Raw genomic sequence first — 72,089 nt, forward strand, 5'->3', positions numbered from 1 at the left:
CATATTCAATCCACACCAGGTGGGTGCTCCAGGAAGAGGGATTCTTGGCAGCGACACACCGGAGTGCCACCTCCAGATCCTGGTTGGCCCGTTCTGTTTGCCCGTTTGTCTGAGGATGGTAACCAGACGACAAGCTTACAGAGGCCCCAAGGGCACGACAGAAGGCCTTCCACACCTGGGAGATGAACTGGGGTCCTCTGTCGGAGACGATGTCCACGGGTATACCATGGAGCCGGAACACATGGTGCACCATTAGGTCAGCTGTCTCAAGGGCTGTGGGTAGCTTGGGGAGAGCCACGAAATGAACTGCTTTAGAAAATCTGTCCACAATGGTGAGTATTACTGTATTACCTTGGGACAGAGGGAGCCCAGTAACAAAGTCCAGGGCCAAGTGGGACCAGGGGCGACTAGGGACTGGCAAGGGACGGAGCAGACCAGCAGGCGGCTGGTTAGATGACTTTCCTCGAGCACAAGCAGTGCAGGCAGAAACAAAGGTCTGTGTATCGGCGGTCATGGTAGGCCACCAGAAGTGCCGCTTGAGGAGGGACAGGGTGCGGCTGATTCCCGGGTGGCATGCAAAGCGAGACGTGTGAGCCCAGAGGAGGACCTCAGAGCGGACAGAATCAGGCACAAAAAGTCGGTTAGCAGGTCCAATACCTGGGTCTGGTTGATCCTGCTGAGCCCTACGAACCAGCGACTCGATCTCCCACGTCACTGCTGCCACCACACAGGACGAGGGAAGGATGGGCTCGGGACTGGAGGAAACCTCAGGGGAGTATTGCCGTGACAGGGCATCAGGTTTGACATTGCGGGAGCCTGGACGGTAGGTTAAGGTGAACCGGAACCGGCCAAAGAACAGCGCCCAACGGGCTTGGCGGGAGTTGAGTCGCTTGGCAGACTGAATGTAGGCGAGGTTCTTGTGATCTGTCCATACAATGAATGGGTGTTCTGCCCCCTCTAGCCAATGTCTCCACTCCTCCAAAGCCATCTTGACTGCGAGCAGTTCCCGATTCCCCACGTCGTAGTTGCGCTCAGCAGGGTCCAGGCGGTAGGAGAAGAATGCACAGGGATGGAGTTTTTGGTCATCGGCTGAACGCTGGGACAGGACGGCCCCCACCCCGGAGTCTGAGGCGTCAACCTCCACAGTGAACTGACGCGAAGCATCGGGTTGAATGAGGATGGGGGCCTCGGTGAAACGCCTCTTCAACTCCTTGAAGGCAGCTTCAGCCTCTGCAGTCCATGCAAAGCGAATGGACGTAGACGTCAGCTTGGTAAGGGGTGCGGCTACACTGCTGTAGTTTCTGATAAAACGGCGGTAGAAGTTGGCGAAACCCAAAAAACGCTGAAGATCCTTCAATGTAGTGGGTTGAGGCCATTCCTCCACTGCTCGCACCTTCGCAGGGTCTGCTTTCATCCGGCCACTCTCAATGATGAACCCAAGGAATGTAGTGGAGGTGACATGGAACTCACACTTCTCAGCCTTGCAGTAGAGTCTGTTCTCCAGGAGACGCTGAAGCACCTGCCTGACGTGCTCAACGTGCTCCTCTTTGTTGCGAGAAAAGATCAGGATGTCGTCTAGGTAAACAAACACACAGCGATTTAGCAGATCACGGAGGACATCATTAACAAGGGCTTGGAAAACGGCTGGTGCATTAGTTAACCCAAAGGGCATGACAAGATATTCAAAATGACCAAGGGGGGTCTTAAAAGCAGTCTTCCATTCATCTCCAGCCTTGATGCGAATTAAATGATAAGCATTACGTAGATCTAGCTTGGAGAAAATAGTAGCTCCCTGAAGGGGCTCAAAAGCAGAGGAAATTAGCGGTAATGGATACTTGTTGTGAATAGTGACATCATTTAATCCACGATAATCAATGCAGGGACGGAGAGATCCATCCTTCTTACCCACAAAGAAGAACCCGGCCCCCACCGGGGAGGATGAAGGGCGGATGAGGCCAGCTGCCAGGGATTCATGAATGTACCTCTCCATGCTCTCTCTCTCAGGACGAGACACGTTGTACAGTCGACTAGAAGGGAGTGGGGCTCCAGACATCAGGTGGATGGCACAGTCATAGGGCCGGTGAGGTGGGAGTGACAGAGCACGCTGTTTGCTGAATACCTCTCCGAGGTCATGGTAAACAGTAGGAACTCTTGACAGATCGGGAGGCTCATAGATGGCTGGGGAGCTGGTGCCCTCAGATGGAGAGCGGGCAGAGCGCAGACAGGTAGAGAGGCAGTAGGAGCTCCAGCCCACTACCTTACCTGCAGCCCAGTCAATATGGGGGTTGTGGAGCCTTAACCAGGGTTGGCCAAGGACAATGGGCGCAAGAGGTGAGGATATGACATGGAACTGGATGTGTTCATGGTGGTTACCAGAAACAATGAGATGAACAAGCACGGTGCGATGGGATACTTGAGCAAGAAGGCGACCAGTGAGGGCATTGGCTCGCAGGGGCGAGGGTAGAGGCTCGAGAGATATGCCTGCCTGGGAGGCAACAGTTGAGTCAATAAAGTTTTCATCCGCCCCCGAATCAACCAGGGCAAGCAACGACAAGGACTGAGAGTGCCACCGAAGAGTGGCAGAAAACTGCATACGACACCGGGAATCAGGGGAAGAGACTGCTGGACTCACCAGAACCCCCACTGCTACTGGTGAGCCTCCTCTTTTGGTCGCAAGGGGCAGGAGACACGGAAATGGCCCTGTTGCCCGCAGTAGATGCAGAACCTCGACTGAATCCGCCGAAGGCGCTCGTCAGAAGAGAGGCGACCAAGTTGCATGGGCTCATCACCTGGGGGACCGGGGGACAAGGCTTGAAGTACGGGCCGTCTGGGTTCCTCTGGCAGAAATCCTCTGTCACCCCCAACTGAGGAAGCTGTGGACCTGGGGGGAAAGGGTTCCGCTTGCCACTGGGCCATCTGGTCAGAGATCTTGATGGCGGTGATAATAGCCTCGTCTAGGGAAAGGTGCTCCTTCCTCAGTGCGATCTCTCTGCCAATGACCCGGTTGAGCCCACTCTGGAAAGCGGCGAGCAGCGCCTGGTCATTCCAACCGGACTCGACGGCGAGGGAACGGAACTCGCTGGCGAACTCTCTCACAGAACGTCGGCCTTGTCGGAGTCTCAAAAGCTGCTGACCGGCCTGTGGTCCACGAATGGGATGGTCGTAGATCCGCTTGAGCTCGGCGGCAAAAAGGGCGAAAGACTGAACCGCGGGGGAACCCTGCTCATGCAGTGCGTTGAAGTAACCGAGGGGGGGGCCCTCCAGAAGATTGGCAATAAAGGCTATTTTGGCCGCCTCTTCGCCAAACTGGGAGGGCTGAGCATTGAAGGTGAGCTGAACTTGGGTTAGGAACTCACGGCAGGTGTTCGCGTTGCCGGAATACTTCGCAGGAGGGGGAATACGAGGCTCAGCTGCTCGGACAACCGGTGCTGTGGGAGGGGCAACTCCAAGTGGTTGAGGTGGCTCTGGTAGTGGAGGCTGCGGAGGTGCAGCGCTGATGATAGCCAGTTGAGTGGTAATCTTAGTCACCTCGTCCAGCAGAGTCTGAAGAAGTTGTTGGTGATTTCCCAGACGCTGTCCCTGGATGCCTACAGCATCCTTAATTTTGTCGAAGTCTGCTGGGTCCATTCTGGCCAGATCGTTCTGTCACGATTTACAAAACTGGCAGACCCAAATGCAGACACGACACTTAAAGATAGTCCAAGGGTTTTTATTGAACGAAGAGGAAGGTGTTGTCGTCTGGAGTGAAGGTGGTAGGCAGGCTGAGGTGAAGGCAACAGGTGAGCAGGTAGGCAGGCAAGCAGGCTGGCAACTGAAGAAGAGGAAAACAGGAGTGAGTCAAAAACCAAAAACACTGGGAGCAAAAACAAGGACTCAGTAGAGCTAGAGTGCTAGAATGCTAGAATGCTAGGAAGCTAGAATGCACTCATAATACACAGAAATAACTGGCTAGAAGCGTTACCGCACGGAGACTGAGAAAACGATCTGGCAGCGCGTCGGCAGAAGACCAGGGCTTTTATAGAGTGGAGGTTGATGAGCAGATGGCAGGCAGGTGCGTGAGATGAGATGACCAGAGCCAGGTGCGTCAATCTGGGAAGCCAGGAAGCCTACGCCCACACATGCCCAAACACAGACAGACAGACAAACACATAGACACACACAGGACACAGGCAGGGACCATGACAGAAGGAGGCATGAGCTCGGCCCTGGCCTCCCTAGGTTGGCAGAGGGAAGGTAGTGCCCAGGATTACATAGAAAATTGGCACTGGGTGTAAAAAATAGGGTTACAAAATCGTGGGATAAATTAAAAAAAAAAAAAAAAAAAAAGAGGAGGAGAGAAATATCAGGCTACAACTTCTTACCGCACGTATATAATGTCTGTGCGTTCCTGCCTACTAGTGCCTATTTTTCGGTGTACAATGGTGTCGCGCAGGGAACACAGCAGACATACAAGCCCACACCGTGTCGCATCAGCAGCGCTTTGTGGGGTTGCAGATTGGCTGAGGCGGAGCTTCAGCTCATTGAGCTCAACTGCATGCTGAAAGGACGGGTTTGCGACAGACGGCGAGAAGCAGAGCTGACTCATAGGAGCTGACTAGCTGAGCTCCTCATTACAGACGGACAATGTTACATAAAAACTTTCGCTGTTGTCATAATTATTAAAGTTTCTAAAACGTAACTTTCAAGTGAAGTTTATAGGGGGAAACTTTAAGGAAGGGAGGAGTCTTGCCTGAACCTCTGCACTGAACCATCATGTGTTGTGTGTGTGGTGTGACAAGCGTGACCAGACACAAACACACGCACGCACACACGCACGCACTCACACACACACAGGGTGGTATGGTAGTGACTATACTGTACGTTCTTAACTTTGTGTGCAGTGCCAGTGCATGCACTCAAACTTTATTGTTGATCATGCGTGACATTATGAAAGCATTTGTTTTTGCATTGGTAGGTCAGGAAATATAAATAAAAACATAAAACAAAACAAAAGATTAAACAATTAAATATATTCTTTTAAAACTGCATTCGAATGGCAGTTTTAGAATTCGATTTTTCTTTTCACTTAAGAATTATTTTTGAATACCGAAATTCGTTCTGACAGCACTACCGTGTATTCACAAGGTTTCCCGCCGATCCAAGCGAGAACGCAGGTGGTGTTGCTGCCCGTCTGAAAAACCCATTAGGGGTCAAAAAGGTTTGCACCAAAAACATTTACAAACACTCAAACCAAAATAGTGCAGATATGAACACACCAGAAATGTACGCAAATTAATGTATTTATTTTCTGACAACATTTCTGTTGCTTTCAGAAATAGGAGTGGTATACTCTAGTGGTTTTGTTTCAAAAATAATTTTGGGAGTCACACTTGTAACAGACAAAAAGATGCTGTAACCAGAGGCGTCAATTGGGTATGGCAGGCTATGGCAGCTGCCATACCCTGGCTCCAGGATTTTTTTATAAAAAATAAATCCATGAATGTCTCTGTCTATCTGCGTTGATTATTCTGTTATTAAATTTCAGTAAAATAACTACCAATGCAAAATGATTGCTTTCACAGGGTATTTCATTCTTCACAACTGCTTGTATCTCCCCTATTCTCCCCTATCTTGTCAAATGGTATATTCCCAGGCCCAGCCTGGGAATCCCAGGTTCAACACAGGTGCAATGCATTATTGTTAATTAGCAAGCAGCAGAGGCGCGTTTTTTCAATAGCAGACAGGCTGTTTTATTTACTTGTGAACAGTGAGTTAAAATGAAAAGGAAGCAGACCTCTCTGCATGCATTTTTTGGTAAAAAGACTGACACAGCAACCCCCGCAGCAGACAAGCCGTGCGGCCGAAAAAGGGGCCCCCAAAAAGGGGCCGCGCGGCTTCGCCGCGCGCCCAAGATAGTTAACCCTGCCATACCCTAGCTTTTACTGAACTGACGCCACTGGCTGTAACGACAACAGAGATACCAGAGATGTCACCAAAAACACTAATAAATGACTGTTAAATACTTTAATATAAAGTGTTACCAAGAGGGAACTGTTAACTATTTGCAGTACTCTGGCTCTAACTCAAAATTGACTTGTGTTTTTGATCAACAATATTAATGCATGATTGGAATGGACAAATGAATAGAATAGCTCCAAGGCAATTGTTTTATTCTACTTATTTTTGTAATGTCTTCTTCTTCTTCTTTTTAGATCCTGGGCTATTAAAAAAACATTTGACGTCCAGGTCTAACAACATCCATCCTAAAGTTTTCCATCAGTGTGTGAAGAACAGAGTTGTAGCAGCGATGCAGACCACCATGTTGAAACCAGTGATCAAGTTACACAGAATAGGTATGTACTGTTTTTGTAAAAAAGAAAATATGATCACTGTAAACATTTACTCCAATAGGGCATAGCAGTGGTGGCCATTTTCTGGTTCCATCTATCCAGACCCCATTATTTTTTCCCATAGAGATTTCCAAAAATATGTATATCAATTATTTTAAGCCTAGAATCAAGCCATCCAGGATCCTGGTGATTCATGACCATAAAACATTTGATTACATGAAGAAGAAAAAATTGAAAACCGCAAAACAAAGGGTATTTATTTAATATAGTATATCATAATTAAAATGTTTTATGGTTTATGGTTTTTTAAGGCCGAAAGGCATGGCGAGAGAGTATGTTTTGCCCCCTGTCCATCCGTCCGTGTGTCCGTGTGTCCGTCCGTCCGTCCTTCTGTCTGTTAACAGCTAATCTCCACCACCGTTGGCCCAGTCGCTGTGAAACTGCACACACACACTCCCTGAATGCCACAGCAGAACTTCTGCCCCACATTTTTTAGATCATAGTGTGTCATAGGGTGTCATAGGGTGTCATAGCGCCACCATGAGGCCGACTTTTACAAAACACATTTTTGGATATTACTCCTACAGATTTTGTCCAAACAACACACAAATCAGTACACAGTATCTCTGTAGTCATGTGATTAACACGGATCTGTCCGATTTTCCTTGGCTTCCAAAGTTTGCAGGATTGTTTTGTTTTGAACAAAATGCCTCAAATCATAAACGCAGCATGCGATTTCCGTGAAATTTTGGACGCAGATTCCCACTAGGCCGCGGAAGAAATGCCCCCCTTTTCACATTGGCCTGTTATAGCGCCACCAGCAGGTCTAATTTAGCAAACCACATTTTTGGAACATAATCATGAATGCAGTGTCCGATTGCTGTGAAAGGCCTAAGAAGAAATGGCACCCTTTTCACATTGGCCTATTATAGCGCCACCAGGAGGCCATAATAACCTACCTGACCTGGCGGAGACTTGTGCTCCGAGGAGCACTTTTTCTAGTTTTGTTTTTTTCTTCGAACGACGCTATTGGGAAGAAATTATTAATTGAAAATAAAAAGTAATAATTAACATTTGTTATTGAAAATACGTTTGGGGAATGTTTTTGTCCTTGAGAATGCTTTTAGCTCTGTTCAAGTCCTGTAGGGAGGGGAGGGAAATTCCATTGCATGGATCGCTGGTCCTGGGAGTGGTAGCTGAGTAGATCGCCTGTCACAATAAAAGGATTTTCTTTACATTTTCTCAGCTGTCTGAGCTGGTACAGGAACTGAAAGAATGACCGCCGCTGTAGAAACTGAAAACTGGTATTCCTGTTGTACTGTAGGATAGGGATGGGATAATAATCGTTATTCGCGATAAAAACGCTCACAATTTAAATTTATTGTGAAATTGTCCGTCATACACTCGGATCAATTCGCTTTTGCTGAGCTGCATATCAGCTTGTCTAATTGTGACGCATTGTGAACTTGTAGATCTGCTATTTTTGACAATAGTTCCCCCCAGAAGTGGGCTGCCAGGGTTCAAGTGGTTAACAAATGTGTAATTTTAAGAGTTTTAAGCATATTTGTTGCGGCAATATCGTTAATCACATTTATTTTTGCCACAATAATCGTGACATGGAATTCTGATATTGTCCCATCCCTACCGTAGAAACTGGACATTAGCAGACTACAGTTATGCACAGAGCCTGTTGCGAGAAAACATACAAAATCTCTTAATTCAGACTTTTCTTTTTTTTTTACTGGTGGAAATATTGGTAACATTGCTTAAAAAGGTATGTTCAACTTTTGCTTGTTTGGCCATGAGTTTGGGCCAGAACTGAAAAAACGGCGGAAGAAAGCCTACAATCTCAATAAGGCTTCGAGCCTGATAGGCCTCGAAACCTTAAATAATCATTGCAGTTGCAATAGGGCTTCGCACTACTGTGCAGTGCTCGGGCCCTAATAAAAATTGTTGTGTAAAACTATTACACAACAGGACATATCCTATACGTATCAATATCATCTTAAGGCTGATGGGAAAATAAAATGCTCTCAATTCAAAGATCAATCCTGTTATACCATGATTATAACATTGGGTTTTTTCTACAGGGTGAATCTGTTCTGTTCATTGTCACCAATTTCATAGAGACCCCAAATCAAAAGCAGGGTCACTGTGCTGAGGTAAGGGCATTTTATTACTATTGTACCGTACTTGAGTTGCAAAACACTTGGACTGTCTTCTCACAACTGCACATTTATATAAATGCACAGCCATCTATCGCATTCTATATCCATATGTTTATGTTGTTGTTTTTTATACTTCATTGTTTGACAGTGTTGCACAAAAGTAGCAAAAGTAGCTGATCTACAAGCTCACAACGTGTCACGATGCAAGAAAAAAAAATCCTATGATGATGACATGCCCAAAATAGGGATGCTAAGTTGAAAGTGGTTAAGTCTGTCTTTGCGATTTGTGTATGTATTATGTGGTTAGTTTCTGTCTATCATAAAGGTACTACTCCCAGCTGACAAAGATGTGTCCAGGGCTCACTGGACATAGCCTGGTAAACCCTCCCTCCGGAAATCTCATTTGTAATTTATTTCAGGAGTACGTCTGGCATGATCGCCCATTCTGCAATTTTGGCTGTGGGCTGGAGTTGGGCGGGAGTAATACCGTTGACTGACAACCCCTTCAGCCAATCAGCAGTGTTCCCCTTCAGCCAGTGCATTTTTACCACCTCCAGACTAATGTGACGCAACGGGACTTTTGAGACGGCCATGCCCAAAATAGTTTGCCTTATTCGGATACATGAGTGTCACTGCCCGCCCCTGCCGGTTCTCTAAATTTGTATTTTTAAATAGGCTCTGTCATGATTAATTGACCGCATATATGAAGTTAAACAGCTAAATTCTATCCAAACGATATCTTAAAAGTAAATTCCGTGCCTCAAAAAAGAAGTTTGAGAGCGTTTTAAAACCGAAAGTAAGAAGTAAATACAACGCACAAAAAACAATGGCTGCCGTTTGTTTTTGGTCGGCTGCACTCGGTTCCATTCGGGCTCACTCGAACTCGCCACCTGATTGGCCAACTTTCGCTGTCAATCACAGAAAGATGAGCGACGACGCTGATAGGCTCGTCCATTTGGTGAACGGGCTAGAAACGGCCAGACAAGCCTTCAAGCCAGACTCCTTCCTGAAATCAAATGGAAATGAGATTTTCCGGAGGGAGGGGCTTTACCAGGCTACACTGGACCAGTGCCATCTATTAGAGAGTTACGCCAACTCCGTTCACTTTTTCGGGCCAGGTCTTCTACATACACATACATTGGCGAATAGTGACAAATCCCTAAACCGGAAGTTCATGGAATGCATTGAAGTCGACGGCTCCTTGTCACTATTTCCAGCTACATGAACCACGTGACCGACACTGTTTCTGACCCCTCATTGGCGCAACTCTCTAATTGAAGGCTCTGCACTGGACACACCAGTGTGTGTATGTTTCTGTGTACATGTGCATACATGTGTGTGTGAGTGTATGAGTGTGAGCGTGAGCGTGTGCGTGTGCAAGTGCGAACGTGTGTGTGTGTGTGTGTGTGTGTGTGTGTGTGTGTGTGTGAGTGTGAGCGTGTGTGAGCGCGTCCGTCTTCTGTCTGTTTACCTGCATACTGTCACTCTGTTGGCCATTCCTGGATGGTAGTTTGAGCTGTTATCATCATTTCCCATTAAACACATTAGCTGGGTCTATTAGTCCATGAGCCAGACACGATTTCATTATCGAAAGAGTGGGCAAAACCATACCTATATTAAATTGTTTATAGGGTCTGATGGAGCTGTTTTCTCGCCATCACCCACACAAAGTACCATTTATGTTTCATAAAGGTGATAAAGAAAAACCAGACTCAGAACACAGGTAGCCATTGGGTATAATGAAATATCTTGTATGTATAATATCAGACGATGAAGATGATGATGATGGTGTGACAGTTTATCTTTGGACAAACAGCGTCCCCATGTCTGGGTCAACACATTGACATCGGCTCTGACCTGTCACTGGTCAGTGGGGATTTCGTGACACTGAAGGAAGGGATACAGTAGAAAAGAACACTGATAGGAAGTGTTCTCAAAACAACGGATAGCCACAGAAAGCCTGTAGCTAGTTTGACCTTGGCTTGCATAGACACAGAGAGAATAGGAGTACAGAGTACATTTAACATGACTGATTTAGGCCAATATAACATCATTATATTAATTTGACATTTTAAGCAGGTTTATGGACCCTAGACACATTATGATAATTAAGATAACGAGATTAACTCTATCAGGGTCAATATAAGTAAATAAATGAATGATAAACTTTCCACAGGAGCAGCTTTTTTTATCACACACTTTGTTATTTTCCCCATACAGTACGTACATGACAAGTGAAAATAATGACAAAATTTAAAAAATAGTTATCATAATGAAACTTCCCCAGTTGATTACTTACATGAAGACAATGATTTATCGTATTACAAGTTTTCTGAAATTGTATATTTAAATATGCAAATTAGGCATTTAGTCCATGAGCCAGAGCCCTACATTGAGCCAGATATTGAATATACTGTATTGTACGTATGGGGAAAATAACAAAATGTGTGATAAATATGAAAAAGCTGCTCCTGTGGAAAGGTTATCATATATTTATTTACTTATATTGACCCTATAAACAATTTAATATAGGTATGGTTTTGCCCACTCTTTCGATAATCATTGCTACATTTTGGGGCTCTGGCTCATTGACTATATACAGCAATGCTTTTCAAGCTCAACCAGTATTCTGGTAAAAATGTGTCATCGCCCCGTAAACAGTCTTTCTTGTCTCTCTCCACTGCTCCATCAAAAGGTTCTATCGCTCCAGTATGCATGCCATTGGTGTCATTAGAACACTAACAATTTGTTCATTGTTTTATTTCATAGCAGCAAGCAATGGAACTGAAAAAGTGTTCAGTACCCCTACAGGAAGTCCCAATAAACTCTATGAAAGATGTGATTTTTCAGAGCAACTGCTTAAAATATTCATTCAACAAATCAACATTTACTTTAGTACACCTACATGGCTTTACTTTAGTGTCTAGTTACTAGTAGACACTAAAGTTGTCGTATCCAAACAACCCACAATTGATGAGGCATGGGTCTGTTTGCATGTCTTAAAAGCTGGGCTGCTAAACGAGGTCATTGTGGTTATAGGGTGGAGCTTGCATTCGGTTGCATAATGGTTGCAAGCTAATTAACAACAATACATAAAACCTAGCTAGGCTGTTATCCAACAGGAAACATATGTAAAGCAGCACAACAACAATGTAGTGTTTGGTCCCAATTTGGCAAACGTATTTATAACCACAAATACAACTTGTCTTTTTTGAATATGTCTTGAATATATCTTTGTAAATTCATTAGTAGGCCGAACTTTGTCCAGATCAATATTGAAAAGTTACCTGTGACAATGACTTTCTCATTGTCAAACACAGGTAGGCCCGCTTTGTAGTTACGTTTTCATCTGCTGAAGGGGTTCTGCACACATATTTATTCAACATAGCAGTACTTTTACAAACAAACTACAAGGGGTTGTCTAGATTGTTGGTCATGGGTGCCTGCCACCTACAGAACCCACAGCACCCAATGAAGCTCTGCTTATACGTGTAAGGAACAGCTATAGTACACGGAAACACATACGTTTTTATTGCAAAGGTTTACCTTATAATACCTTTATCTGAAACTTGTCTCTTTTTCATGTCATATCACACGTTAGTGGGTTGGTTTCTTGCTAATCACATTATGACACACAGGAAGTGTACTGAGGTTTGCTTGGTTTGCTACGGATATGAGTACTCTGGTGGCTACAGGCTGAGACAGTATTCAGTCTACCCCTCATAAACATTATTTTTATATTTGAGTTTCAGACACCTTTTTGAGAGCAAACCGTCAAATTGTTTGTGTCCTTCATTGCTATTAAGAATACAAATAAGACTAATGTAATCAACACACATTCACAGCCTGTGTAATGGAATAACAAACCCTACTCTTTTACAGAGGACCTCTGTTGACAAAGGCAGAAAACTTCACCATCTACATCAAAAACTCGTTTCCCCAAATTTGCCTTTTCAAAGTAAGCAATTTGAAACTAGAAAAACCTGTGCTCCTCGGAGGTCTCCGCCAGGTCAGGTAGGTTATTGTGGGGCAGCAATGTTCGGAATTCGCCAATCAGGATGGAATATGAAAAATCGGATGGAACCATCTTGATCACTTGACTATAGAGACAATGGGTACCAATTTGCATGATGTTTGAATTTGAAGGAGTAATGTAAAAAAGAAAAGTGTTGCAAAATCGGCCTCCTGGTGGCGCTATAATAGGGCAATGTTAAAAGGGTGGCATTTGTTCTTCAACGTAGTGCGAATGTGCGTGCAAAGTGTCAACGCAATCGGACGCTGCATTCATGATTTGTGGCATTTTGTTCAAAACGGGCCACTCCTGCAAACTTTAGATGTCAATGTTAGCCAATCAGGATGGAATATGAAAAATTAAACAGATCCATCTTGATCATATGACTATAGAGATCATGTGTACCAATTTGCGTGAAATTTGGATACATTCTGAAGGCTTAATATCCAAAAATGTGTTTTACATAAGTCGGCCTCCTGGTGGCGCTATGAAAGGCAAATGTGAAAAATGCAGGGCAGTTGTTTTTCCTTGGCCTCTAGGGAGTGTGCGTGCAAAGTTTCACGCAGATCGGTGCAGTTATAGTTAAAAACACAAATCGGCCTTTTATAGCGCCACCATGAGGCTGATTTGAAAATGTTCAAGTGGCATTTCTTCCTCTGCCTAGTGGGAATGTACTAGGGGTGTAACGATACATTTTAACAACGATTCGATACGTATCACGATACTTGGTTGTCGATACGATACATGAACGATACAGGTTAATTTAGAACGATACGATATGTTTCGATTCAGTGATTTAGTCGATACGATACATGAACGATACAGGACAGGTTAATTTAGAACGATACGATTCGATTCAATGACTTAAAATCGATATAGTAACTATTTATTTACCCAAAAATTCTGTGTGAAAAATAAATACCTGGATACTGGATATAAATCCCTCTTTCTCTTTTTTTCTTCTTAAAAGTACTTAGTTTGATATAATTGATTATTTGCATTGCAGAACGATTCGATACGATTATTTGCATTGCAAAACGATTCGATACGATACAAAGTCAAACGATACGATATTTAGCTGTTTGCATATCGATATAGTAGATCGTTGAAAATTCAAAACGATGCATCGATGCAGTTACTGTATCGTTACGGGCCTAGAATGTACGTGTGAAATCTCACGGAAATCGCAAACTGCGTTCATGATTTGAGGCATTTTGTTGAAAACGGAGCAAACCTGCAAACTTTGGAAGCCAACCTTAGCCAATCAAGATGGAATATGGGAAATTGGACAGATCCGTGTTGATCACATGACTATAGAGATACTGTGTACTGATTTGCGTGATGTTTGGATAAAATCTGTAGGGAGTACTGTCAAAAAATGTGTTTTGCAAAAAGCGGCCTCCTGGTGGCACTATAAAAGGCCCATTTGAAAAATTTGGGGCAGAGGTTCTGCTCTGGCATCCAGGGAGTGTGTGTGCACAGTTTCGCTGCGATCAAGCCAACGGTGCCAGAGATTAGCTGTCCACAAAATGACAGAATGACGGACGGACGGACACACAGACGGACGGACGGACGGACGGACAGGGGGTAAAACATACTCTCTCGCCATGCCTTACGGCCTGGCGGAGACAACAAAGGCTGCATTCCATTAAAAGTTGTATTTATTAAGTATTATGCAATGTATGTGTTAGCAACCACAACACATGTACAGTGTGTGTGTGTGTGTGTGTGTGTGTGTGTGTGTGTGTGTGTGTGTGTGTGTGTGTGTGTGTGTGTGTGTGTGTGTGTGTGTGTGCATGCGTGCGTGTGTGTGTGTGCCTGCGTGTGAGCATGCGTGCGTGTGTGTATATACAAATGCTAATTTTGTTCTTCAAATCTCAGGTCCAATGTCGCAGAGACAACTGATGAATCTTATCTGAAGAGATGTAAATATGATGAGGACTTAAATCCCTACTGCCCCATCTTTCGCCTGGGAGACATTACTAGCCGAGCCGGACACAACTTCCAGGACATGGCCACTCTAGTTAGTTTTACAGATTTGTATCGTTTTTAGTGTTATTTGTATCAGTATTTAACATTTATTATATTTATCTTGTGAAGTTCAACCTTTAATGGTTCTTCCTGCGCCTTCTGATGCAGCATGTCATCTAACTTGCTACAGAGAATATACTCAGAATAATACTGGAAAGCAGCGATTGGGGACATGATGTCCAGTTCAGCATCAGGGGTAGTGTCCGGTGGTGTAAAGTAACTAAGTACATTTACTCAAGTACTGTACTTAAGTACAATTTTGAGGTAGTTTTACTTTACTGGAGTATTTCCAATTTTCTGTACTTTTACTTCTACTCCACTACATCTCAGAGGCATATATTGTACTTTTACTCCACTACAATTATTTGAAAACTTTAGTTACTAGTTACTTTGCAGATATAAAGTATTACATTATGAAACATACATAACCACTTTAGCCCTATTTGCATTACCTAGGCTAGTAAATGTTGAATTCCAGACTTTTACTTGTAACAGAGTACTTCTACATTGCAGTATTGATACTTTTACTTAAGTAAAACATTTGAGTACTTTTTCCACCACTGCGAGTAACCACAGTTGGTAGGACACACTGTAGACGTCACAGTGGTGTCTATTTTATCCAACTTTCTAATCTATCTTATCCTTGTCCAACAACGGTACAAGCTTGCTGCTTTTTCAACTGCCATAACAGTTCTTACGACCGGAATAACAAACGGCTCGCTAATGGAGTGAAAGTGAAACCTCCTTGATTCCTGAAACAGTGTTATTCTTATACTGCATACCATGCATTACCACAGCATATGATGGAAAACTTCTTCAATTATGCTGCTCTTTATTTATGTAAAATTGTAAATTGTAATTGTACATTTTTTGTACAGTTCAAGAGCAGTTAAAGTACAAAGAAAGTTGCGGTTTGACCTTCAAGTAAATTTAGATTCCAATGCAGTTCTGTTACAACTTTTAAAAATAAAGTGGTAGTGTCACATTCAAGTAAAGGCAAATATATGAACAATTTATATAAAAATAAAGACTATTGCACAAACATTTTCTGTGTGCAGTAAATATTAAAAACAGTGATTAATATAAGACCAGGGCAAAAAGCAGGCAAACTAGTTCACCAACATGTACATACCTGACACCAGAACAATGCAATTTCAGCTTGAATGGATGGAATGCATCAGACATTCAGATGATGAATAAATGCACAAGAGAATAGTCAGCCTTTTGAGTCAATTGAAAAGGCTGCTTCAAAAGTACAATTAACAATTTATGCCAGACATGGAGAGACAATTATACATTTCTAAATGCACAGCTATTCATACAAGACAAGTTCATTATCATTCTTTATGTAAGCACATTGACTCGGGTAGAGATCTTTTGGTTTTTGAACTGCTCATAATGTGTAAAAGCTCAATCCATAAACAAGGCAATGAAACAGGTCTATATGCGACCAAAATCACTCGACCACTATTTGTATTGCTATAAATCAGTTTATTTATTTTGTTTATTTTGTTCCTTTGCTTCCTCGTTCAGCTGCTCTTTACGGAATCATAAGTTGCACTAGAGCTTCGCCTGTTCCATTCCATTGATATATTTTCTGTTTATTGATCTATCTGTTCCTGCAGTTTGTTTTCGCTGTGTCCGTGTGAGCAACAGAAATATTTACACCCGCTGTGTGTCTAAACAAATGCCGCCTGCAGTCACGTGATGCTGACATGAATGAAGTCGTTCTCAATTCTCTTCATAGACCGAATACACTGTAGACCGGTTTAGCTTAGTGATTCTCACTTTCTGTCATGGAGGCCTTACTCCTATTCTATCAGGTAGTCAACTGCATTCATCTGATTGCTTGTAAACTGCTCTCTTTTTTTCAAGGGTGGGTCAATTGCCATTCTAATAGAGTGGAATTGTGACCTTGACAAGGGATATTCTCATTGTCATCCACGTTATCACTTCACTCGTCTGGACTCCTCCAACAACTCCATAACGTCATCAGGTTTTAACTTCAGGTGATTTGCACTTGATTCAGTCAGACTACACTGGCTCCCTGTGTCCTCCAGAATCAATTGTATTTTCTTGTTAAAGTAAGTGTTAAATAGCTCAGTAACAAAGGTCTCCCTGTCTCTGCAGTTCTTTAATAAACAGAAAATACATTTTCAGGTCAGGATACCAATTTCAACCAATCAGGATTAGCAGACATTGAGACTCCTGTATACTTGTGTTTGTTTGTTCAGTAACAGGAGTCTCCGCGTCTCTCCAGCTCTTTAATCTGTCTGATTCTAGCAATGATTACAATAGGAACATGTTCTACAACTGTTTAATAACCCTTTTTTTAAACCAGAAAATATCACTTACATCACCTTTAAAGTCCCTCTACTTGAATGCCGGGGACCTGTGTGTGTGTGCGTGCGTGCGTGTGTGTGTGTATGTGTGTGTGATATGTGTGTGTGTGTGTGTGGTTGATACATAGTTAAATATTGTATATGGACATAAATATAATATGCTGTTATTTTAACAGACACGCTCGCTATTACAAAAATGCTGCAGGGGACAGCTACCGAAACTTATTCAAAGTTTACGGCGTGCGCTTTGACATCATGGTACATGGAAAGGTATGGAAAATACAACTCCTGACAGAAACTTGTTCAAGTGTTCAAGAAATTTGTAACTTTAGTTTATTGGATGTGGAGATTATTTTGGATGATGGCAACCCACCCTTTTTGTGTGTGCATGTGCGTACTTTTTAAACCATCTTACTTGTCATTTCTACTATCTTTCTTAGGCTGGCAAATTCAATATAATCCCAACATGCATCAATATAGGCTCAGGACTGGCGTTGATGGGTGCTGTAAGTGAACTCCTTTTGAAACTCATTTTGAACATTTAAAATCCAAATCCATAGTTTTTGGGTATAATGTTATGCAATCTATGCCATGGTGAATATTCTAAATTTTATTTTTGCTCCATATGAAATTACATGCCTCAATTTGTAATTTGTTTTTTTAATTTCAACAGGGAGTATTCATCTGTGACATGGTCGTTCTCTATCTGATTTATCGGGAAAGCAAATTTGAGACAACAAAGTATGTCAACAGTAATGTTGTCGGTCTTGTGCCATCTGGTGTTATAATGTGATATCAGCTCAACAGCATGACAAACTAACTGAAAGTAGATTTCAAAGATTCCTGTGATATATACTAAGCAACATAAAAATATGTCAATCATATTTATGAATTGGTAAATTTTAGGCCTGCAACAGCCACACCGTAAAAAATTACAAATGTTATTAATGTTACCAAGTTTCTTAAAAACATTTGAGGAAGTCAGACTTTGGCAAGTATATATTTCAAATTACTTGTCACACACAACCATAAGACAAAAGTGGGGGCGACTTTCAAATCTCCCTAAAGTTCTGTCACTCTTGCCTTATTTCCACAGAAACAAGGGTGCATCTCAACACAATGGTACAGAAGACACGAAAGGATTGGAACAGCAGCAGCTGACAGACCTATCACCAGAGACTTAATCACCAGGGCCACAGATCGCTGGTAACAACAGCCGAATAAGTTGCACCACAGACCAACACGGGAACTACAAATTTCACGCCCACCTTTGAGACAGTGCCTCTAGTCGAGGTCCGTTAGAACGATGTACTGCAGCTGCCAATGCATTCCCTATGAGAGGATATGAGAGTTAGCCTACTTTTAAAATTATCCTACATTAACTGGACTGAGACAATATTGATTTAAATAAAAAATATGTTTCCAAATGTATGGAGTGTCTTTGTCAACATATCTTCTTGTTTTCTTAATAGTTGATGTGTTTCACATTTATTTTGCCACTTTTATGGGTTACCCATAATGTTAACACAGCAGAGGGTAGACTACTACGATGATGTGGGAACGTCTTAGGATCTTGAGCGCTCAAGTTAATAAGACGTTAGAACGACATATATGACGTTAGAACGACATAAAAAAAAAATCTGCACTATGGCACTTTAGGGGCTCCGTACCAGTGTCCGTCTTTGATTTCGTCTCATCCTTTTTACACTGGGTTTTCTACAAATACTGTTTAACTACAAATAGTTTTAATTAACATAGAGCAGGATTTACGACCCTTATCAGCTCCCTTATCAGCTCTATCAGTTGGAGCCCGGGTTCAAACTGGAAAAATTCCCTTTCCCAAACTGCCGCTCTACCTCCAGAGCCACTGCTGCCCCATCTGTTGTACAAATAATAAAGAGATAAAAATGGACCAAGAATTCACTACAAGACATCTACTTATTAACACATTCATATTTTGTGAATAATATTACGTGTTAACTTCAACAATGGTACACTTAAAAATCACAAGTGTTCATTTGTCCATGTGGCTCCATATGGCTCCATCTCTACACTTTCAGAGTTAATAAACAACAGAAACCGGACTAAAAGGACTACATATTATAACACACCCAAAGAAATATAGCAGGAACTGATACTTTTAAGGTCTGCAGGTAACCCATTCCATATATACAGTTGTGTACATGAATGAACATTGTCCAATGTTTATCTTAAATCTGACAGGAACCAGTTCAGTGATCTCCCCCTTGAAACGTGGCCGTGAACATTACTGACTTTATTCAAATAATTACTGAGGCACTTCGGAGCTACATTATACAAAATGCACCATGCACATCTTTGATTTGGGTCACTCTCTCTGTCAAATACTCTGAGCCACTTCAGGCTGTCAAAATATGCTGGGAGGAGGTGAGTTCTGGGATGTAGCATCCTACTATATAATCCTACTATATAATTGGAGTAACCTCTGTCTGTCTTGGTGGGTCGTCGACCGGGTATGGGCTAGTTAGTATTAATCTGACTAATTTGTTCTGCGCAGTCTGAACTCTGAAGCCTATTTTCTTTTTTATCTTGGGGGTGCTGGTTTACCAAGAAGAACAGGCGTAGTCAAAATGGCATTGAACCAGAGCCCCCGACAAAATCTCCAACGCATTTCTGTTCAGTAATGTGGACTTTCTACCAAGGAATCTGACTCCCTGATTGACCTTAGAGATGGGTTGTGAACTTGCGCAAGAACCTCTTTTTCAGGTGATTCGCCCAGGTGGGCGAGGTTTGGAGGTTAAGGTTTAGGCATAGCTTCTGTGAGGTTAAGGGCTTAGGGTTACGGATCCGTCCGATTTTTCACATTCCAGCCTGATTGGCGAATTCTGAACATTGCTGGCCCACACTAACCTACCTGACCTGGCGGAGACCTGTGCTCCGAGCACTTTTTCTAATTTCTCCTGTGTTGTTGTGTAGGGATATGGCCTTTACTAGAGCAATTAAGATAAATGGAAGGAGCAGGTTCAACAGGCCCTAGGGCAGAGATAATTGATCCTGACCTTTGGACAGGCTGCATGTTGGTTTCAATTCTACAAGCTTGTGCTCTATTTTATGCTCTACCACTACAACCAACTCCAAGTTTGCTGGAGCCTTTGGTTTGTCTGTTGGATGAGACCACCAGATCTACAAGCCCACAACGCAGATCGGCTTTTTTGTAAATTTGAGTCCCAATAGTCCCTTGACGTCAAAGACATCCAAATTACATGAGCCCAGAACGCCATGGACGTCTAAAACGTAAAAAAAAAAAAAAAGAAACGTTTAATTTTTTTTTTTAGGAAAAACGTTCAGAACCCAAGATATCGTGATCCGAAGATTTGCTGCTCCTTCCACTTCTTGTTTAACTTATTACTTAAAAAGGTTGGATCTCGTCTCCTGTGTACTTTTTTTTTTACTACAGTATGTATTTTTGGCCCAGACATGTTATTTTCAAAGGCAGACAATTAATGTCAATGAGGTCGCGATGACCTCGTTGACATTTGTGAAACCACACAGTGCAACCCTCAGTGAATAGCACCCATCAGGGGATCGATCATACTGGAGATAAATATTCTGTGACTACTTGAAAAAGGTACGAAATTTTTTTAATCACGGGCACAGTACGCAATTATTTTTTTATCTAATTGGCCCTGAATGAGTTGCAGTGGAGTCAAACTTACAATATTTCTATTTGAAATGTAGCATAGTAAGTCATGTGCTAAAAAAAACAAAAACAATTCTCCAAAAATGTACTGTCCTCCTCTGGAGACCAGAGATATGGAGCAGATTCACAGTATTCAGCAAGCGAGCGAGATGGAAGGAATCTTCAGTGCAGTGCTTACCATTGCCAGGCCCAGCAGAAAGTAGAGTGGTGCCATTCTTATTATGCTTTCTTTTTTTTTTTAAATTAAGGTTTCGAGGCCTATCAGGCTCGAAGCCTAATTGAGATTGTACCGTTTCTTCCGCCGTTTTTTCAGTTCTGGCCCAACTGCGTGGTCGCTTTTTATGAAACTCGGCAATATGGTAGAGGGCTATGCCAAACGGCGAAGACCTGAAACTCACAACCATTGGCCAAAGGGTGGCGCTGTAGCACTCAATTGAAATATGCCAACTTTGAACAGGTACAACTCATGCCCTGTTTGACCTACAGCCATTCGATACACACATGCGTCTCCTCATGTTAAACAACTTTCACATTTTGACTTTTGACCTCTGACCTTTAGATCTCCCACCATTTTGAATTATATGAAAAACAGTAAAAATCTATAGCTTTCTGGGATCTTTGAGCAATCTGCACGAAACATTTTACACATGAACTTTGGACCTATGCCAACAAACGTGAGCAAGTGGATTTTCCATAAGTGAAAACGTTAAGCTTTTATGAGCCAATTAATATTGCAGTTTTATGACAATTATTCGTCTGCCCCTAACACGTTCATACAGACTCACATTTGTTTGAAACTTTGCAATAATGTAGAGGGTCATTCCAAGTATCACTGAAACCAATCTTACTCCAATTGGTCAAAGGGGGGCGCTATAGCAATTTTTTGAAAATGCAAACTTTAAACAGGCAAAAGTCATGCCTCGTTTGGCCGACAGCCATTAAACCTGCTTACACATGTGCCTTGACTCATGAGGAACACATCTATCACTTTGACCAGTAAGCTCCGCCCTTAGATTGTCTGCAATTTTGAGCAGTTTGAAAAACATTTAAACCCAGGATTTCTGAGCAATTTGCGTGAAAGTGTGTCATCTGTGTGAACTCCCTTTTCTACAGTTCAGGTCTGTTGGTCCAATGGCTTAATCATCTGCCTTGAAACCTCGGGGTTGCTGGTTCGAATCCCACCTCATGGAGACCTCATTATAATTGCATTGCACACAACAAAACTGTATCAATGAATACATGTGCAATTGTTAAAGATAACGGGAAATGCTTATTTGAAAGTAGTATTTTTCAATGTATGACGTACTTCATTCGCCCTTTTGTTTAGTTGGATTCTCCTTTCTCACTTTCTGAGGCTGTGGATTGAATCGCTTGATCAGTAGAGTGTGAGCCTCATGTGCCGAAGGTCCCCGGTTCAAACCCCACTCATTACAGTTTACATTTAAATTGCATTGTACAAAACTTGACCCTGTTAATTCAAACATGTGCAATTTTTAAACAATAACATGAAATGCTTTTTTGAGAGTAGTTGTTTTTTATGTATGACATACTTTCTTGTGAAAATAGCCGATCTACAATCTCACAACTTTTCAGATAGCAACGTGTTGTGAGCTTGTAGATCGACTATTTTCACTAGTTTCCATTCCGAGGAGACAAAAAAAAACCTTTATTGGTAAATGTTTTGTGAACCAGTGATCTACAGTAGTTAGCGAAACAGAGGCTTGGTTCATAACGGACGGAAAACCCTATAGATATCAACAGACACCATCAGGGAGGCCATATCTCTAGCTCAATGAGAAGAGAGGCAGCCTGTGAATCCATAGGTCGCTGGTTCGATCCCTGTCCCCAACAATGTGTTGAAGTGATCATCATTTGGAATTCTTCATTTTACAAATAGTGTTTCTTGAGGTTAGGTCGTTGTTTTACTGAGGTTAAGGTTAGTGAGGGTGGGTATAGAAAAGAGTCATCTAGTCAGCAACCTACAGCATATGACAGCTTTAGTTACTTGTTACTTTGCAGATGTAATTATTAATACAACACCTACAGTAACCACATACAGCCGATCTACAATGTGACGCGTTATGAGCTTGTATGTATATAATAAGCAACCCATGCTGTATGATAACTTACCACACATGAAATCCAATTCTGTCTATCCAATGGCTCAGTCAGTACTGCGGCCATAGCTGAGTGGTTAGTGAGCCCGCCTAGGGAGTCAGAGACCCTGGTTGCCCCAGGTACGATGCCAGGACAGCCAGCAAATGTGTCGATTAAATGAAATTTGTCCCTGAGCAAGACTCTTAACCCCTAATTGCTCACAGGCCCTCATTGGAAACAAGACCGCAAGGACTTTCATGAACGGACCTGTTAAAGGAATTATCCTTAACACTGTCTACCCGCAAGTCTGTAGGTCCCTGGTTCAAACCCCAATTTAACCAGTCCAAATATAATTTACTGAACAAAAATTCTCCCTCTCTCTCTCTCTCTAAACCGCTTATTGCTGCTTGCAGCTATATTTTCATTTATTTTTCTTATTTTTTTTTTTTAAATTAAAAAGGTCTGAAAATTCCTTAAATTGTCACTTCACTGTCATCTGGATCCCTCCAAAATCATGTGGGGACCCCTGACAGGCTGAGAACCACTGATTTAAGGGCCATTCATACTGAGCATGTCACGGTTTGCAGAAAGACTGAACCCAAATGCAGAGCCACAAGCAGAATAGTTTCAAATTAGAAGATTTATTAAGCAAAAGTCTACAACCAAAAGCAGTAGTTGAACGCAGTAAACAGCAAGGCTGAAAATGCTAACTTCTCTGAAGCACAAAACAACTAACCAGAAAACTCATGGCAGGGAGTTGCAAGCAGTAATCAGGAAGTCCAAAGGTGAAAACTCTTCAGGAGCACAAAAACAAAGAACAAGAAGATCACATGAACATCAAAGTATGTACTGACAGTGACTGTGTGCAATGAGTCCAATTTTATAGGGAGCAGGTTGATTGGAGAAGTGTTCACAGGATTGTAATGGGCATGGCACTGCTGGGCTGATGAGCAGCGGCGGACTGGCCATTTGGCGTACCGGGCAAATGCCCGGTGGGCCGCTGGGCCAGTGGGGTACCGTTTTATGATTATTACAGTCATTTCCAGGTTGCGTGGCCCAATTATTAGTTAGGTTAATGTTTGGGCTGGGATGCTTTCCAGCAGGGGCCTCAGTGCGGCTGCAGAGTTCATGTGCAGCCCAGGTGCTGGGCTGAAACAAACATTGAAACACACTCCCCCCCCCGTTGACAAAATGCCCCCCCCCCCCCCCCGTTGACAAAACGTCCCGGGTGGGGGGGGGGGGGGGGGGGGTGGTTAGGACCAAAATGCCAGGGCTGAATTTTGGTCCCAGTCCGGCCCTGCTGATGAGGGAGTGGGGACAGGTGTGTAACCAGGACTGAGAGAAGGAATGGAAAGAGGGAATGGCCGAAGAGGAGACACGGTCTGTGGGGGGGCAGACCGTGACAGAGCAGTGAGCACTATAACTATAAAAATATAGTTTTAAAAATCGTTCTAAGTCAAGAGGATGACAGAGTTCACACCAACTATAAAAAAAAATACAATGGTGAACGACATATCGTTATTGTTAAAGTGATCAGTGTGAACAGCCCTTTAATCTACTTGTCAATTATTCCACAGCTTAAGTACAATCACTCCTGTATTCATCAATCATCAATCATCAATCATCAATCATCAATCATCAATGTCCTGAAGTGGTTAATGTATGTTTTGAAATAATATTCAAAACCTTCAAAGTAACTTGCAACTAAAGTAAAAGTATAACATTTGCCTTTGAGATGTAGTGGAGTAGCTCAAGTAAAAGTACTGAAAATTGGAAATACTCCAGTAAATTAAAACATACCTCAAGTACAGTACTTGAGTAAATGTGCTAAAGGGACAAAATTCGAAAATAAACATGCAAGCTAATTGCATACTTTATTCATTTTGAGGACCTAGTCTAAAATGTCTGATTTAATTCAATATTGATAGATTAGGAATGATGGCAAAAATGTCAATTGGTGTAACCGAAAAACTTAAAGGGAAATACCACTCATTTTCAACATTGAACTATGTCTTTAATACACCTTAGAGCTGTTGTGTGGAATTACGAAACCCCCCCCCCCCCTCCTATGTTGCCTAGAACTGGATAATTGATTGAGGTCATGTTGAGACATAGTTCAATGTTGAAAATGAGTGGTCTTCCCCTTTAATTCAACTTGCTTAAAAAGTTTACATTCTCAATATACCACCCTATCAACTAGTTGGACTTGATCTCACATTGTAACTACTTAATAGTCATTGAAAGAAATGGATCACCAAAGCTCTGAATATAATAATTAATTTGGGGAATCATGTCGGTCAAGTCAACTATTTGTCAAGGTGTTGTAACAACCATTCAAGGAGACATTTTTGTATATTGTGCAAGAAGACCATGGTTGCATTCAACATCACATACTACCATACTATTTAGAATGCCAAATAACTTTTTAGGATGTCCGAAAGCTTAGTAATTGCTAAATAGTATGTGAGATACATACATACTATAAATTCAGGACTGCGTCCAAAATCACATACTAACATACTATTTAGCATGACAAATTACTTTATAGTAGGTCCGAAAGCTTAGTAGCTACTATGTAGTACGTCCGAAGTGAAAGGCCGCGACCCCCCCAAATAATCATATTTTAACTGCGGACCCCCCACCCTGACAAGCACTTGGAATTAGGAGTTGAGGCATTACATTTAGTTTGACTCGGTTCCACAGATAAATATTGTGAAATGTGCAATTTGCAATGCGAGGCGTTGTGAGCTTGTAGATCGGCTATTTTCAAAATGTTTTCCTCTTTCTTATATTATTTAACAATTTGGCCAATGTTTGACCAGTTTTTTATAGTATAGTTTGTTGATTACTTTTGATGCAGTAATGGTCTTTTTTCTTTTCTTTCTTGAGGTATTAAAAAGGTCTTCAAAGTTCTTAAATCATGACTTCACTGTCATCTGGGGATCCCCCACAGGTTGAGAACCACTGCTTTAGTATACTAAACAGTCGGCTGAAAATAGCATACTGTGTAGTATGTAGTAGTAAGTGGTTTCGGACGCAAAGCTTTCAATGTAATAAAACACTTTTCACTCTAACTTTTAAGTTGTGGTCTTTAAAACATGGAATCAGCAGCTTGGGGGAGGCTGAAGTGATTTAATTAACCATCAAATGGCTGTTGGGGTAGTATCCAGTTTTGTTCCCAATTGCTTTTATCACAAAATGAATGATTGATTTGATGTATAGACACACAGGCACGCCCAGACGTGTGTGTGTGTGTGTGTGTGTGTGTGTGTGTGTGTGTGTGTGTGTGTGTGTGTGTGTGAGTGTGTGTGTGTGTGTGTGTGTGTGTGTGTGTGTGTGTGTGTGTGTGTGTGTGTGTGTGTGTGCGTGCGTGCGTGCGTGCGTGCGTGCGTGCGTGCGTGCGTGCGTGCGTGCGTGCGTGCGTGCGTGCGTGCGTGCGTGCGTGCGTGCGTGCGTGCGTGCGTGCGTGTGTGTGAGAGAGAGAGAGAGAGAGAGAGATTTGCATGTCAAAGCTCCGCCCCTTACCAGACTCATCTGAGACAATAAAAGTTTCACCTTCAGTTCAGAGTTCAGACCAAAACACTCACAGCTGACAGCTTCCACCTTCCATGTGAGAGAGGACAGACTGTCTTTCCACGGCTACTATATACAGGAGGGAATACTGACCCAGACTGCTGCTGACTCTGTCACATGAATGGACTTTAACAAGAACCAGGATTCACTGTGAAAGTCAACTTCAGGGAACATTCTATTGGGAGAAGGGAGTGATTGTAGTTGTACTGAGAGACGTAATGGCTTCTCAGTTGTCTCTGTCAGAAGAGGATTTTTCCTGTGCCGTGTGTCGTGAGATCTTTAAAGATCCTGTTGTCCTGTTATGCAGCCATAGCCTCTGCAAAGGCTGTCTGCACAGATGGTGGAGAGAGAAGCAAATTAAGGAATGTCCAGTTTGTAAGAAAATATCTTCAATGGATAATCCACCCTGTAACCGGGCTCTGAAGAACTTGTGTGAGGCCTTCATACAGAAGAGGCATCAGAGAGCTTCAAAACAACCTTCAAAACGCCGGAGAACCTCATCAGGGTCTGATGTTCTCTGCAATCTGCATGCAGAGAAACTCAAGCTCTTCTGCCTGGAATGTCAACAGCCAGTGTGCGTTGTGTGTCTTCATTCAGAAAAACACACCAACCACAGTTTCAGACCCCTTGATGAAGTTGCACTGGAACACAAGAAGGAAGTCCAGAAATCACTGAAGCCTTTGAAGATGAAACTGAAGGTATGTAATGACGTTAGGAGTAAATGTGCGCCAACAGTAGAATACATTAGGGGCCAGGCCCAGTTCACAAAGAGTAGGATCAAGGAACAGTTTGAAAAGCTGCATCAGTTTCTACAAGAGGAAGAGGAGGCTAGAATCACTGCACTGGGAGAGGAAGAGGAGCAGAAGTGTCAGCTGATGCAGGAGAAGAATGAGCGACTGAACAAAGACATATCAGCCCTTGCATACAGAATCGCAGCCATAGAGGAGGATCTGAGAGCTGAACACAGCTCATTCCTACAGAACTACAAGATCACAATGGAAAGACTTCAGTTCACGCTGCAGGACCCACACCTGGTCTCAGGAGCACTGATAGATGTGGCCAAACATCTGGGCAACCTGACCTTCAGAGTCTGGGACAAGATGAAGGACATTGTCTCCTACACTCCTGTCATTCTGGACCCCAACACTGCTAAACCAGGACACGTCCTGTCTGATGATCTGACCAGTGTGAGCATTGAAAGGCAATGGCTTCCTGACAACCCAGAGAGGTTTGACCACTTGAAAATTGTCCTGGGGTCTGAGGGCTTTAACTCAGGGACCCATAGCTGGGATGTTGAGGTTGGAGACAGTAAACACTGGTCATTGGGTGTGTTAGCAGAGTCTTTTCAGAGGAAGGGCACCCGAGGGGGTCCATTCTGGAAAATAAACTCAGATTCATCCGCAATGGCCTCACCAGGGTCATGCACTAAACTCTTATGGAAGCAGATGCCTCGTAGGATCAGAGTTCAGCTGGACTGCAACAGAGGGAAACTGTCCTTCTCTGATCCTGATACTAACACACACATACACACCTTCACACACACTTTCACCGAGACTGTCTTTCCATTCATTAGCGCTATTGCTACTTTGAAGATGTTACCAGGGAAGGTCATTGCCTCGAACAATGATGTTGTTTATGATGACATGACTAGTCTATAGAACAATGATATGAAGCCATCATTGTTTTATAGAGAGGTAGTGGACTTTCACGATTATAGCATGTTATTGTAGAGTGTGCTGGCATGTAATCTTTGACTAAAACTGGTGTGTAGTTATTTTGTATTTTGTAAATAATTTAATCATACAATTTGCAGTGCATCAACATGATGAGAGTCTAAAGGAAGATTAGCATGTATTTCATTAGCTTTATTGTAAATACGCTCAATTAAGTGTAATTGGTCTCATATTTCCTCATAAACTACAGAATCACTGTACCATTATGCATGAATGTCGGAGCTGTATAGCGGAGTGAGAGGTAATGGGGCTAAGATCTGTAAAGAAAACTGTAATGATGATATGTTCAATTCAAATAAACATCTATCTCTTGTGCAATTTGAGTTCAGTTGTTCAGTTCTGTTAAAGCAAAACACTATTATTTTAATACTGATTATTTTGTTAAACTCATGCATTAATTCTCCAAATTGTGACTATATATTATAGAAAGATTATATGAAGCCATCGTTTTAAAGCATGGTAGTGGGTTGGCATGCAATCTTTCACTAAAACTGATGTGTACGTAGCTATAGTATTTTATGGGCACTATTGTAAAGATTGCCAATGGTCATTTAATCCAGTGGTTTTCAACCTTTTCAGGTCGCAACTCCCAAAAATAATCATATTTGAACTGGGGACCCCCCACCCTGACAAGCACTTGGAATTGTAGGAGTTATAGAATTACATTTAGTTTGACTTGGTTCCACAGATAATAATGTGAAAATAGCCGATCAAGATCACAACGCCTCGTGTTACAAGGCGTTGTGAGCTTGTAGATTGATTGATTGAAATTTTTATTAGGCAAAAGAATGTAAAACAACACAGTTACATTTATAATGCTTTTGTCTAAAAGGTCCGGCCAAAAAAGTCCTTGCGGACTTGTTTCCGTTGGGGTCCTTGAGTTAATTTCATAGACATATATAGTAGCAACCAAACAGTTCAAAAATCAACATGAAAATACAGATAATACAGAAAAAATACCACTATGTACAATAAAAGCATTTAAAAAAAATATGTACAAAAAAAGGGGGGGGAAGCAAGGAAAAATAAAAATTATATACAAAAAAAGGGAGGGAGGGGGCGGGGGTCGTCTGTCTACAGGGAAACTGGTACTAGCTCCTCTTTCGGCCTCCAGAAAGATGGGTTTTTAGGGCTGTTTTGAATGAGCCCAGCGATCAGCTATTTTCCAAAGTTTTGCTGCTTTCTTATATTATTTGACAATTTGGCCAATGTTTGGTCAGTTTTTATAAATTAGTATAGTTTGTTGATTACTTTTGACGCAGTAATGATCTTTTTTTATTTCATTTATTTTTCTTCTTTTTTTTAGGTATTAAAAAAAAAATCCTTAAATTGTCACTTTACTGTCATCTGGATCCCTCCAAAATCATGTGGGGACCCCTGACAGGTTGAGAACCACTGATTTAAGGGCCATTCATACTGAGCACTATAACTATAAAAATATAGTTTTAAAAATTGTTCTAAGTCTAGAGGATGGCAGAGTTCACACCAACTATAAAAAAATACAATGGTGAACGACATATCGTTATTGTTAAAGTGATCAGTGTGAATGGCCCTTTAATCTACTTTCTACTATCCATTATTCCACAGCTTAAGTATAAATTTAATCACTCCTGTATTCATCAATCATCAATCATCAATCATCAATCATCAATCATCAATCATCAATCATCAATCATCAATCATCATTCATCAATCATCAATCATCAATCATCGTCACCAAAACATCTGGTGATACAGTATCTAAATTCATAAATGTTGCTAAAACGGGGTAGAAACAATTCAGAGATTTAACAAAGAACTGCATTGGAAATACTTTGGAGTTGCATTGTGAGTTGTAGATTGGCTATTTTTTTAAAAAAAACAGCAAACAAACAAACAACCCAAAAAATTATCTACAGTTTAAAGTATGCCAGTGTTAAAGTGGTTAATATGTATATCATATTATAATATACTGTACTGTACTATACTGAACTGTATTTCAGTCAGACAACTCTTGGATTGAATAGATATATTTATTGAGCATAAATATATTGAGCATAAATATTTATAAGCATATTTGGCATCAAGGTTCTGTCTCATTTAATGTATTTTCTGTAAGCATGACATATTATAATAAATGCTTTGCCAAATAGATCTTACAGGGAATGACATTTACGTTTAATTCAATATTGATAGAATATTTGGAGGAATGATGACAAAAATGTAATTAATTGGTGTAAGCAAAAAAGACCAAATAATTCAACTTTCTTAAAAAAAAGGTAGTCAACTAGTTGGCTGTGATGTTTATTGTATATTGTGCAAGAAGACCATTGCTGCATCCAAAATCATATACTAACATACTATTTAGTGTGCCAAATTACTTTTTAGGATGTCCGAAAGCTTAATAGCTATAAACAAGACTAGGAGACCTGGTTCTGCCAGACCCATTTGTATGCCCATGTATGGACGAAAGGGACAGACCGAGGTCCCTTTTATGCCCATGTATGGACGAAAGGGGGACAGACGAAAGGGACAGACCGAGGTCCCTTTTATGCCCATGTATGGACGAAAGGGGGACAGACAAAGCCTCATGTAGGCCGACCCCTTGGGTCTGGCAAATAGTATGCGAGATACATACTAAATTCAGGGCTGCGTCCCAAATCACATACTTTCATACTATTTAGTATGCCAAATAACTTTTTTGTATTTCCGAAAGCTTAGCATAGCTACTGCTGTAAATAGAACGTGAGATGCATACTAAATTCAGGGCTGCATCCAAAATCGCATACTAACACACTATATCTATGCAAAGTGAAGCCTTACTGTTTAAGAGATACTAAACAGTAGGCTGAAAATAGCAGACTGTGTAGTAGTATGTAATGAGTATGTGGTTTCGGACGCAAAACTTACAATTTCACTTTAACTTTTAAGTTGTGGTCTTTAAAACATGGAATCAGCAGACCACAATGGAAACAAGCCCCTATAGGGCTTTTTGTGTTATCCTTTTAACAATCATTGTAAACCGTAGATCTGTACAATTTGCAAACAGTTAATAAAGTATTCAATCAATCAATCAATCAATCAAAAGCTTGGGTGTGGCTAAGGTGATTTCATTAACCATACAATGGCTGTTGACACGCCTAGACGTGTGTGTGTGTGTGTGTGTGTGTGTGTGTGTGTGTGTGTGTGTGTGTGTGTGTGTGTGTGTGTGTGTGTGTGTGTGTGTGTGTGAAGGAGAGAGTGATTTGCATGTCAAAGCTCTGCCCCTTACCGGACCTTACCATAAAAGCTTCACCTTCAGTTCAGTCCAAACACAACTTCCAGTGAGAGAGGACATACAGTACTGTTTTTCCACAGCTACTAGGAATACTGACACTGACCCAGACTGCTGCTGACTCTGTTAGATGAATGGATTTGAACAAGAACGGGGATTCACTGTGAAAGCCATCTTCAGGGAACATTGTATCTTTTTTTTTAACTTTTCTTTTTTACCTTTATTTACCCAGAGGAGGTTAATTGAGAGCGAATTCTCTTTTTTACGAACGCCCTGCTTCACACTCACACTGACAACAGGGAGAAGAGAGTGTTACCACTACTCACTGGCTGATTTCCTATCTTGATCACAGCGTTTGTAGCATCACCGAGAGACGCAATGGCTACGATTTCCTGTCCTGTGTGTCTTGACATCTTTAAAGATCCTGTTGTCCTGTTATGCAGCCATAGCCTCTGTAAAGCCTGTCTAGACAAATGGTGAGGAAGGGAACTGGAGGAGGTCCATACTGGAGAATAAACTCAGGTTCATACTCAATGGCCTGCTCACCAGGGTCAAAAACAAATCTCTCATGGAAGCAGGTTCCCCATAGGATCAGAGTCAATCTGGACTGGAACGGAGGGAAACTGTCATTCTATGATCTTAATACTAACACACACATACACACCTTCACACACACTTTCACAGAGGCACTCTTTCCATTCATTAGCGCTACTACTACGATGAAGATGTTACCAGGGAAGATTGTGTGGAACAATGAAGTTGTTGTTGTTGATCATGTTGTTGTTGTTGATGATGATTATTGTGCATGTGGTTGACATTATATGAAGCCATCATTGTTTTGTGAGGTAGTGGATTGGAGAGTGTGTTGGCATGTTGACTAAAACTGGTGTGTAGTTTTCTTTATATGTTTTTTTTCACAGGTGCTCAAAATGAATTAAAATCTTTAGAAATTAGTAGATCTACAAGCTCACAGGCTATTTTCAAATAGCCAAAGTATATAGGGATAAAGTGGTTAATGCATGCATGAAATTGGAAATATCCAAGTAAAGTACAAATACCTCAGAATTGTACTTAAGTACAGTACTTGAGTAAATGTACTGAGTTACTTTCCACTTCCTGTTACTTTTACAACCTGGAGATCGTTAGGTGTACAGTATATGTATAGTGGTATATGGCACATACTGTACAGTATGTTGCAGCTTTTGAATGTTTCTAAATGCATATCTGTAAATATATCTATATCTATATTTGATTCTTTATTAAAACCTGATTGATAAGCTGTAGCAGAAGCAATAAGCTGAGCAACTATGCTATAACAGAGTCGGAGTTGTACAGTTCATATACGGTACATGTAACACTGTTATTGATACCAATAATGGTAGTGGTGAGATAATATTAGCTTATGGTGTGCTTGAGTATATTAAAGTAATATAACAAAGCTGTGGTAAAAATAAATTCACATGGACTATGACATTGTGTCTTTCTGTTATTCCATGGGTGACATACACGTATTCCACGGTGACATACACTTTTGCTTTTCCTAATGAATAAAAATAAGCAATTTAAAGTTGAAAGAAGCATTTAAAGAGGTATTAGATTTAAATTAAAACATTTGAAAATAGAAGAGGCATAGTAAAAACTAGAAAAAGTGCTCCTTGGAGCACAGGTCTCCAGGTCAGGTAGGTTATTGTGGCCTCCAGGTGGCGCTATAATAGGCCAATGTGAAAAGGGTGCCATTTCTTCTTAGGCCTTGCACAGCAATCGGACACTGCATTCATGATTTGTTATTGAATATATATATATATATATATATATATATATATATATATATATATATATATATATATATATATATATATATATATATATATATATATATATATATATATATATATATATATATATATAAAGTTATATATAAAGCTGTATATAAAGTTGAAGTTGTGAGTCTGTCTGACAATGTAGGTGTGTGACTGTGTGTGTGTGTGTGTGTGTGTGTGTGTGTGTGTGTGTGTGTGTGTGTGTGTGTGTGTGTGTGTGTGTGTGTGTGTGTGTGTGTGTGTGTGTGTGTGTGTGTGTGTGTGTGTGTGTGTGTGTGTGTGTGTGCTCTTGCATGCGTGCTTGCATGTGTGCTTGCTTGCTTGCGTGCGTGCTTGCGTGCGTGTGTGCGACAAACAAGACGATGCCTTCTATAGGCAGCCAGGCCAATAGACCTGTCAAGTCCATTTAAGTTCCAACACAGAGTAGCTCAGCTGAGTCACACACACCCGTGTGGATCATTATGTGAAGCTGGTGGAAGGACCGGTGGATATTTTTGCGAAGGAATGGGAGTACGCTACAGGCTATTGGTTTTAGACCTGTGGAATCCGTTGAAGGTTTGATCTGTATTAGCTGTTCGACTGGTAATTCTAGCTGCGGTCATCATTGTTGCCTCTTTGTGCTGCAGACAGAGACACTGATGATCTGCAGCCGGCTGACTGCGGCAGATCAGCCTGGGTGATCGGTGTCCGAACTCCTAATGTCCGCATCATTCTCTGAAATAGCATCAAGATGGCCTGGAGAACTCTCTTCCTCTCGTTGTTTGACTACAAGACAGAAAAGTATATTGTCGCCAAAAACAAGAAAGTTGGAATCTTGTTTAGATTCCTGCAATTGTTCATTGTCGGTTACATTATTGGGTGAGAGATTAATATCATCTTTTCATTTTATTTTATTGTCGTTTAAGTAGAAGCAGTGGGAAAAGTATTCACGTGGTTTGTAAAAGTATCAACATGGCAATGTAGAAATGCAGGTAAAAGTCCGGAATTCAAAATGTACTTGAGTAAAAGTACAAAATGTGTTGGTATCAAATGTACTTAAAGTACCAAAGGTATACAGTAGGCTACTCATTTTGCAGAATGTCCTGTTTCACAAGTTTTCAAATGTATAAAAAAATAGCAGATCTACAAGCTCACAATGCATTGCATTGCAAACATTGTGAGCAAAATGTATAGGGCTGAAGTGGTAGGCTACCGTATGTTTTGTAATAATAATCAAAATCTACAAAGTAACTAGTAACTGAAGTTTTCGGAGTAGAAGTACAATATTTGCCTCTGAGATGTAGTAGAGTAGAAGTAAAAGTATTGACATTTTGAAATACTAAGGAAATGTACTTAGTTACTTTACACCAGCAATCATACTCATGCACTGCATCCTCTTCTTAAGAGTTAGACTATAGGCCTCATTTAGGCCTATTCTTCTCTTAAAGGGTAAGACCACTTTAGTAGAGGTTTGGGTTGTGTAGTTACCTTGCCATGATGTAACTCCAAAGGTGGACAAGAAATCAAAAATAATTGCTCCATTGATTAGAAATTGATAATTCAAAATATGCTCCTCATTGACTTACATTGTACGGTAAAACAGCTCTCAAAGTCACTCTTTTAGCACATAAATGAACCCAAACATAGCTGATTCAGACAATATAGAGCATCACCAAACCCAGTACTGTTTGTTTTTTTAATAAAATTGTCAACTTCCTGTTGATTTTACTATTTGAAGATCTGGATCCGGATCCGCCGATCCAGTCCGGGTTTTCTACTTATTAAAAATGGCAAAATCAACAGGAAGTTGACATTTTTATAAAAAAAAAAACAGTACTGGGTTTGGTGATGTTCTATATTGTCTGAATCAACTTTGTTTGCGTTCGTTTTTGTGGTAAAAGAGTGACTTTGAGAGCAGTTTTACCGTACAATGTAAGTCAATGAGGAGCACATTTTGAATTATCAATTTCTAATCAATGGAGCAATTCTTTTTTATTTCTTGCCCACCTTTGGAGTTACATCATGGCAAGGTAACTACACAACCCAAACCTCTACCAAAGTGGTCTTGCCCTTTAAGAGAGGGTTGACATTTAATATCTTAAGAGATGAATTGCACATTTAAACACATGTACACTGCTCTGTTGACATTATTAGATTTAATTTTGCTTTTGAGTAATAAATCAACACATTCTGTTTTGGGTCTATATTCAGGCCAGTCACACAGTCCTTGTCAGAAGATCCTGGTTAAGAAACACTGTTTTAAAGTTTCCCTTCTTCATGCAGGTGGGTTTTTGTGATCAAGAAAGGTTACCAGGACGTAGACGAGGCCGTCCAGAGCTCCGTTATAACCAAACTGAAGGGAGTTTCGGTCACAAACACCACCGGGTCTGGCCTGCTGGTGTGGGGTCCAGAGGACTATGCCATCCCACCACAGGTAATAATGATAATAATAATAATTATTATTATTATCATCATCATCATCATCATCATCATCATCATCATCATCATTATAAAAAAAAATAAGAATCATACAATAAGTTGTTATCATTATCATTATTATTATTATTATTATTATTATTATTATTATTATTATTATTATTATTATTATTATTATTATTATTGTTATTATTATTATTATTATTATTATTGTTATTGTTATTGTGATTATTATTAATACAATTTATAATAATACAAATAACAACAATAATAGCCTAATAATATTTTATTATTATTATAATAATTATAATAATAACAGTTACAAATGTGAACTGTTTACACTACTCCACAAAACAATACTGTCACTGTATTTGCGATTCAGTCTATTTATTCGTTTATTTATTGTATGTCGATCAAGGACATCATTCTTGAGGCTAATGTGGCATAATGCCTGAGGGCTATTCCTGTCAAGCCCTGACTATTACACAACAGGACATAGCCTATATGTATTATCTTAAGGCTAATGGGACAATAAAATGCTCTCAATTCAAAGATCAATCCTGTTATACCATGATTATAACATTGTGTTTTTTCCTACAGGGTGAATCTGTTCTGTTCATTGTCACCAATTTCATAGAGACCCCAAATCAAAAGCAGGGTCACTGTGCTGAGGTAAGGGCATTTTATTACTATTGTACTTGAGTTGCAAAACAGTTGTACAGTCTTCTACCAACTGCACACTTATATAAATGCACAGCCATCTATCGCATTTTATATCCATATTTTTTATGTTGTTGTGTTTTATACTTCATTGTATCACAGTGTTGCACAAATGTGGCAAAAGTAGCTGATCTACAAGCTCACAACGTGTCACGATGCAACACTTTTCACTGATTTTGAAAATCCTATGATGATGACATGCCCAAAATAGTTGAAAGTGGTTAAGTCTGTCTTTGCGATTTGTGTATGTGTATTGTGGTTAGTTTCTGTCTATCATAAAGGTACTACTCAAGTGTTCCCAGGCCAGCTGACAAAGGTGTGTGTATGTTTTTGTGTACATGTGCATAAATGCGCGTGTGCGTGTGTGTGCGTGTGCGTGTGCGTGTGCGTGTGCGTGTGCGTGTGCGTGTGCGTGTGCGTGTGTGTGTGCGTGTGTGTGTGTGAGAGTGTGAGTGTATGAGTGTGAGCGTGTGCGTGTGCAAGTGCGAACGTGTGTGAGTGTGTGCGTGTGTGTGTGTGTGCGTGCATGAGTCTGTCTGTCTGTCTGTCTGTCTGTCTGTCTGTCTGTCTGTCTGTCTGTCTGTCTGTCTGTCTGTCTGTCTGTCTGTCTGTCTGTCTGTCTGTCTGTCTGTCTCTCTCTCTCTCTCTCTCTCTCTCTCTCTCTCTCTCTCTCTCTCTCTCTCTCTCTCTCTCTCTCTCTCTCTCTCTCTCTCTCTCTCTCTCTCTCTCTCTCTCTCTCTGTAGCTGCATTGACAGAGTTACTTTCCAGAGCATTGGTGGTATGTAAACTGTTCTGTCTCTGACAGCTAGCAGCCAGCAGACAAGTGGAGTCACAGCCATAAAATACTGCCCTTGTATACATTTACCTGCCTACTGTCACTGTGTTGCCCATTCTTGGGTGGTAGTTTGAGCTGTTATCATCATTTCCCATTAAACACATTAGCTGGGTCTATACAGCAATGTTTTTCAAGCTCAACCAGTGTTCTGGTAAAAATGTGTCATCGCCCCGTAAACAGTCTTTCTTGTCTCTCTCCACTGCACCATCAAACGGTTCTATCGCTCCAATATGCATGCCATTGGTGTCATTAGAACACTAACAATTTGTTCATTGTTTTATTTTATAGCAGCAAGCAATGGAACTGAAAAAGCGTTCAGTACCCCTACAGGAAGTCCCAATAAACTCTATGAAAGATGTGATTTTTCAGAGCAACTGCTTAAAATATTCATTCAACAAATCAACATTTACTTTAGTACACCTACATGGCTTTACTTTAGTGTCTAGTTACTAGTAGACACTAAAGTTGTCGTATCCAAACAACCCACAATTGATGAGGCATGGGTCTGTTTGCATGTCTTAAAAGCTGGGCTGCTAAACGAGGTCATTGTGGTTATAGGGTGGAGCTTGCATTTGGTTGCATAATGGTTGCAAGCTAATCAACAACAATACATAAAACCTAGCTTGGCTTTTATCCAACAGGAAACGCATTTAAAGCAGCACAACAACAATGTAGTGTTTGGCCCCAATTTGGCATACGTATTTCTAACCACAAATTCAAATTGTCTTTTTTGAATATGTCGTCTTTTTAAATTCATTAGTAGGCCGATTCGGCCGAACTTTGTCCAGATCAATATTGAAAAGTTACCTGTGACAATGACTTTCTCATCGTCAAACACAGGTAGGCCCGCTTTGTACGTTTTCATCTGCTGAAAGGGTGTTCAATCTGCACACATATTTATTCAACATAGCAGTACTTTTACAAACAAACTACATTCAAAGGGGTTGTCTAGATTGTTGGTCATGGGTGCCTGCCACCTACAGAACCCACAGCACCCAATGAAGCTCTGCTTATACGTGTCAGTTTACTGAACTGCAGACTATATTGTGTCATGTTTGTCTGCAGAGTTTCAAGGTGTTGGATGGCCACTGTCGAGGCAACGAGGACTGTGAGGAGGGAGAGACTGTCGTGGCTGGACATGGTGGGTTGTACTCCAGTGATGTTTACTTGCTCTCGTTTGCATGCACTGTATTCAAATTATCTATTTGAATGATTCAAATGAGATAGTGTTTTAGTGTTGACACACTGGATAGCTTGGCTTGGTATTGTTGAAAGACTAATGGTTCACTGTTCTACAAACAATAATAATAAGTTAAACCAGAAATACTGACAGAGGATAAAGGGGAACAGTTGGAGGCTGCGTAACGCAGATTTATTATTTGAACCAATTTGTCTTTGTCCACCTCTGTACTTTCATTGATATCAGACAGACTCTCCATTTAAATCTACGGTCTCCCATGGACTAATATATTTTTATGATGCTCTCTGAAGGAGTTATGACTGGTCGGTGTTTGAAAAAGGATAAAAACTCCACTGGTACCTGTGAAATATATGGCTGGTGTCCTGTTGAGAGACACGTCAAAACACAGTAAGGAACAGCACTAGTACACCGAACACATACGTTTATATTGCAAAGGTTTACCTTATAATACCTTTATCTGAAACTTGTCTTTGGAACTCTTTTTCATGTCATATCACATGTTTGTGGGTTAGTTTCTTGCTAATCGCATCATGACACACGGGAAGTGTACTAAAGGTTTGCTTGGTTTGCTACGGATATGAGTACTCTGGTGGCCACAGGCTGAGACATGTGTATTCATGTCTACCCCTCATAAATAGTATTATATTTGAGTTTCAGACACCTTTTTGAGTGCAAACCGTCAGATTGTTTGTGTCCTTCATTTGCTATTAAGAACACATTCACAGCCTGTGTAATGGAATAACAAACCCTACTCTTTTACAGAGGACCTCTGTTGACAAAGGCAGAAAACTTCACCATCTACATCAAAAACTTCATTCGTTTCCCCAAATTTGCCTTTTCAAAGTAAGCAATTTGAAACAAAGGCTGCATTCCTTTGAAAGTTGTATGTACTAAGTATTATGCAATGTATGTGTTACCAACCACTACGCATGTACAGTGTGATATTGTGGGTATTTGAAATGAATACATTTGAAGATAAATTGTAACCAGTGGCGCTGTCTTCTTACAGTGGGAGAGGGCAGATTCAGACTTTCATACATTAAACAATGATGAGTTGTGAAAGAACAGCCAAGAACAAATCTGCATAATTTATTGTAAACTGTATTGAGAGGAATAAGATTAGTTTTGGATGCTACCTGATATACAACATCTGCATAATCCATTATTGGTAATATGAGTTGAAGTATAAGTTTCTTTCTTTTGTGTGTGTGTGTGTGTGTGTGTGTGTGTGTGTGTGTGTGTGTGTGTGTGTGTGTGTGTGTGTGTGTGTGTGTGTGTGTGTGTGTGTGTGTGCGTGCGTGCGTGCGTGCGTGCGTGCGTGCGTGCGTGCGTGTGTGTGTTGTTGCCACCACTACGTAATGTGTGTATATACAAATGCTAATTTTGTTCTTCAAATCTCAGGTCCAATGTCGCAGAGACAACTGATGGATCTTATCTGAAGAGATGTAAATATGATGAGGACTTAAATCCCTACTGCCCCATCTTTCGCCTGGGAGACATTACTAGCCGAGCCGGACACAACTTCCAGGACATGGCCACTCTAGTTAGTTTTACAGATTTTTACCGTTTTTAGTTTTATTTGCCTCAGTATTTAACATGTATTGTATTTGTTAAGTATCTTGTGAAGTTCAACCTTTAATGGTTCTTCCTGTGCCTTCTGATGCAGCATGTCATGTCATCTGACCAGTGGTGGAAAAAGTAGTCAAATGTTTTACTTGAGCTAAAGTATCAATACTGCAATTTAGAAGTACTCTGTTACAAGTAAAGGTCTGTTGTTAAAATTTTACTTGAGTAAAAGTACAAAAGTATTGGTATCAAAATATACTTAAAGTACCAAAAGTAAAAGTACTGAAATGTTTGAAAATAGCAGATCTACAAGCTCACGAGCTTGTAGATCTGCTATTTTCAAATAGCTTAGGTATAAAACAGGGCAGAAGTGGTTAATGTATGTTTTATAATGTAATAATTAATATCTGCAAAGTAACTAGTAACTACAGTTTTCAAATAAATGTAGTGGAGTAAAAGTACAGTATTTGGATCCAAGATGTAGTGGAGTAGAAGTAAAAGTATTGGAAAGTGGAAATACTCAAGTAAAGTACAAATACCTCAAAATTGTACTTAAAGGGATACTTCACTCTCGGGCCGGGGACACATTTAAAAAAAATATTAAAAATAAATGAAAAAAGTTATGGAAAATTCATGGCCCCCTCACACATTAGTAGGACACTGCGTGTCGTGAGGGGGCCATGAATTTTCCATAACTTTTTTCATTTATTTTTAATATTTTTTTTAAATGTGTCCCCGGCCCGAGAGTGAAGTATCCCTTTAAGTACAGTACTTAAAGGGATACTTCACTTTCGGGCCGGGGACACATTTAAAAAAAATATTAAAAATAAATGAAAAAAGTTATGGAAAATTCATGGCCCCCTCACACATTAGTAGGACACTGCGTGTCGTGAGGGGGCCATGAATTTTCCATAACTTTTTTCATTTATTTTTAATATTTTTTTTAAATGTGTCCCCGGCCCGAGAGTGAAGTATCCCTTTAAGTACAGTACTTAAAGGGATACTTCACTTTCGGGCCGGGGACACATTTAAAAAAAATATTAAAAATAAATGAAAAAAGTTATGGAAAATTCATGGCCCCCTCACACATTAGTAGGACACTGCGTGTCGTGAGGGGGCCATGAATTTTCCATAACTTTTTTCATTTATTTTTAATATTTTTTTTAAATGTGTCCCCGGCCCGAAAGTGAAGTATCCCTTTAAGTAAATGTACTTAGTTACTTTCCACCACTGCATCTAACTTGCTACAGAGAAACTATTCAGAATAATACTGGAAAGCAGCGATTGGGGACATGATGTCCAGTTCATCATCAGGGGTAGTGACACGTGGCAGCAGCCGCCATTTCACTCGTCACACTGTACACAGATCCTGTTGCCGAGTAACCAGTGGTGGAAAGTAACTAAGTACATTTACGTACTGTAAACTGCAATTTTGAGGTATTTTTACTTTACTGGAGTATTTCCTATTGTCCATACTTTTACTTCTACTCCACTACATCTCAGAGGCAAATATTGTACTTTTACTCCACTACAATTATTTGAAAACTTTAGTTACTAGTTACTTTGCAGATATAAAGTATTACGTTATAAAACAAATGTTAACCACTTTAGCCCTATTTTATACCTAGGCTATTTGAAAATAGCCGATCTACAAGCTCACAACGCGTCGCATCGCAACGCGTTGTGAACTTGTGAGCTTGTAGATCTGCTATTTTCAAACATTTTAGTACTTTTACTTTTGGTACTTAAAGTACATTTTGATACCAATACTTTTGTACTTTTACTCAAGTACATTCTGAATTCCAGACTTTTACTTGTAACAGACTACTTCTACATTGCAGTATTGATACTTTTACTTAACTTAAGTAAAACATTTGAGTACTTTTTCCACCACTGCGAGTAACCACAGTTGGTAGGACACACTGTAGACGTCACAGTGGTGTTTATTTTATCCAACTTTCTAATCTATCTTATCCTTGTCCAACAACGGCACAAGCTTGCTGCTTTTTCAACTGCCATAACAGTTACGACCGGAATAACAAACGGCTCGCTAATGGAGTGAAAGTGAAACCTCCTTGATTCCTGAAACAGTGTTATTCTTATACTGCATACCATGCATTACCACAGCATATGATGGAAAACTTCTTCAATTATGCTGCTCTTTATTTATGTAAAATTGTAAATTGTAATTGTACATTTTTTGTACAGTTCAAGAGCAGTTAAAGTACAAAGAAAGTTGCGGTTTGACCTTCAAGTAAATTTAGATTCCAATGCAGTTCTGTTACAACTTTTAAAAATAAAGTGGTAGTGTCACATTCAAGTAAAGGCAAATATATGAACAATTTATATAAAAATAAAGACTATTGCACAAACATTTTCTGTGTGCAGTAAATATTAAAAACAGTGATTCATATTATAAGACCAGGGGAAAAAACAGGCAAACTAGTTCACCAACATGTACATACCTGACACCAGCACGATGCAATTTCAGCTTGAATGGATGGAATGGTTCAGACATTCAGATGATGAATAAATGCGCAACGAGAATAGTCAGCCTTTTGAGTCAATTGAAAAGGCTGCTTCAAAAGTACAATTCATAACAGACATGGAGAGATAATTATACATTTCCAAATGCACAGCTATTGTGATTCTCACTTTATGTCATGGAGGCCTTACTTCTATTCTATCAGGTAGTCAACTGCATTCATCTGATGTCCCTGGTGTAATCTCTGAATACATGGCTAGCAGAAACTGGTTTACAGGGTCTAAAGGCTCTGTGCATAACTGTAGTCCCAGGTTTCCAGAAGGTGGCAAATCGGTTTCCCATAGCTCCATTTGATTGCGGTTTTAACTGGAGATTTTAACTGGAAACACGAGGATGTGAGGGTGTCATGCAAAGTGTGTTTCCGATTAAAACCTGCTGGTACTACGTGGGACTAGAGTTATGCAGAGTCAATTGACCTCATACTGTATCAGTAGGACTGGAATTTTGACACTTGTCCTATCAAAAGGTGCATTCATGTAGAGATTGTTGATGAAAAAACAACTCCAAAAACGTCAAGGAAGAAGATTTTGCTTGAGATTATATGGATGATTTGAGTTAGGATGCTATCAATTGTATATAAGTTCATAGCACCATGGCTTTGTATATACAGTATGTGGTATTTCTTCACATTTGTAATGACTGATTGCTTGTAAACTGCTCTCTTTGTTTCAAGGGTGGGTCAATTGCCATTCTAATTGAGTGGAATTGTGACCTTGACAAGGGATATTCTCATTGTCATCCACGTTATCACTTCACCCGTCTGGACATCAATGCCTCCTCCAACAACTCTATAACATCATCAGGTTTTAACTTCAGGTGATTTGCACTTGAGTCAGTCAGACTACACTGGCTCCCTGTGTCCTCCAGAATCAATTGTAAAGGCTGTGTAAGCGATATTTTCTTGTTAAAGTAAGTGTTAAATAGCTCAGTAACAAAGGTCTCCCTGTCTCTGCAGTTCTTTAATAAACAGAAAATACATTTTCAGGTCAGGATACCAATTTCATCCAATCAGGAGAAAGAACTTAAATGTGACATTGGAAGTGATGATACAAAAAAATTTGCAGACATTGAGACTCCCGTATACTTGTGTTTGTTTGTTCAGTAACAGGAGTCTCCCCGTCTCTCCAGCTCTTTAATCTGTCTGATTCTAGCAATGATTACTATGGGAATGTGTTTTACAACTGTTTAATAAACCTTTTTTTAAACCAAAAAATATCACTTACATACCTTTAAAGTCCCTCTACTTGTTTATAAAGCTGCTAGTGGGTTAGGGCTGGTTGTTTTAAACATTTCTATCGGGACATGCTAGATAATGCAGATGCTCCCAGATTATGGAACACCTTTACCTAAAGAGATTAGAGAGGCAGGCTCTAGAAATCGATTAAATATCTTTTTAACCTAGCTTTCTATAGCACTATTCTCACCATTTTAACAGCTGTGTTTTGTTTTCAATTTTTTCTTATTTTTAATGCAAAGCATGTGTGTGTGTGTGTGTGTGTGTGTGTGTGTGTGTGTGTGTGTGCGTGTGTGTGTGTGTGTGTGTGTGTGTGTGTGTGTGTGTGTGTGTGTGTGTGTGTGTGTGTGTGTGTGTGTGTGTGTGTGTGTGTGTGTGTGTGTGTGTGTGGTTGATACATAGTTAAATATTGTATATGGACATAAATATAATATGCTGTTATTTTAACAGACACGCTCGCTATTACAAAAATGCTGCAGGGGACAGCTACCGAACCTTATTCAAAGTTTACGGCGTGCGCTTTGACATCATGGTACATGGAAAGGTATGGAAAATACAACTCCTGACAGAAACATTTGCCAATTGAAATTTTCAAGAAAATGTGTAACAACTTTAGTTTATTCATGGACGTGGAGATTATTTTGGACGATGGCAACCCAGGCTTTTTGTGTGTGCATGTGACACTTTGTGTGCGTCGCTTTTTAAACCATCTTACTTGTCATTTCTACTATCTTTCTTAGGCTGGCAAATTCAATATAATCCCAACATGCATCAATATAGGCTCAGGACTGGCTTTGATGGGTGCTGTAAGTGAACTCATTTTGAAACTCATTTTGAACATTTAAAAGGACGAATCTATAGTTTTTGGGTATAAAGTTATGCAATCTATGCCATGGTGAATATTCTAAACAACATAATTTTTGCTCCATATGAAATTACATGCCTCAATTTGTAATTTGTTTTTTATTTCAACAGGGAGTATTCATCTGTGACATGGTCCTTCTCCATCTGATGAAGAAAAGCACTTTTTATCGGGAAAGCAAATTTGAGACAACAAAGTATGTCAATATAGCAACAGTAATGTTGTCGGTCTTGTGCCATCTGGTGTTGTAATGTGATATCAGCTCAACAGCATGACAAACTAAATGAAAGTAGATTTCAAGGATTCCTGTAAGCTAATCAACATGAAAATATGTCAATCACATTTATGAATTGGTTAATTTTAGGCGTGCAACAGCCACACCATAACAGATTACAAATGTTATTAATGTTACCAAGTTTCTTAAAAACATTTGAGGAAGTCAGACTTTGGCAAGTATATATTTCATAATTCTTGTCGCACAAAATGTTAATTACAAAAGCTAGGGCGATTTTCAAATCTACCTAAAGTTCTGTCACTCTTGCCTTCTTTCCACAGAAATAAGGGTGCATCTCAACACAATGGTACAGAAGACACGAAAGGATTGGAACAGCAGCAGCTGACAGACCTATCACCAGAGACTTAATCACCAGGGCCACAGATCGCTGTTAACAACAGCCGAATAAGTTGCACCATGCTATGTTGCCACCTGAGGCCTGTGACAGCTATAATGAAGTGAAGCTGCAGTCTTGCTTATGTCAGATGTTGTATTCAACAACAGTTCTCTTTATTGTTTATTTTGAAGCTACAGACCCAGACAACCTGGTGAAATATCACAGAATTTCAGGATTCAAATATGTTATTATAACATTTTCATAATCCACAAGTATACAATGCAGAAGAACTTGATTTCTCTACATAGTATTTTCAACCATTATATTACCTCTTTAAGGATAAAAGTGTATTTCCCACTGACTATCCAGCTTAACCTACTAAATTGCAGTCTGCTTTGAATGTATTGTTGTGGGATGGATCGCTAAGGCGATCACACTACTGTTATCTTCACTATTTCTTTATTATTTATTTATTCCGCCCCTGTTGTTTGGCCCCTAACTAGTCCTTCATACTTTTAGCAAGAAACTCCGTTCCAACTCTACCACGTTCGGCCTACTTAGGACATGTCGGCTATACCATTAGATTTTTTTTAAATAATTAGTACTTTTAGAGATATTTCACATTTAATTGCAAAGAATAATCCCATTCATTTGAATGGGGAAATACCATTTAGATACAGTGGAGTCCAGCAACTGCTTATTAGACCCTAACAACCACCTGTTTTACCCTAGCAACCACATATTAGACCATAGAAACTGCACATTAGACCTTAGCAACCACTTATTAGACCGTAGCAAGTAGCAACCACTGTTTTACCATAACAACCGCCCATTAGACCCTTGCAACCGCCTATTAGACCCTAGCAACCGCCTATTAGACCCTAGCAACCACTGTTTTACCCCAGCAACTGCATATTAGACCCTAGCAACGGCTTATTAGACCCCAGTAACTGCCTATTAGACCCTAGCAACCACTGTTTTACCTTAGCAACCGCCTATTAGACCCTAGCAACCGTCTATTATACCCTAGAAACCCCCTTTTAGACTCTAGCAACCAGTGTTTTACCCTAAAAAAACTATGTTAACACTACTCAACACTATCAACACTTTTAACTCTACTAATACTTTAACACATTTAAAACCTTTAACATCTTTAGCACCTTTGAAAACTTGAACACCTTTAAAACCTTTAAGACGTTTAAAACCTTTAAAACCTTTAACACCTTAAAAACCTTAAAAACCTTTAACACCTTTAACACCTATAACACCTTTTAAACCTGCATCTTAAACACCTTAACACCTTTAAAACCTTTAACACCTTTAAAACCTTTAACACTATCTAAACTACTACTACTAAATGTAGACATAGTATTTCGTCTATTTCTTATGACAATGCAAGATTATTATTTTTTTACAAATTCCCACCTGTTAAAAATAAAGAGGAGTTGGACACATCTTCCCAAAATAAAACTTATGTGGTGCTAAACCACCCAAAAACATGTACTAGTACTATAGACTCAACATGTCAGGATGTATGGTAGCACTCACTTAATGGGACTAAAAGGACAGGTACAGTGCCTCAATTTCACAATTTATTTTGGCCAGACAAAAATCCATGCTTTTTGCATATCATCAACGATTGATTAATTTGTCTTTTATTTCTCTCTCTTTCTCTTCTGCTCTCGTCTCTTGAAACTTGAGTGCAGTGTTGCGCTATTAATGGAATGTCCATTCTATACATGTATTTCTATGTCTAGCTTTTGTGAAGATAAATGGGAAGTTGGAATGAGTGAATATAAGGGAGAACAACACACATTTTATATAAACTGTAATGGCAAAGTTTAACTTGTTTGGCTGGTCAACTTAATTGTCAATGGAGTCTTGATTCTAGTACAGTATATTATTGTTGTTGTTGTTATTATTATTATAATTATTAATAGAAGGATTATTATGATGATGATGACAAGACTAGTCACTCACACAGATGGGGACTCGGGAGATAGTGATGATGACAATAGAATCATTAAATCCCTTCTTAAAGGACAACGAAGCTATTTACACAACATGTTTGGGCAGAGCTAAGAATGCAAAGGGCCCGGGGCTACTCAGGGCAGCCATTCATGAATGGGTAGAGATTGTGATCAAAAGGTCATCGGCACAACCCCCAGGCTCGCCCTGTCAAGTGTTGAAGTGTCCCTGAGCAAGCCATAACCCCCTAACTGCTCCCTGGACACTGTATTAATGGTTAGAATGGGTAAATGCAAAAAAACAATTTCATGTGCAGTATGAGCAAAAATACAGTGACAAATACCCCCCTAAATAACTAAAGGTGTCTAAATTATTATTACACCTAATCAAAAGCACACAATATTGTCAGGCTCTTTCAGGTCTTGGCTGGAAAGTTGGGTTCTGAGGTCACCATCTTCACACCTAAGCATGTTGCTTAGCCAGTCCTTTGGAATTACAAATAGGTCTTTTTGACATTTTACATTTGCCTGTGGGTAAGGCATGAACGATGAGAAAACTAAGTGAAACATTTTTGCAGACCTGCTACATACCTTTATTTCACCACCTTGCATATGTTCTACTTTGTGTTCATAAAATGACTGCTGCCTCACAGTCACAAGCCATGTTGGGCAAGATGTTGTGAGCTCAAAGCTACCAGTTACTGTACATTAATTGAAGCTTCACTACACGGAAGCTACCCCCATAGAAAGGTAGGAAGCTAAGCTATGGTAACATGGCAAAAGTACGGTCGTTCACTACATCAAATGAAGTTATTTCTACGGTGTGGCACTGAAGGGTTCAGCTGTCTAGAATACTGTTTGTCTCATATGTCCCCCCAGATTTTGCCCAAATATGGAATATGTATGTATATTCCCCCAAATGTTGCCCAAATATGTTATTCCACTTCCACACATCACCAAATATTTGGCCAAACATGGAGTTCCACACAGCTCCAGCCTATATATAGCCTCCAAGTACTCTGATCGGAAATGTCATGCAGGTTCCATAGCCTAGACATGCGTCGTTCACAAACTGTTCACATGCAGTAATAACTTCCTATCCATATAGTTACAGATTGCACAGGGAAGCCACAGCATTATTGACTGTCTTGTTTTTATCAACATAAAGCAACTTGATTCCAAGTCAATGCTATTTCATTGATCAATAGAACTGTCAATCAGACAAGCAAACAACGTTCAGATCAATCGTTCATTAAACAATAAGCTGTTCTCACCATATTCCAAAACCAATTTGGTAAAAAACAAGCCAAAAAAAAACCCTACAATGCTACACATAATAACAATAAGCCAGCGTTGAGGTGTGTACTGTACTGTATGGTACTGGTGTACTGCTGGTGTTCATCTGGTGTGCCATGTGTTCTACAAAAAATAAATGTTTTCTGTGTGTTTATGTGTGTTCTGTGCAGTGATGGAAGAAGTACTCACATGTTTTACTTAAGAGAAAGTATCAATACTGCAATGTAGATATACTCTGTTACAAGTAAGTCCCGTATTCAAAATGTACTTGAGTAAAAGTACAAAGGTATTGGCATCAAAATGTACTTAAAGTACCAAAAGTAAAAGTACTCATTGTGCAGAAGGTCCCATTTCACAAGTTCAAAATGTATAGCAAAAATCTTTCGAAAATAGCCGATCTACAAGCTCACAATGCGTTGCATCGTGACGCATCGTGACATGCATTGTGAGATTGTAGATCTGCTATTTTCAACTGGCAGAAATGTTGGGCTGAAGTGGTTAGTGTGTTTTGTAACAATAATCAAAATCTACAAAGTAACTAGTAGCTAAAGTTTTCATATAATTGTAGACAGTGGAGTAAAAGTAGGCCTACATATTTTCCTCTGAGATGTAGTGGGGTAGAAATAAAAGTTTTGAAAATTGTAAATATTGAACTAACTACAAGAGTACTACAATATTTGTATTTTGAACTTTAAACTGTAAATAAAATTACGAAAGATCAATATTTTTTTCACTTTCTGTTTTATTATGAAGGGGTTCTTGTTTAAATTATATCATGATTTAATTCATCACAATTAAAAATTAACCCTTTAGATGCCACTATACCACTAACAACTTTTAAAAAAATACACTACAATTCAATATTTTAAAAACAAGACATGCCAGTCAAAAGCTGAGTATGGATCCTTAGGGGACACCGCAGGGGACAGGGTGTGTCTGCTGTCCGGGGGTACTTGCTTTTAAAAATACTAAGTATTCAAAAGTACATTCTTTTCAAAATACTTACGTATTCAAAAGTATTTTTTAATAACAGAAAATCTACAAGCTCATCATATCATGACACATTGTGAGCTTCTAGAGCGGCTATTTTGTACTATTCTTTAAATAGAGCAGATGTGGTTAATTCATAATGTACTTTTGCACAAATGTACAGTGGAGTCAAAATGACAGTATTTGTCACAAGATTCCCAAAAGAAAATAAATACTTTATTAAAATACTTAAGTAAATTGCAGATAACTCAAGTAAATGTACTTACAGTGTAGTTACTGAACACCACTGGTTTTTAACCATTTGGAATGGATCATCAACCATTTGGAACTGACACTTAAAGTGCACAATTTATCAACAGTCACTCAGAATCCCTTCCTGTTATAAAACCTGTTCATGGAGAAATGTGCCCTCTGGGGAGAGGGAGGGGCATAACCAAGGTAACATATATACCTACACATAGCACCAGCAGCACATCTAGCACACCTACACCGAGCACTATTACGCTCATGCACACCTGCACAATTTCTCTGCCAGCAAAAGACACACTCAGTAACCGTGCTCAGAATTCATAGCATTTGGGTGGAAAGGCTGTGCCGATCACAGCCGCCTCCTAGGCTTGGGTAGAATGAGCAACTCTACACAAGATGGACATCTGCCTGACAGTGTTAATAGTAAAGAGCCATGTGAAGCAGAACAGGACATCCAGGTTGATGGTCTGGGCTGGCTGCTCAGTAAGGAACATCCAAAGATGAGTCCCAGTCCAATGGATACGGTTACGGCTGTAACTGTTTGGTAAGTACAGTAGCTACTTAAAACTCTGTTGAATGATGCTATATTTGGAAAATAATAGTTTGTTTCTCACTGTGAAGAAGAAGACTACTACATGCATCTGATTTAGCCTACCGTATAGGTCTACAGCTGGAGACACCACAGACTAAGGCAACTTGATTGTTTTCAGGGAACACACAACATTTTTGTGCTTTACGAATGCAAAGTATCAGGTTACTGAGGTAACCAGTTACAGTTAAACAAGTGTCAGCTTGCATTGTAAAGGTCTCCTGTCTCCTGTGTAGCCCATTATGTTCATTAGCTTTTTTGTATTATGGTGAAAATGTATTTCCATTAACAGAAATCAAAAAGGTGCTTGTATAGGTCAGAAAATAGCAGACCTACAAGCTCACAGCGCATTGTGAATGCAACATTGTGAGCTTGTAGATATGCTATATTCGACACGCGACACCATCATGCGACTAAGTGTGAATCGGGCTTCATATAGTGTCATAATTGTTGGTCTGTGTTGGTGATGAACCATATCTTAATCTATGTTGCAGTGAAAACCTCACCACTGTTGATTCCACTGGTGCATTTACCATGGAAAGGGTCTTTGAGGCTGCATCAAAAGGAGACAAGAATGAACTCGTTGGCCTGCTTGATTACCTGCGAGTTCAAATGAAGCGTCTTACAGGCCCAGAATTCACAGGCAAGTTTGATTGTTTTATCATTTTTTGCCTGGTGATTTCTGCAAAATGGATTTCAAATCCAGCTCAGGACCTGTTGCATGTCATCCCCTTGCTTTCCCTCTCTCTCTCTCTCTCTCTTTCTTGCCTCCTCTACTCACAAAAAAAAGGTGTTTAAAGGGGAATTTGGACCACGGTTTTCTTACCTTTTCTATGATGTTATGATATCCTAGAATGAATGGTACAGTTGAAAAATGATGTCATAACTCCATCCCGGGTCCGCAGTTAAAAACGTGCGCCTATAGGCCTTGCGCTATATCGCATATTTTGATAGCTTTTTTTGTTTAGTTATTTTGTGAGAGATCTGACGTTCATAGTGACAGAACACTATGCAACGTGATTGTCTTGAATGCGCCCCACCGGAAGTCTCGCTAGACGAGATGTCAATCTCGTGAACGAGACTTCCGGTGGCGGACCCAGGATGGAGTTAAATGACATTTTTCTACTGTACCACTCATCCTAGGATATCATAACATCATAGAAAAGGTAAGAAAATCATGGGCCAAAATCCCCCTTTAAGTGTATTAATATAAAAACATATGTTATAATATAAATAATGTAAAACGTGTGATAACTTAGGAAAAACCAGGAAAGTATGCCTTCAAAAAAGGATTACCGTAAAAAGAAGTAACACGGAGTCAGTCTTAAATAATAATCAGGTTTACTTAATTATTTGCGCAGGAGAGACAAGGTGGTACAGCATCAAAAATATTCTCTACTGGTAATACAAAATGTTCATCAATATAACAGACAGTTTATCTTTCATTAAGCCCACCCCACAATATAATATCAACATGAAGGCTCATCTTGGTGGCAAGGTTGTCTGGGCTAAGGCATCATGGATAAACTGTAGCCACAACTTTCATGGGTAAGAAAGAGTAGGCCAGGGAGCAAGGACATCTTAAATCAGTAGTTACAGAACTGTCCCTTCTGAGCAAATACATCGTACTTTATGCAATTATCCAAAGTGATACAATACAATAATCATAATCTAATACACTATTGATTATAAATTATCTATCAACGTATAAATATAAATATTGTACAGCTCATCAAATGCAAAGTATGAGTTTTAATACATTACTGTGAAGTACACTTTTAGTTAAAATGAGTGTAATGGACTGAATTTATACCATATATAGTACCTTTCTAGTCAACTAGACCAATGCAAGGCACTTCCTGCACATCAGGAGCAGTTAGGGGTTGGGTGTCTTTGTATGTGTCGTTGAGTCTGTGTATCGGTGAGTCCAGGCAGGGCTAATCTCACAAACCGTTGTATCGGTTATTGCCAGGATTCTTTTGCACACTGCCATTAAGCCAAGCAAGTAACTCCCCTCCAAAAAAATCACGTTATTGTGAAAAATATATTCAATATTCATTTTGGGCTGAAACCTTGACCAAACATTAGTCGTCAGACAACTAATGTCACAGACTGGCCACATGAAGTTTGAGATCCACAAGGAAGTCACTCCATTATTAGACCTCATCTTGTTAATACATTAATAATCTACAATGAAAAGGTCTAAATATTTGTTTCCTTCCTTCCAACCAATTAGCACTACCCCATCTGTTTGTTTGAAATAACGTTGAAATAACCCATTTATTGCAGCACTTTGTTTCTGTCCTCTACATGAAACAATGCACCTATGTTTCACACATTTGTTCTGCTTTTAAGACCAGTGATAGTGTCACAGTTATAGTGGAAAGGTGAAGTATAGTTGTTCTGCTTTTACGTTTTATTTGCCAATGCAAATACACGATTTTGTGGGAACGGTTTACAATCTTCTATCTATACAGTAAATGCACAAAATCTCGGTGGGTCTGTCTATGTCTGTGTCCCTCGCATATCTCGAGAACCTTTTATCCCCATATATGGGGATCCCTGATGTCATATATGACGTCATAGTGCTGACGTCATAGACTTGCCTCCAAGTCCTGCACTTACTAGCACTCTGACAATGGGTACAACCCGTATTGTTAACCGAAGGGGCATGTGTTCCCAACGGACTAATTTCTTCAAGTTTGTATACATCAAAGGTAGTGTGCCGAAACAAGATAAATCACGGGGAACAAATAAGGATCAGAGAGCATGCTCTATGCTCCATCACCAGTCTGGTGATCAAGTGCTGACAAACAGAAGATCAGCATAAAAATAATGATAGAGTCTGCACGCTGTTGTTAGCTACCTCTGTTATCTGCAATAAACAGTGGGAGTTAGCAACGGTGTCTGGACTATTATTATTTTTAATGCAAATTGCAGGGAACACTTTTGGATACAGTTTGTGGTTGTGCCACCCGAGCTTGAGAATGATCAAATACAGTTAACTAAAATGGTGTGCTCTGTATAGTTGCAGATCTCCACCAGCTTTTAGACTCATCCTGTATTAACTATGTGTTACCGATTAAGACTCATTGGGGCCCCTGGGCCAATTATCTTTAAAACATGTTATCATAAAGGGTTTACAGTCTACCTTACAGTTTAACCTACAGCATTTACAAGATATTTCTTTGCATGTAAAAAGAAAAAGAAAAAGGAGGGCTGGGGTATCTTTTACGGCCATATAGGAGGGACCTTGTACCGTATCGGCAGAAGGGCCTACGTATTTGAGTGTTAACCTATACATTTTAATAACTTGTCATTGGGCCTGCCCAACGGCCCCTGGTAGTCAAGGGCCCCTGGACACTGGCCCCATTGATTTCCAATGATCCCTTGTGTCTGTGTGCAATGTCTATGAGTCTTTGCCCACTTCTCCTAATAGTTATTAATACGGTAATGAATCTCCTGGGACTGGAATTGGCCAAAATGTACTTAATTTGTGTTGAAATGTGTATATTTTGGATGTATTCTTGTATACATTTTATTTGAAGCTCACTGTGTATGAAATGACGTATTCAAATAACTTTTGGATTTTTATTAACGTTTATTTCAGATCAAACAAATGGGAAAACAGCACTTCTGAAAGCTCTGCTGAACCTGAAAGGTGACCAGAATGACACCATTGAGGTCCTTCTTGACATAGCAGAGAAAACCGGAGATTTGGGAAACTTTGTCAATGCATCATACACAGATGTTTTCTACAAAGGTTAGTAAACAAGTAGAAAACAATTGCTCATTTACAATTTACTTAACCATGTAACCATATATTGAGCTATAGAACCATTTGAGGCACTTAAGGAACCTACTTTAAAATCCAAGGTGTGAAGAAACCATATGATTTCATTGTATGCTGACAAAATGTTATTGTGTTTAAATAATTCCTCACCTTCATAAAGTACACTCTGTATCTATCGTGTACTTTATGATATTTAATTATATCAACACAGTCTGTGTTGTGAAAATGTTACGCGACAATACATGTAAAACTAGGAAATCACGTGATTCACTGTTCCCACTGAAGCACATCACGCTCCGTCTAACATTCCTGAGATAAGATTCCTTTGTAGCTGTGGTTACATTTGTTATCAGCGTGAGCCAGGGCTGCCGCCGGGCAGTGGCCGCATGTGTAATGGAAGATTAGTAGTAGTCCTTAGGTTATTCCTAAGCCTGAGAAATGTAGTCGATTAGTAGGCAGCCTTTTATTGTCGTACTACTTGGATATATTTGTAGCCTACTTTTTAACCGCCAGTTTATGCTTCGTAATCATAAGAGAAAAATCTATTTTTTCTTATATTACATGATTTTAAAATAGTCTATGGGATTTTGAATGGAAAAGATCATAATGCCTCAGGGCCATAGTTTTGGTGTCAGACTTCAATACTCTAATTGGAATACACCTCATACAATCATAATGCATAATAATCCAATATTTGAACCACATCCGTCCAAGCTGGATCATGAGCCTACCACATAGCCTATGAGACAGAGACAGAGTTAAATAGCAATCGTATAGTATCGTATCATTATGTTTACTTGGGATACATAATTGTGATCCTTGCAACAGTTTTCAGAGGAAATATTGTATAATAATAATAATAATAATAATAATAACTTGGATTTATATAGCGCCTTTCAGAAACCCAAGGACTATATACTGATTCAGCCGTAATAGTTTCACAAATGTGCATCGTATCTCCTATTTGGTACCCTTACTTACAGGCCAGTCTGCCCTGCACATTGCAATCGAGAGAAGAAGCTTTGAACACGTTAAACTGCTGGTCCAGAAAGGAGCAGATGTGCAAGCAAAGGCAGATGGGTTGTTCTTCCAGAATAATAAACGGATAGCCTCAGGCTTTTATTTTGGTGAGTACTTTTGTGCTGACAATAACCTCAACTAAGGTTTTACGTTTTACCCATGTACAGTAGCCTATAACCTCAAAGGAAAACTCGTATTTTGTATTTTGCTTTTTTTAATAGGTGAACTTCCTCTGTCGCTGGCAGCTTGCACAAACCAGCTGGATGTGGTATCCTTCCTCTTGGATAACCCTTACAGCTGTGCCGATGTCACTGACACAGATTCCCAAGGAAACACGGTCTTACATGCCTTGGTGGCCATAGCAGACAACACACCAGAAACCACTGCCTTTATTTCGAGCATGTACGATGAAATTCTTATTCAACACGCCAAACTTGCGAAGAAAGATGACGTCAGATTGGAAGCCATTGAAAACATCCATGGGCTGACCCCTATGAAGTTAGCAGCCAAGATGGGCAAGATTGGGGTAGGTTTGTTATAAAACGAGAACCTATTTTATTTTATTTCATTTTATTTGTCTAAATCCAACAACAGAAAAATTATTGGAATACAGGCTTTTTGGAATAAATACAGCACAGCTGAGACTTGCAACACCATGGATGCTCCCAATTAATACACACATTTTATCCCTCACAGGCTCTTCCAGAGGTACTTACAGTACCTGAGTTCTACTACAAGTTTTGTAATTTTCCTTTTAACGAAATGGACTAACCTTATTTGACCCACTATGATGAAAAAGTACAACATTTTATCATGCGTGTCTTGGGATTTACATGGGAATAGCGTGGCACCAATGTGGACCTCGAAAAAAAAAACTCTGATGTCAATCGTCATCAATGAACCAATTTGGCCACGGGTTCAGCCTGATTAGAGCCCCTTTGACTTACATTATAAAATTAAAGAATACAATATTTCAAAAAGTGTAAAACATACAATCAAAATAATTGACAAGCGAAATAACATGAAATAGACTTTTTTTTTTTTTTTTTGCTGAATCTATTTAGGTCTGGGATAAGTGGGGGAGAACATCAGCTTGCCCTGACATCAGCTACATGCATATATTTTTATTACCCTCACTGATACAAAATAATTGAGTTAAAATAAAATAGTTTTAGTTTCACTGAAACTGTACAAAGACTACCAGAATCATTCAAGTCTAAGTGGCATTGCTGCCATGATATTGCAAAGTACTGTAATATATCATATCATTGTGTTTTAGGTAGGAACGCTACAAAATGACGAGGTCATGCCGTGTGTGTGTTCCCATAGTAAGATATGAGACGAATGCCATGAAAGAGAATTTAGTGGTAATTTGTGTCCCCAGGATTGCAGTTTAGAACCAGTCTTTTAGAATGTGACAAGTAATTACTTGAACTGATCACACAGATGCCTGCCAAGTAGCCTACGTGTCTAGAAATGTGGGAAAACGTTTATGTCACATAAGATTAAATCTGCCTCTCCGATTTCTCATTTGCCAATAGTTGTTCAGACACATGCTGCAACGTGAGTTCGTGGATGAGGAGACCAGATCACTCTCCAGGAAGTTCACAGAATGGGTGTATGGACCTATCCGTTCATCGCTCTATGACATGACTTCCATTGATACCACCGAGGACAACTCGGTGTTGGAGATCATAGTCTTCGGCAGTGGGATTCCGGTAAGAACTAAATCAAAACAAACAAGTGGTACGTGTAGGGCACGAGTAACAAACCCCGCCCTAGAACTAGATTTTCGGGCCACTTCACAGCCTGAAAATCTAGTTCAATATTTGCACAGTAAGTCAAAAATAAGAAGATAAAGAAAAAGATAGAGATGGAAAATACAGTTATGCAATATGGAATATACAATATAGAGGTTAATAGGCACATTATGTGAAATAACTATTAATAACTGCACTTGGTGTATTATGTACACAGAAGGTAATAATGGCAACAACAGAAAAGTGACAAGACCGGAATTGACTGTAGGAGTAGCACTTTGATAGTGCAGGAACATTGGTGCATCACCAATGACAAAGATTTGGCTAAAAAACCATTTTAACTTTTTTTTGTGAACTTTGACTTTGACCCAATCACCTCCAGCAGTTTTCCCATAACGTTGCTTACAAACAGGAAAGCCAGATGGGGCGAGGAAAAACGAAATCTTAATTTTACCCTGTCTGTGTCAGTCAATCTACTAAGATTGACTGACACAGTCAATCTAAGAATGTTTAATAGAATCTGTGTTTGAACCCCTAAAGTTCAGTAGATGAGTTGTGTCTGCTCTGAACCTTAAACCTCAGAATCGTCATGAGATGCTTCAGATCGAGCCTCTACAAAGTCTTCTGCAGGAGAAATGGGATCGGTTTGCCGCAAAGATATTCTTGATGAACTTCCTGAGTTACATGATATATCTGGGCATCTTCACCACAGTGGCCTTCTACAGAAAGGAAGGACAGGTAAGACAAAAACACAGCACAGTTACTTTAGATGAGCTGAGAAACAATAGCAAATATCTGTTGACAATTTAATCAGTTTTAAAAAGGCCTCCCGACATTTTTGAATTACAGCCACCCTTTCCTGTTGAGAATAACCCACTTGAGCACCTTCGATGCACTGGAGAGGTCATCAGTGTCCTTGGTGCCGTCTACCTTTTCTGCAAAGCGGTGAGAATGTACCAAATGGTCCAGTCTTTCACATTACATTGGGGTCAAATCATCAGTTCTGTGCTTACTAAGCAGTCAGTCTATCTTAGAATACCAAATTAACTACTACAGACCACTATTGACTACACTACTACTGCTACTACTGCTACTACTGCTACTACTGCTACTACTGCTACTGCTGCTACTGCTGCTGCTGCTGCTGCTACTACGGGACCGTACCTATGTCCGGGTCCTATGTTCCCCGCTTTCCTAGGGAGAGCGGGGAACATAGGACCTAACCTAAACCTAACCCTAACCCTAACCTTAGTGGGGGAACATAGGGATGACCCCGCTACTACTACTACTACTACTACTACTGCTACTACTACTACTGCTACTACTACTACTGCTACTACTACTACTACTACTACTACTACTACTACTACTACTACTACTGCTACTACTACTACTACTACTACTACTACGAAGTTAAAGTTGAAGTACAGCTAGTAGACCAATTCTGCACATAATCATCTGGCTAACCAAACCTAACCTAATCTCTGAAGAATGGAACATTGTTTCCATTGTTTGAACTACTAGAAACAAACATGCCATTGTTTGAACTGCTAGATTAGAACAAGAGAAGCAATTGCAAGAGAAGAGTGCAAGAGCAAGGGATGAGTGATCAACTCGTCCCTGACCTGCTTTCAGCAGTGTGTTTTTACACGCAGCGTTAACACTGAGGGTTTGTTGTACCTTCTCTTCCTTCACGTGATCGCCTGCCCGGTGATCTATCTCATTGGTTCTCAAAGTGGGGTCCGGTGACCCCCAGGGGTCCTTGGGAGGGTTCCAGAGGTCCCCAGCAAAAATGTGTTAATATAGCATCACAATAACTTTTTATTTTATACTTTGGCTATTCAAAAATAGCAGATATACAAGCAAGTGAACATTTGCAACTAAAATCTTTGCTTCTGGGGGGTCCCTGGAACAAAATATTTAAATATTTGAGATGGGGGTCCGCGGCCAAATACATATCATTTGGGGGTCCTTGACATGAAAAAGTTTGAGAACCCCGATCTATCTCACTCTGGCAGCACAGAGGGGAGTATGTACTGTGTACAGCGTGACAGGTGTATTATTGTTTATTAACGGCAATGGTACAGTGCAACAGCAGCAGTTAAAGCACAAAAGTTATATTCTCTTTGACAACAGACATCAGACCCCCCCCCCATACTCTCTCTCTCTCTCTCTCTCTCTCTCTCTCTCTCTCTCTCTCTCTCTCTCTCTCTCTCTCTCTCTCTCTATGCATGTGTGCGAAACGTGGCTTAACAGGCGATTCCTCTGATTGGGAATAAAACACCCTTTAAAGCCCAACAGGAATGAAGTCATATTACGTGCATGTATGTTTAGTCTATTTAAATCCTAGTTTTGTTTTCAACTTTGTTTGTATTTTGTGCAATATCCTTATTAATATAATTATTCCTTATGGCATTTATCACTGGATTCTTTAAATCATTGTTTTGTTTGTTTTTGTAATATCCTTATTTATATTATTATTAGCCTATAATTCACCTATTCATTACTACTTGTTATTCCTTATTATTAAATGTTTGTTTTTAAGATCAAAATAACATGGTTATACAGTATCGCCATGCTGTCATTTCAGTGCGAGTATATGAACACAACCATCAATGGTGGAATTGACTACAATATTGGGGGTGGGGGGGCAGGAAACATCTAGCCTAGGGCACCAAATTGGTGCTCCGTGTAGTGACTGGCAAAAACCTGTACAAACCCCACACCTTGTATTTCTAATATCCACAGATCATTGATTTCAAGAGAAAGCCCCCAAATCCCAAAGCGCTTTATCTGGACGGCTTCTGTGACATTCTGTTGTAAGTATCTTTAAAAAAAATCTTATATTTTGAAATTTGTTTTCAAACCATATATGACATTAAAAAACACATACATGTTAGTGCCTACAGATTGTATCCTATGTTATATGATCACACAATCCTAAGCATTTTACTATTTTGGAAACAGCTGGTATGTATTGCACAGGGAAATACAAAAACAAAATAGGTGTGTAATATAGAGTATCAAAGTCCTTTTCTCATTCACACATTTTTAAATTATTGAATATAAAAACTGAGTTCCAAAATAAACAAGATGGGGTCTAATAACTGTGTGGCACATTTTGACACTGGCTGTTATAAGACATTGTCTCGTTATAACTGGTTTATTCCGTCTGTCCATTTAGTTTCTTGCAGGCAACACTCCTTCTGTTCTGTGCAGTTTTGTACTTCTGTGGTAGGAGGGAGTACGTAGGACCTCTGGTCATCTCGCTGGCTCTTTCCTGGATCAACGTCCTCTACTACTTGAGGGGCTCCAAGACCATGGGGATGTACAGTGTCATGATTCAAAGAGTAAGCATTGAGTACATTGAGTAAATATAAAGTTGAAAGTTACATTTTATGATACTGAGGCCCAATACAAATTTTCTTTTTCACAGATGATCCTGGGGGACATGATGCACTTTCTGTTGGTCTATGTTGTCTTCCTATTAGGATTTTCTGCAGGTAAGGCTTTTCTGGTCATTTTCACAACACTTAAAACACATAGGGTTGGGATAAAACCATGTGAGAAAGGTTGCAGGGTGTCATTTCAGCAAATGCTAGAAAAAAGTAAAGGACGTAAATTAAAATGGTACATTTTGGCTTTAAGGCCTGAACGCATGGAAATTAACAGGGAAAACTTGGGGAAACATGTGTTGTGGTCTACGACAGCGCTTGCCTTGGTTGTTCACAGTAAATATTAACACATGTGGAGTAATTAAATACAACACTCCCAATAATCAGATTTGTTTGGCAGACACTATAAGAAAAGAAGATAATGTAAGAATTGCCTAATGTATAATAATGAATGAATGTGTATCTGGTTTTCATATCCATATGTTGATGTACAATATAAGCAAATTATCACCTGCCAGTTAAACATAAAGCCCTGTGCATGGAGTCATCATAAACATTGTACCAGCATGTATTTATTAAAGGCAAAATAAAATGAAAACAAACCAACCAAATACAAACAATGAAATAATGCAGTGAGTGAATGTTAGGAAGTGACGTGAATAATTTTGAGTCACTTGTTTCTGTAACAAAACGTCTTTCTGTATGGAGGCTATAAAGTATGCCCATGTGGCAGATGTTTTCCCAAATGAACATTTCTGATTTTCTTTCCCCCCGTTTATAGCTGTTGTTGCTCTTATAGAGGATTTACCTCCACCCAGTGAAAACAATGGCACGGGGCCACGTTCAAGGTCGAACTTCGGTCTCCATTCATTTGAGTGCAAACGTCCAACTTACAACAACCTCCATTACACCATACTGGAACTCTTCAAGTTCACCATTGGGATGGGAGACCTTGAGTTTACAGACCAAGTGCAGTACAAGGAGGTTTTCTACATACTGCTCATCTCTTACATCGTGCTCACCTACATACTGCTGCTCAACATGCTCATAGCTATGATGGGAAACACAGTAGAGAAGATCTCCAATGACAGTGAAAATATATGGAAACTACAGGTAAGAAAGGCTTTGATGCCGCACCATGTGCTTTCAGTAAACAAACACCAGCAATAGTGTTAGTATTGGTGTCGTTCTTAATGGCATAGTCACCTGAACAGCTTATTTCTTGAAAAAAAAACACATCATATATCATGAATGGAATGTCCAATCAACCCCACATTGGAATTGCATGTTGAGACTAGTGTCGTCCCCACTTTGAGAACCAATGCTATCATTGGTTCCTTTTGATTTTGACATGTTTTGCATCTACAGAGGGCCCTTACCATTTTGGATCTGGAGAGGGTCCTGCCCAGGAGCCTAAGGAACAGACTGTCCTCTGGAGTGGTGAAGACACTAAGGTTCAGAGGTCGGCAGCAGTGCCGGTTTTTCAGGTAAATCATCTCAGGTCAAGTGTAATATGAGAATATAACACTGTAGTAGTTTTCTACTCCAGTGCTAGGGATCAAGAGTACTATTGATTGGCTGAATATTTTATAGGTTACTTTTTTTAAAGCACAACAGTACGAGTTAAAAAGGCTCGTTTCCATTGTGGTCCGTTTAACATTCAACACTCAACAAAACAAAAATATAGAAATATTCAGTTTTAAGCAATTCATGATAATTAAGAACCACTCATGTTCCAATTAATATATTACAAACAAGCTGCTTTCTCAAACTTCAGGGTGGAGGAAACGAACTGGAAGAAATGGCGTTCCAATCTGGGAATCATCGACCAAGAAGATCCAGAAACTCATGTCACTATCTGTCCCCAGGAGGATTCTGACCATAAAGGTAGGGTTACAACAACTCACTGGCAAGTAGCAACTGTTTTTTTCATGTTAATACAAAAGTTACATATCATATTTTCATTATGTTTATATATATTTGTAGGGCCTCTGTGGAATTTAACTCCTCTTCTGCGGAGGATTGCCCCCAGACCACACCACCCACAACATAGTGGCATTCTCTGACTTCATCAGGAAGCAACGATTGACCTTTAAGATAGCAGCATCCAAGAAAAGGCAGTGACATTTTTAGGGGACAGGCCTCTAGTTTCTGCTTTGTCTTCATGTTGGCTGTCCATGTTAATTACTATGTTTCATTCTGTCACCTTGGACAGGTCTGTTAAGACATTGTGAACAAATTAGAACTAGGATCTCATGTATTAAAGGTTTTGTGCCTATGGCTTAAGTAATTTCAATGCTGATTTTGTGTGACTAGATGGGGGTTTGATAATGGCGTGGCTTCCATGAGGATTTCAGTAGTCATGTTAAAACCAATTCTACCTCATGTTTTTTAAATATATTTTTGGGGCTTTTCTGCTTTTATTTCGATAGAACAGTGTACATTGACGGGAATTGGGAGAGAGTGAGGGAGTGACAAGCAGCAACGGTCTGTCGGGCTTGGGTATCGATCCCGGGACTCACAGTCAGGCTGCATTAGTGCCTATATGTGGTATGCGCCTTAACCACTAGGCCATCGGCGTCCAAAACCTACCTCAATTAAAAGAATACTCAGAATATGTGGAAAAAACGTCCTTGGCTTACTGGAAGTGTGCAAAGATTATTTGACGCTGATCGGTCCAGTAGTTTACTAGAGATTGGCCACGGACGGACAAATGTACATACACACACACACACACACACACAAACACACCCTCTTCTAGATGGCTTGGCCCCTAGGAGCCACACTGTAAAAATGTAGATATCTCTGGATGGATATAAATGGTCAATTAAATGATAAACGGTGCAAATAGTGCATTTCTCCTAAACGATTTACAATGAGCATTAGATTCAACCATTCATACACATACACGGCGGAGGAAGCAATTAGCACCAACCAGCTCATCGGGAGTAGTTAGGGGTTAAGTGGGGTTAAGTGGGCTCAAGGACGCCGAGCCAGGAGGTGCCAGTGATCGAACCGGTAACCTTCAGATTGCAAGACACCCCCTGAGCCACTTCTGCCTAGCTTTAATATTTTAATCATACTCTTGCAAATGATTATAAAATACTTTAAAAGCTGCACTCTGTAACGTTCATGTCCTACCTGAGATTCAAACCCAGGTCCCCTGGCAGAGGTTTTGCATGCTCAGGGGAGAAATGGAATTCTCTTTTAGAATTCCTCTCTTACAGTATGTGTAATATGATTAAAGTTGACTTTTGATAATGAATGGAAAATTGGTAAATGAAGGTAGAATTAGTAAGATGGTGAATATTGTGTTCATTAGGACAGTGCTGTGGATTATTGCATTCAACTCATGGTCGATTGTTTTGGAGACGGTTCCTTACTGGTTACTGATTTTTATTAAATGACTTTAACTATACTGTATTTCATGCAACCTGTCAAAACTACAGCCATTTTTGTATGGCAATGTTTGGGGTCTTTGTTCATATTGCTTTGTTCGTCAGATCTGCTACTTTTGCCGTTTTTGAATTTGAATCCTGAAAAGTAACTTTTGGACATATGAGGTTTCCACCCGACAGAGATGATATACTCAAACTCATGGTTCAGATCTTTTGCTTTGTGAGACATTCATTTTTGTACTTTTGATCAATAAACCATTAAAAAAAAAAGTGTTCAAATCTTGCACCATGTTTATGTCTATGAATCACTTTATTCCTAAGTAGTTTGTCATATACTTTTGATCTGTTCTTTCATGTCAGGGTTAGTTCAGATTTTTTGAGTATTTTCTGTAGGAAATACTTACCATTAATGTAGTGGTTGCAAAGGTATTAATTGATTGCCCGAGTCCCGTGGTCAGAATTATGGTCCGGTTCTGATAAATATGAAGTAGTTCCGGTAGATTAGTAGATTTGGTGGGGGCCGCTCATTAAAAATAAATTAATTTAAAAAACTAGCGTCATTTGTATTGTTGACCTATTTCTACCATATAGAGCAGGTTTCGTTCAATTTCGACCCCTCTGTCACATGGTAGGCTACTAATGTTTGTGTCCAGAATCACTGCGCCGCGGCAGCCTACTCACGCACAAAATATGACACAAAAAAAATAGTACCATGTGACAGAGGGGTCGAAATTGAACGAAACCTGCTCTATAGTAGAAATAGGTCAACAATACAAATGACGCTAGTTTTTTTAATTAATTTATTTTTAATGAGCGGCCCCCACCAAATCTACTAATCTACCGGAACTACTTCATATTTATCAGAACCGGACCATAACTCCGACCACGGGACTCGGGCAATCAATTAATACCTTTGCAACCACTACATTAATGGTAAGTATTTCCTACAGAAAATACTCAAAATCTGAACTAACCCTTTAACTTCATATATCCTTGTTTTGTAAAAACTACTTCACTGTGTAACAGGTTACTCAACTGTTTACTGAATTATTAATTTATTAAATTGTACATAGTGACGGCAAGCTGGATTTGGCTCATGGTCAAAAGTCCATACATTGACAATTTTCTTTCTACAGTATATAAACACAGTGAAACACATGAAACAAAACATTTTGCATTTGCAAACTTTATTTTGGTTAGGGGGAATGTTTGTGCAAGACATTTTGTTCCTGAAGGATAGGCAAACTTGAATATCACACTTCCACAAAGAAGGGAAAGTGAGTTCCCCAACAACACCACCACTCTGGACATGATAGAGCTTCATGAATCAAAGACAATCACATCTCGGAGTAAAAATAAACGTAGAGAGAGTCGTTATACCTGTACCCCAGCGAATATTGCCATCTCCATTAAGTGAGAGGACCCTTTACAGTGTACTCAAGCAGATGCTCATGAGGTTCTTACAGTGCCTAACACCACCTACTGGTAAACATTTCCACTTTTTTAAAATCAACCTAGTGTTTTTATCTGAACCAAAAAAAAATAAACCTTGAATTCAAGACGGTGCGCGTTTGCACATGGGAACGGCTGCAGCCTTTAAGGGAGACAGGAACAACTCATTCTAGATTTGATTTAATACTTGATTCACATCCTCATAAGTCATATTAACACAATTTCACAAGCTTGCTTTTAAAAACGGTCCAGATGAGGGCGGCAGCCCCAGTTTATGTCACCACACTTTGTTTAGAACAAGAGAACATGTCCCCATGACACTCATGTCATGGCTTTGGGCCAGGGTGGTTAAAAGAGAAGGGACGCTTGGGTCACTTTGGTCAGTGAGTCAGCAGCAACAGTTCACATGTCCCAACAGTGTCTAGGAATCGTGGCACAACTCAGGACATCAGTCCATGACACAGTATCAGTAGTTACAGTAAGTAGCTTGGTCCCCCAACAGAGATTAACTTAGTGCACCTTTGTGAGTGTGCACACCTGTGTGCAAGTACCTAAGCCTGACACACACACACACACACACACACACACATCATGCAAGCATAGATACACAATATTGTCCATACTTAGCCCAGTGGAGGCACTTCATATGAAACGAGACTGTATAACCTGACTTCCTAGGGCTGTAGCATGGCAGTTCAACAGCAGGACAGGTCCAACTAGTCCTCCGTTTAGTCTGTTCACTGTAGTAACTGTCCTGCAACATAAATCCTTGCATCTCAAAAGAGGTTATTGACACCTACCATATAGTCACTTTATTCCACGGCTACAGCCCCAAACATTGCTACTATGCACACGCACACATATACACACACACACACACAAACTCCACACTAGTGTATTAAGATTAAATTCAATAGCAGCTTCAAGGGGCAGGCAGGCACATCAGAAATGAGAGCCAGAAAGAAAAATTATCTGCCATCAATAATAAGACCAAAATTCAGAAAAAGCTAATGTCATGAATCTCATGTATCTTTCCTTGGAGTTGGTGCATTATCTCACCAATCTTTCCCCCTTTGGACCTGCAATGTGTTCTGAGAAGGATTCAAAGAGGAATAATGGTATGTGTTGTGAAAGATATGAGAATAAACTGTCGTTGCGAACCTCTTAACCCAGTACAGACAGTTACACTGTATTTTTACCAATCTGCTTTACTATGGCACCTAACGCGGAAAACACCTATGGCTTCAGGATGCAGTGGTCCATAGAAATAAAATAAATTAAGAAAACTAAATCAGGCATTCCTTTTAAAATCAGGTATAACTAAAGAGACACAGTCTAAATACTTTAAAAATCGCAGCTACAGCCCAATGCTACACTTCTAGAAAACTCTGCTAAATACTATATATATAGAGAGAGAGAGATACTTTTATCACTTAAAATGACCCTCGTACAAGACAATTAGACACAGGCAAGACCTGAGGCAACAGAAGTTGGGAGATTTTGCATACAACAATAACCAATTGTCCCTCATAATTTACGATATGGTCCACATAAGCTCTGCCATTTGCCAATTTCCATTCGAATGATCCATCTCCACTGCCTCACAATCAGACTTTTAACAGATGCTGAGACAATTGTTCAAACTACCTTCCACGTCACACATTTGAATACAAACTTTCTTCCAAAATCTTGACAGATAAAGTCAAGTCAAGTGACAGTTAAGATGTAGGTTTAGATGAGGGTAACTTGAGTAACATTTAAGGCTTTTTCCAACAAGGCTTGGCTTCAAGAGGAGAATGGAACAGTGGGTGCCCAGACATCTTCAGCCCAACAAGACTAAGAACTTGAGGAGAAAATAGACTGATATACATGCTAGACCAATCTAGCTAGATTTAACCTGCATACAATGGTTGGACATTACGTTTACTTTGTAGGTAGTAGATATACAGCACAGGGTAAGGCTAGTGTTAGTGGATGATGCGCTCGCCACAAGCCACATAGACATAACTGTCACGCCTATTCAGTTCACTTCCAATACAGCAGTAAAGTTGTGAGCAAAAGGTTTTTGGGGAGGAAATTAAGTGTCCCCCATGTTGCATTATTTGTTTTCTTGCATGCTTGCAAGTGACCAATTTGGTTTTCACACATGATCATGTATAGAATAAATGCATAACTGTTTTAAAATCAAACTTTATAGTAATACCATTTCACATTAGTCATTTCCTTACAGGCCTTCTGCTCCCTTATGCCGATGTTGAGCATAACATTACATTTTCTTGGTTCTCAACACTCGAGTCCTCCCTAAAATTCAAGTAGGAACAATCTACATTAAGTAACAAAACAAATATTGCAATAACACAAAATACCTCAGAAGCACTTTTGATATAACATCTGGGCATACACAACATATACCTGATAATGGTGGGAGAGAAAAGGGGAAGAGTTGGCCCAAGATTATGGGATATCATTGTCCCCAAGCAAAGCGCTGGACTGTTCACTATACTGCCGGCTTTGTTCATTTCCTGTAGCATAAAGTCAGACCACAGGTAATGTGGAGTTGTCAATTCACACATTGTGGCCACTTCTGAATTCCTGTTATGCCGCTCCAGTTGCTATTCACAGCTCTGAGCTGGACTTTTAACTGATGTGCTGTGGACCTCAAAAAGAGGTGGTAGTCTCTGGACAAAAAACAACCATCCTGTTGAGGCTGTGGCTGAACTCATGATGAAAATTCAACATAAGGAAACCCTAAATCTTGCCTTTGGGCAGTGGGAAGGCCACTAATGCAAGAGAAAAGCACAGCTCTGTAATTAGCCTCAGAATAGAAATGTGACAATCATATGAATATGCAGCTGTGACCCAAGTTTCTGAACAACATACAGAGCTGCACATCCATGCAAATGTGTGAAAAACCCTTCATTTGATGCAACGGTAAGACTAGGGCTGTCCCGAACACCTTTTAGGCATTTGAAGCTTGGACTTGAATACTTCATTGTGATTGGTTAATTAAGGCATTCTATGGTCTTTTATTACTGAACAGCAGTCCCCCTGTTTTGAATAACAGACCATTTGAATGCATGAATCAGAACGTGAAACCCATTACTTCAATCCTATAACCCTGCAGAACAAATTCTGGTAAATGTTTTACTTTTAAGCAGGCAATCCAGGAATTCTGCACGTGTTATTGCCCTCTCTGACAGCCAGAGATAATTGCAATGATGTTCAAACAGCAGCTCAGACGGCGGCACGTGTAGTGTCACTTCGGGTCGACCAGGTAAAATGAATGCAAATTAAATAGACCCTAAAATAGCATACCATGGTATAAATACATACTGTACAATGCTGGCGCTGTACAGGTGGTGCAATAACAACCAAAGCAGCATTTCACCATAGCAGTAGGGAGAGCGTCTCCAACCACAGCAAACATGCCAGTTTTACTGTTAACATACAGATGGATAAAATAACAACGTATCATTTAAAATGAACTCACAGATGAGAGTTTAGTTAATGCTAAAATAATGCTTTATCTTGCAGTGCGGCTGGAGCCAGTATGCCCGGAAGCACAGTACACACTGGCAACATGGCTGGAAAACCACATTTGTTTAAGTTAGATATTGGTAGCAGATGAGCTGTGGTTAGTGTTAGATAGGGGTTTGATTCAGCTAGTGAACAGCGCGCTGTCATTTTAAGTCTACAGGTTTATGTGAAATAAAGCATTCGATTACCGATTTTGGTGTCGATTATCATTTCAAAGAAGCATTCGGGTCAGCCCTAGGTAAGACATAATGTTAAGACCTGAGGAAACCATTGAAAAAAATTAACTAGAGGGAAATCAAGCATGTAAGCAATAAAACTGTGGATACGTTCAAATAAAATCACTTGCAACATCCTTTAGGACAAATGGGTAATTCCAATGTAGGCGTTTGTGACAACATATCAACACAAACCAAGCGAGGATGTTGCTCATGCTTTATCGATAGCCTGGGTGATGACCGTGGACATTTCTTCCATTGTTGGGCTCCTGGGCTTGACCGGGGGGGGGGTGGTGCATCTTCTCCAACACACCCAGATTCTGCTCTGGGAAGCTAGGATTCTGGTAGTCCCCTCCTAGGTAATCCGCTCCCTGCGTCAGCTTGGACTGGTCAGGAGGCCCTGCTTTCCCAGCAGGCCTATACTTTGCTCCTGGGTGGCAGTCCACAGATGCCCTTGGTTGCCCTCCCTGGAAGTGCATTGGGAGGTCCTGAGGAGCATTGTTACTGGATGTAGCCGGGATGCCAGCCCATGGGGGCTGCATGTAGTGACCATTGCTGTAAGACATGTTGCCTGCTGGGCCGTTGACGGGGGACATGGACTGTGGTTTGTCTGTTTGGTGTTTTAAGGGGTAGGACTGGGCAGCACTGGGCAGCTTATGTGGATAGCTGAGGTTTCGGGTAGGAAATTCAGGCCCCGAAGGCGGCTCTCTCCTTGGAGCTTTGCAAGGGTGGGCTCCCTCAGCTGGCTGCTGCATGTGGGCCAGTTGGTGCTGGGCCCAAGAACGCTGCTGTTGTAACTGTTGCATCTGTTGGTGTTGCATCTGTTGCTGCAAATGTTGCTGTAACTGTTGCTGTTTCTGCTGCTGCATGTGCTGGTGCTGCATTTGCTGCTGCTGTTGCATGTGCCGCTGCTGCTCTGCATCTGTGTGATAGGCAGACATACTGTTCATAGCAGCCAGGTTATGCTGTGGCTGGGGGGCAACAGCAGCAGGGCCCTGAGGTGGGGCTTTGTCTGGGCCTCCTCCCATCATGTAAGTGGGCATAGGGCCTGAAGCCAGGTGATGAGAAGACACCCTGGAGCTGGCATTGATAAGCAGGTTGCGGCTGATGGGACCGGGGTTGGCGATCTGGCCCTCGCACACCGAGGTGGTTCCAACGCCAGCCCGCGCCTGGCAGAACTGGTTGATCTGGTTTACAATGTCGCTCAGGTCTCCAGGGTTCTGGTGCAGGCTGGATGCCATAGACAGAGGGATGGTGGAGGTAGATACGGTAATGTTTGGTGGGGCATCTGCGTCAGGCAGCTTCCGTGACCCGTAGGCACCAGGCAGGGGTTGCTGCTGGAGGCTGTTGGGGGTGACCGGAGGTCCTGCATTCCCAGCCTGTGGAAGGGGCTGTGGCCCTGCTAGGCCCTGGGGTTGCTGCAGGCTTGGAAGCTGGGCTCCATCAGACATGTGCCGCAGATCCTGAGTCACTCCTTGTGGTTGTAGTAAAGCTTGATGATGAGGAGCGGTCTGATGCTGCAGTGTCTGCAAATGCGAAAGATGCTGCTGCTGCTGCTGTGGTGGCACAATAGACGAACATGACTGGCTCTGCTTTTGCTGTTGAGTCTGGGTGTGTGGCAAGCTCTGCTGTCTCTGAAGGCCTGGTGGATGACCCAAGCCTTGCTTTTGTTGTGACGCATGCATCTGGGACAGGCTCTGTTGCCGTTGCAGAGCTTGTGAGTGAGCCACATTCCTTTGCTGTAAAGACTGTTGATGGGGCACACTTTGTGTCTGCTGCAAAGTCATTGGATGAGCCAGATTTTGCTGCTGCTGCTGCTGCTGCTGTAATGCCTGTGGATGCGCCATGCCCTGCTTCTGGGCAGCAATGGCCTGGGGCTGGGGTTGAGGCTGAGAAGGGCCCTGTAGATGACCAGCAGGCTGAGGCGGGTTTAAAGTGCTTTGAGTGGTGTATGGGCCACTGTTAGGATTCATGATGGACTTATGAAGTAGTCTCACGTGACTGCCGTCCGAATGTTTTATAATGCCTTTCGCAGGCGCACGGAGGACGGCCAGAAGGCCTGCTCTGGCACTGACCTGAGAGGGATAGGGACTGTGGCGCTGGCTGGACAAGGATGTGTCAAGACCGTTTACTGTGCGGCGAATGTGCTTCCTTTGAGGTACTTTGACACTGTTGGGAAAGATCTGGATGGTCAGAGGATTGTTGGCAATTTTCTTAGCATAGGCATCCAATTCTGCTGGAGTTGGATAGTTGGCAGATCTCATTTTCTGTGTAGTTTCCCCTGCAATGAGCCAGATAACAAGGAATGTTCAGCTGTGTAAACTGACTCGTAAAGACATGACTCATTACAGTGGAAATATGACCATGACCACAAGATGGTGGAAGGAAGCACTTACATTTCTGAAGTCCAGTGTTCATCTGCGTGCGGGGGAGAAGTTGTCTGGTAGGGTCACCTGATGCTGGCAGACAGGCCAGCATGTCACAATACCACTAAATGCAACATGAGACACTCTCTCCTCACCATGCTGGGAAGACAAGAACAGAAATAAGTGAGAAAATAAACAGACACCCAGGTGTGAAATTGCTTTTATGTGGTATTTTTCCACATGCATTACTGTATGACCTTTTGCAAATGACAGTGGGTTCTTGTTTCTGTATAAAGCCATTTATACATACACCCTGAGGCTAGCAAAGAGCTAAGACAGATGGAGAATGGCTTCTTTTTGTGGAATAAAATGGCAGTCAAAATGACAGCAGGCTACAAAACCACCAGCTGACTTCTCCAATCTCTCCGTTTCCTATGGGGCTGTGCCAACAGCAGACAGTGAAAAAAAAGAGCAATTTCATCCACTTCAATGTATAATCAGGCTGTTCATATTATGCAAGAGCAAATTCAAAGCCATGTCTTTAACCCAGTTAAAATCCTGCATTAATCATAGCCGGTGGCCTCTTAGCCAGCAGTCATTTAGTTACAAAACTGGACAAAATAACCACAATCTGATTGCAGATTAGTTTATTAGTCCATAAAGAAAGAGTGCCATGGTTCCGTATGGTTGAAATTAACACAGCATTAAATTTGGTGGCAGCAGCCTAACAATGAATCCCATAATGCATAAGAGGAAATAATTAATGTATGCTGCATTTTATGGCTACATTATAGTCAGCTTCACTATGGTTCAGCTTCTGCAGTTGGTTGACATGGATGAGGCCTACACCATAACAATCATCATTGCAAATTTGGCTGGATGAAATAAGATAAGGTTGTGGTTTGAATGTGACGATTTAAAATAACTGCAATCCATGTTCTACTACATCACCGTATGTGCTCGGATGTTTTGCCATTCCATTCAGCAGTGACTGTACATGTCATGACTGTACATGACAGAATGGGATTGAAGTGA

The 72,089-nt window shown here is 40.5% G+C and overlaps 4 protein-coding genes and 1 pseudogene across 8 annotated transcripts in view; 4 read left to right on the forward strand and 1 right to left on the reverse strand.

The window, feature by feature from the left end:
• Positions 1-11,932: 11,932 nt before the first annotated feature.
• Positions 11,933-18,114, forward strand: LOC308085771 (P2X purinoceptor 5-like; annotated as a pseudogene). Its single transcript, XR_013935076.1, has 8 exons — positions 11,933-11,988; positions 12,380-12,455; positions 14,391-14,532; positions 16,416-16,549; positions 17,059-17,152; positions 17,323-17,388; positions 17,556-17,623; positions 17,979-18,114. The product of XR_013935076.1 is annotated as a P2X purinoceptor 5-like (transcript).
• An 8,803-nt stretch (positions 18,115-26,917) lies between these two features.
• Positions 26,918-27,889, forward strand: LOC308085772 (E3 ubiquitin-protein ligase TRIM35-like; the record flags this gene model as incomplete). Its single annotated transcript, XM_080429082.1, has 1 exon — positions 26,918-27,889. The coding sequence occupies one exon, from the start codon at positions 26,918-26,920 to the stop codon at positions 27,887-27,889; it is 972 nt and encodes a 323-aa protein (XP_080285208.1).
• Positions 27,890-33,474: 5,585 nt separating this feature from the next.
• Positions 33,475-45,366, forward strand: LOC308086034 (P2X purinoceptor 5-like). Of its 4 annotated transcripts, none has more exons than XM_080429353.1 (12): positions 33,475-33,895; positions 35,300-35,450; positions 36,053-36,124; positions 38,074-38,149; positions 38,500-38,596; positions 38,972-39,052; positions 39,611-39,752; positions 42,994-43,136; positions 44,005-44,098; positions 44,295-44,360; positions 44,530-44,612; positions 44,972-45,366. In XM_080429353.1, the coding sequence occupies exons 1-12, from the start codon at positions 33,768-33,770 to the stop codon at positions 45,057-45,059; spliced, it is 1,221 nt and encodes a 406-aa protein (XP_080285479.1). In that variant the 5' UTR covers positions 33,475-33,767; the 3' UTR covers positions 45,060-45,366. The 4 variants fall into 4 exon arrangements, with proteins under 4 accessions (XP_080285479.1, XP_080285480.1, XP_080285481.1 ...); XM_080429354.1 differs by having other exon boundaries at positions 33,475-33,817; XM_080429355.1 differs by lacking the exon at positions 38,972-39,052.
• A 4,408-nt stretch (positions 45,367-49,774) lies between these two features.
• LOC308086029 (transient receptor potential cation channel subfamily V member 1-like) lies at positions 49,775-63,743 on the forward strand. The gene is made up of 15 exons (XM_080429349.1): positions 49,775-50,073; positions 50,613-50,761; positions 53,729-53,881; positions 54,895-55,038; positions 55,153-55,457; positions 56,473-56,649; positions 57,274-57,429; positions 57,541-57,636; positions 59,440-59,510; positions 59,876-60,041; positions 60,128-60,194; positions 60,868-61,199; positions 61,455-61,573; positions 61,864-61,973; positions 62,073-63,743. The coding sequence occupies exons 1-15, from the start codon at positions 49,907-49,909 to the stop codon at positions 62,150-62,152; spliced, it is 2,292 nt and encodes a 763-aa protein (XP_080285475.1). The 5' UTR covers positions 49,775-49,906; the 3' UTR covers positions 62,153-63,743.
• A 903-nt stretch (positions 63,744-64,646) lies between these two features.
• Positions 64,647-72,089, reverse strand: part of fam222bb (family with sequence similarity 222 member Bb) — an 8,936-nt gene continuing 1,493 nt past the window's right edge. Inside the window, exons 2-3 of the mRNA XM_080429350.1 lie at positions 71,085-71,213; positions 64,647-70,969 (exon numbers count right to left, since the gene is read on the reverse strand). Of these exons, the coding sequence (XP_080285476.1) occupies positions 68,907-70,969; positions 71,085-71,166 (2,145 nt within the window). The 5' untranslated portion in view covers positions 71,167-71,213 and the 3' untranslated portion in view covers positions 64,647-68,906. The remainder of the gene's footprint in view (positions 70,970-71,084; positions 71,214-72,089) is intronic.

Source organism: Gymnoscopelus braueri (assembly GCF_963280865.1).
Source record: "Gymnoscopelus braueri genome assembly, chromosome: 5".
Classification (NCBI taxonomy): Eukaryota; Metazoa; Chordata; class Actinopteri; order Myctophiformes; family Myctophidae; genus Gymnoscopelus; species Gymnoscopelus braueri.

Coding starts and splice junctions, on each gene's coding strand:
- LOC308086034 (XM_080429353.1), top strand. CDS start 33,768: ATGGCCTGGAGAACTCTCTTCCTCTCGTTGTTTGACTACAAGACAGAA. Junction 38,597..38,971: donor GAGAGACACGTCAAAACACA/GTAAGGAACAGC, acceptor ACTCTTTTACAG/AGGACCTCTGTTGACAAAGG. Junction 39,053..39,610: donor CCCAAATTTGCCTTTTCAAA/GTAAGCAATTTG, acceptor TTCAAATCTCAG/GTCCAATGTCGCAGAGACAA.
- LOC308086029 (XM_080429349.1), top strand. CDS start 49,907: ATGAGCAACTCTACACAAGATGGACATCTGCCTGACAGTGTTAATAGT. Junction 55,039..55,152: donor AGCCTCAGGCTTTTATTTTG/GTGAGTACTTTT, acceptor TTTTTTTAATAG/GTGAACTTCCTCTGTCGCTG. Junction 61,200..61,454: donor AAAATATATGGAAACTACAG/GTAAGAAAGGCT, acceptor TTGCATCTACAG/AGGGCCCTTACCATTTTGGA.